General features: G+C 38.3%; 2 protein-coding genes across 3 annotated transcripts; one reads left to right on the top strand and one right to left on the bottom strand.

Moving 5' to 3' along the window:
• The first annotated feature begins 13,652 nt into the window (after positions 1 to 13,652).
• pcgf1 (polycomb group ring finger 1) lies at positions 13,653 to 24,686 on the top strand. 2 transcript variants are annotated; one of them, XM_040010407.1, is made up of 9 exons: positions 13,653 to 13,794; positions 16,163 to 16,268; positions 16,412 to 16,564; positions 16,800 to 16,871; positions 19,730 to 19,832; positions 20,035 to 20,080; positions 22,736 to 22,819; positions 24,141 to 24,221; positions 24,503 to 24,686. In XM_040010407.1, exons 1-9 carry the CDS (start codon positions 13,708 to 13,710, stop codon positions 24,551 to 24,553), a joined length of 783 nt encoding a protein of 260 aa, XP_039866341.1. In that variant the 5' UTR covers positions 13,653 to 13,707; the 3' UTR covers positions 24,554 to 24,686. The 2 variants fall into 2 exon arrangements, with proteins under 2 accessions (XP_039866341.1, XP_039866340.1); XM_040010406.1 differs by having other exon boundaries at positions 13,655 to 13,794; positions 22,733 to 22,819.
• A 4,613-nt stretch (positions 24,687 to 29,299) lies between these two features.
• Positions 29,300 to 32,156, bottom strand: lbx2 (ladybird homeobox 2). The gene is made up of 2 exons (XM_040010473.1): positions 31,238 to 32,156; positions 29,300 to 30,460 (listed from the first exon to the last, which is right to left on the bottom strand). Exons 1-2 carry the CDS (start codon positions 31,560 to 31,562, stop codon positions 29,997 to 29,999), a joined length of 789 nt encoding a protein of 262 aa, XP_039866407.1. The 5' UTR covers positions 31,563 to 32,156; the 3' UTR covers positions 29,300 to 29,996.
• Positions 32,157 to 61,972: the final 29,816 nt, after the last annotated feature.

Below are 61,972 nucleotides of genomic sequence, written 5' to 3'. Positions count from 1 at the left end.
CAAGACAATCTATAATTTTGGTTAAGCAGTTTCAGTTGCCAAAGATATAAAACCAGAGATGAAGCAATGGCTGGGGACCACTCATCTGGAGTGTGCTATTATTACTAATTATTACTTATTATGACTTCTTTGTTTGATGGAAAATTAACTTTTCCACATAGCTGCTTGATTTTGCTAGTGCAAACTAATTTCTGTAGAAAGATCTATATAAAAAAAGAAAAATCTATAGGCAAGGAATGACCCCCACACATGGAAAACAGGAACTCTTGGCCCATATATCCGCTCCAAAGCATTGGATGGCATTCCCAGAGGCTAAGTCATCAGACGATAGGTGTTGCTTTCCCAGATTGCCCTTAGGCCTATGCACAGATTAACTGTAATTCAGACACTGAGATTTTGAATTAGTTTCATAGTGAACCACAGAAAATATAAAAGTCCTTTTCAGCAGGTTAATTTTCATGTTTTGTCAGTTTTTCATGGGAACATAGCACAGATTTAAAGAGATGTTTAAAGGCCTTTAATCCTCAGTGAAAATCAACCGATAAAGCTTAAAATTAGAAAGAAGACATCTTAAGAAGACTTAATCTGAATATTCATGCAGCCACATAGCCAAACATGAAATGACTGCAGCCAATTCATTGCTAAGGACATGTAAGTTTCCACATGTCAATGCTAAGCAAACATGCAAAACCTGCAAGCCGCCAAAACTTTATCCCCGGTAATCTCTGACCCTACATCACAGACCATGAAACAACCAGACAACCCCCAACCCAAAGCCGAGGACAAGCGAGACAGCACACCTTTGACTGCAGAGAGTAAACAGGGGAGAGGGGAAATCTATATTTCACAAAGTGGCCCCGGCACTCAGGGCTTGGCAAAAGTAAACAACAGCACTAGCAGGCCCATAATTGATGACACCGTTCCTTTTAATACAGTAAATAGATGTCAAACAGTGGTGGAACACAGCAACCAGATTACAAAAGATTTGCAACACCCCAGGATTACAGAAGAATGCCTTCCTTTGATCTTGCACCACTTACTCTTTGATTCCCTGTAATTACTCCAAGCAGCCGCTGTCTTTGACATGACCTAAAAAATGATGCATGGCCTTTAACAATTTCTTAATTTTATGAGGTCTGGGCTCTCTGAGGTGGGGGGGTTATACAGATTGGTAACCAGTAACTAGATAGACATTTAACCAAAACATTTTATTTTCCTTGATTTTAAGTTTCTTTATAGAGAGACTGAAACATGTCCATTATTTGAGGGATTGCTATGGATTCCCAAAGGATAGATTCTAATGGTGAAATGTGACTTTTTCTCTATTGCAACTAGTCCCTCAATATCTATCAGATGGATTAACACCAGATTTTGTACAGACATTCATTGCTCTCTGGGGCTCCTTATTTCTAGTAAAGTACCATGATGAGGTTCAACTGATTTGTTAATGGAATTCATACTCGTGCTGGATAAATTGTAATTACTTGGTGATTACCTGACTCTTCACTATGAGATTAAAATTTAAAAATGGCTAAAGCACCTTTTATATATGATCCTTAGGGAAATCTTTTGATACATTTATTCATCTGATTGTTAAGTGTAAAAAAGATCAACACTACAAATATATAAAATGACTGAACTAAACCAGAAATTAAGACAGAACATAAACCAGAAAATGCTGATTTTCTTTCATGTGTATTAAATACAGCGTAGGCTTAAAACTTCTGGAAAAATGCAATAAAATATATCTCAAAGTCATATATACAGTAATTAAATGCTACGGACCAACTGTGACTAAGATTTCTATAAACACGTCAAAATATTATGGCTTTATATTGGAAATGTCCAGTACTTTTTGTTTTAAAATCTGTTGTATGTCCAAAAAAACCCATCTAAGTATGTAGTGGCTGCTCTCTTTTCACTTATGAGTACCTTTGAATGATATCATATACATGTAATGTGTTTTGTAAACACAACACTCATAATCTCATCCTGTATGTGTTAGTGAGAGTGAGCAGTGAGCGTCATTAAGACGGCCCTTGTAGATAGAGTGCTTCCTCCTGCAGCGAGAAGTGGTGGTGGAGCGGGTTGACGATCTCAGAAGTTGCATGCTACGGAAGGAGATGGTAAAGATAGATGAAAGACTGCCTGCATGTATGACTGGAAGAGAAGAAGATTAGACGAGGGTAAAGTCTCCAAAACAGTTCCATTATTGACACAGTAAGTGCAGGCAATAAGGGTCTTCTCTTCTGGGTCCTCATCAAAGTTCTTTACAGGAGGCCAAAAGGGAAATAATGCACCAGAAAGCTTCAACCAAATCACTCTTGGGGATCAAAGGATTGCCATTATCTCACACAAATTCACATGCACGCACACACAAATATTCTCAAAGGCATCTTGGAGCAGAGTAATGCTTTGATGTTCATCTATCTGAATGTTACAAGCTGGTGTTAGAAGACCACCGTGGTTTAGGAAATTTAGGAAATTGAACTACAGTTGGTTGAAAATGATGCTTGCTGAAAATTTGCATAGATGGCACAAGGTAAAGGTAAGACTTACAGATTTCAAAGGCTGCTATTCTTGGTCGTGAAACCAAGAACTTTTTTTGTATTGCCTTTGCATTGTTTCATCATTGTATTAGCACTGCTAAGGTTGTGGGTCTGAAAAGTGAAACCAACACAGTAGTGAGTCAATGTCCATAAGGTCCCATGGTAAAATGTCCAACATTTCAGCATAAATATAAATGCTGTTACAATGATTTTGGGCTAGATAGCTAATTTATTCTCTGATGACAACTGTGTAAATTCATCTATTTAAGTCAGCAGTCCCCAACCCCCAGGCCATGGACTGGTAGCGGTCCGTGAGTCGTTTGGTACCGGGCCACAAGAGTTGAGGCTCAGGTGTGAAATTGATGGTTCTCAGGGTTTTTATCGTTTTTATCGTTAACTCGGTTTCCCTGGGTCTTTTCCCGTGTGTTATGAATAAATCTTCTTTTTTTGGTACCGGTACTGGTTTTGTTTTGTTGTATTTATTCGCGACACCTTAAATGCCTGTCCGTGAAAATATTGTCGGACATAAACCGGTCCGTGGCACAAAAAAGGTAAAAAAAAAAAGGGAATCGCTGATTTAAGTTGTATGACAGCTTAAAGTTGTGCATGATAAAGGTCATGGCCCCTTTGAATGAGTGGAAGATGCTGTTTCATCTTGTTCAAAGTGAAAGACACTCAAAGGAGCTAGCTATCAATTTTTCAGTTTCTCAAACTTTGCTTTGTGTTGACCAAAACTGGTATTCCATGCACAATCTGGTGATCTGGATCACTTAATTACCAAATTTGGAGTCGAAATATTAAAAAGGGAATATAGGCTATCAGTCAACAATGTCAAACAAAAGACTGTCACTTTGAAAGTGCTCTACTCACCCTCCTCTCAAGTCATATTTATTGACAATAATCACAAGTGATATTGTTGTATGAAAATAACTGTACATTTGTGCAAGATAAACACAATCTGTAAAGGTCTGCTTCTGCCACAAAGAATTATGGGATTGTTTCCTTTTATATTGTCATAGGCCCAGAAGATCATATGATAAAGGAAGAAAGACAGGAAGTATTGAAGCAGCTTTTCTCAGCATTTAAAGAACTTGACAAGCTTTTGTCCTTGCTTCCAATTACCATTGCTTGTCTGGGTCATCTTTTTTTATTTAGCACACTTTTTTCATATCAGCCTTTAGTATTTTTTGTGGCCTTTTGTAGTCAGTATAACCTTTTGCAGGATTTTGTTTTATGACCTCGGTGCTCAGCACAGTAGTGTAGTGGTTTGCATTGTCCAAATGCACGCATGTCATGTTAGTTGGTGATTATAAATTGCCCATATGTGTGAATGTGAGTGTGAATGGTTGTCTGTCTCTTTGTGTAGCCCTGCAACAAACTGTTCAGGCTGCAGGGTGTGCCCCCCTCTCACCCTGTGTCACCCCATCAACCCTGTGTCAGATAAGCCATTCTTTATTTTTTATTTTTTTTTAATGGATGGATGAACGTCTGTGCTTGTGTAATTACATGTGCATACTTATTCAAGAAGAGCAAATGATACAAGCAATACTATATGACTGGCAAACATCTAAAACTTAACAAAACAGTAACACCTAAGATATCGCTCTAGTCTGCTGTAGACTGACTCTAAGGGTGGCACTTGGCTAGCCTGCATCCTTCATTGGGATTTAGATGACGCTTCCTTTCTGCAGCGCATGTTATTCCTTTACCCTTATTCTCTTAAATGTCCGTGAAGATAAGATGCCTATGATAAGTAAGCATGTACCTGGACAGAGGAGATACAGTAGAAAACAACAGGAGGAAGTGTGCCTTAGCCATTTGTGGGGCTTAAATTTCAAAAGGAGAACAGAGTGGGCAGAGGAAGCTGGCAATCGTACACGAATGACTCAGCATGCCGTCAAACATTTCCGTAACATCACGTGAGATATAACAATGTTGAGAAGTAGATGGTTGATTGGAATTTATATTTTCACAAAAGCATCTGAAATTTGGTGTTATGCAACATACCCATATCCATAAATAACAAGATTTGCTCCTTGTTATGAGTGTGTGGATTATGAACACAAGTAACAAATCACCTTATCTTAACATGAGTCTTCCTTTGTGTGTGTGTGTGTGTGTGTGTGTGTGTGTGTGTGTGTGGGTATCAGAGAGTGAGAGATAAAGACAGAACAGTATTTTATCCTTTTTACTTTTAAGGAGGTGGAAAGAATTACCCAATCTTAGAATTTGGACCAGACTGGTATCATGTAATAGCATTTAAATAACACATCACGTATTTTCACGTTATCTTAACACTTTCTTTTTGCATGCCATTTCACTCCACAAACTGCCTTCTAACCCTGACCCTAACTGCGGATTTCTATGCTTGACAGTGTGAGTCCTTAGGGTTTCATAGTATTCAATTAAATTCCAGTGACACAGAAAACCTTATCTATTTATGTTTTCAGTGAATTTTACAATATATTTGTAAGATTTTACAAGTAAAAGGGTCATGTGCTCTACCACATGTGGAGAAAAGTCAGACTCATTATATAATCCTAAAATAACTAAGATAAGTGAAAGCCGTGTAACCATGGCTTACTACAGCCTGCGTGAGTATTTGTGTGCTCTTGATGAGCACAGGCCAAAGCACACATGCATAATTCAAAAAGCTGCACACACACACACACACACACACACGAGTAATGAAAATTCGATAGATGACAGACAAAGCTCTATTGTGCCACATTAATAAGATTTAATACGGGACTTTCTTTTCTTCCGACACTGGCAGGATAACTTGTTCTTATTGGCAAACTAATCTTATCTCAGTATCTTCCAATAATGTCATTCATTAGTTTGCCTCTAGCTTATTTATACTGTGGACTACAGTTTTCAAAGCACCATTACACACTTGGTAAAATGTAGAAGCTCTATTTTTTCTCTTCTATCTTATCACAGCAAAGTAACTACAACAGCACAAAAAGAGGAATGATAAAAGCGTTTGTGTGCATGGGCTGTTACAGACATCATCAACAACAGCTGATGTCAAAGAATGTATCTTGAAAGTTTGCAATAATTCCGCAATTACTGGCATGACAGTTAGATATAACACATGCATCCACCAGCTTCTGATAGATAACCATACAGAGATAGAGTAACTTCACTTGGCTCGGGTAAAATCTGCAGGACATTTAAAACAATACGGGATGTGAACATGTTTTGCACTGCTTTGTCACACACCATGAAGATGTGGTGTATTCTCGAAACTTAGCTTGTCAGCACCTCTTAACTCAGTGTATTTTTTTGGTATGTCGTCCTCTCTGCTTACATTCTGAGTTTTGTTTTGTTTTTACTGCCTTTACTCTCTCTACATTTGTTTCTTTACATGTCAGTTAAGTGCTTCTTGTTTACTTTGGATCATTCCAGACTGCTTTTGTCAAATTATTGTTCTTATATCTTCTGTAACACATACACAATATATAAAAAAAATAAAATTCCCCACTCGCCCCTGCGGGCGGTTTATCCTTCAAGCTCGGGTCCTCTACCAGAGGCCTGGGAGCTTGAGGTTCCTGCGCAGTATCTTAGCTGTTCCCAGGACTGCGCTCTTCTGGACAGAGATCGCCGCTGTTGTTCCCGGGATCTGCTGGAGCCACTCACCTAGCTTGGGAGTCACCGCACCTAGTGCTCCGATTACCATGGGGACCACGTCACCTTCACCCTCCACATACTCTCGAGCTCTTCTCTGAGCCCTTGGTATTTCTCGAGCTTCTCGTGTTCCTTCTTCATGATGTTGCTGTCATTCGGAACCGCTACATCGATCACTACGGCCGTCTTCTTCTGTTTGTCTACCACCACTATGTCCGGTTGATTAGCCACCACCATTTTGTCCGTCTGTATCTGGAAGTCCCACAGGATCTTAGCTTGGTCATTCTCCACCACCCTTGGGGGCGTCTCCCATTTTGACCTCGGAACTTCCAGGCCATATTCGGCACAGATGTTCCTGTACACTATGCCGGCCACTTGGTTATGGCGTTCCATGTATGCCCTGCCTGCTAGCATCTTGCACCCTGCTGTTATGTGCTGGATTGTCTCTGGAGCATCTTTACACAGCCTGCACCTGGGGTCTTGCCTGGTGTGATAGACCTCAGCCTCAATGGATCTGTTCCTTGTTCCTGTGCTACCATGATTAGTGCCTCTGTGCTGTCTTTCAGTCCAGCTTTGTCCAGCCACTGGTAGGATTTCCGGATATCAGCCACCTCCTCTATCTGTCGGTGGTACATACCGTGCAGGGGCCTGTCCTTCCATGATATATATATATATATATATATATATATATATATACATATATATATATATATATTAGGGGTGCAACGATACACAAAATTCACGGTTCGGTTCGGTTCGATACTTTGGTGTCACGGTTCGATATTTTTTCGATACAAAAAAAATATGTTCATGCCTTTTTAATTTGTCATTTATTAAAATTATAAATATATATTTTAACTCAAAAGTACAGTTTTTAAATTTAATGTTGCTGAAACAACAAAGTAATAAAAAATAAATTTATCTGATTGAGGAATCACTCATCTTTGGAAAAGAGAGTTTATTACAGAGAAATGGCTCTTTCCAAAATAAAAGCTATACTATACGCTTCTTCTGGGCTATATTCTCAGCAGCATATTAAACATATCAGGTCCCCATAAGGAGAATCATGTGCTAACGGCTGTCTAAATGACTCGGGTAAAGTTTGTAGCATGCGTGCTTGTTGTTTTTGTCTGCTTCCACTTGTCTTTGCACTACGATGATGTCGGAGTAAATGTGCAGTCATATTCGTTGTGTTCCCACTAGTGCTGTCAGCGTTAATCTCGTTGAAATGACGTTAACGCCACAACACGGCAAATCTCCGTTAACGAGCTACCGCGGATCGCCCCGTGCGTGGGGCTGGACGGCCAACACATTAACGAGCTAACTGCGCTAACGCACTAGTTCCCACCAATGTAATTGAGCATTGAGTGGCACATCCGACATACTGTTTTACTTTTGTCCATGACGTGCTTACCTTCAGGGTCATACTTCACATGAAAACCAAAAGAGTTCCAAACGCCAGATCTGAATGAGGGTGGGGGAGGTTCAATTTGCCATGTTGCAAGGAGAGTTTAACTTCTGTGTCGCTAGCTTGCCCTGCGCTCAGTGAATCTGCGTTCGACTACTCCGCCTAGGCTGCACTGTCGAGCGCAGATCCACTGAGCGCTCAACACAGACAGCGTCGACAGAAGGAAAGTTGATCAAATAAATTAAAATTTTGTATTGTTCGATACATATACATACCGAACCGAAAGCACTGTATCGAACGGTTCAATATCGATACGAGTATTGTTGCACCCCTAATATATATATATATATATATATATATATATATATATATATATATATATATATATTATGATGTTTTACATGCTTGGTTAAAGGCCAGTTTCGCTTTTTATCTTAGACAGATCTTAGAGTTAGATAAACTGACTGTAGAGGGAGACAAATATAAATAAAATTTATGAAAAGTATCCACAACTTAGATGAAATCAAATAATTTTACAATCAAATGCACAAACATACTTTAGGCCACAGTGCCTGCTGCACATTTCTGTGACGTCATAACATTTTTTCACACTGAGCCACATTCCTGTGCATGTATTTCTTTTTTCTTTTTTTTCAGTGTTTAAAATGATTCAAATTGTGATATTGCAGGTTTTGTGCCAGGGGGAGGCCTAAGGGCTTGCCCTACATCATTCATTATGCCCTCGCCCATCAAGCAGCACAAGCAGTACTGCTCTGGAGTAATTCCAAAAGGGCTCTCATCATTAGCTTGCCACTTGGTGGCCAATTGCTAGAGCAAAGGAGACAAAAGCTGAAGTCCACCCCTGCATGCTCTGATTGCTCTGAGGGAGAGAGAGGGGGGGGGGGGGGAGACAGAGAGAACGAGGGGTAGAGGAAAGATGGGGGCCTCCTTTTTGGCCTGGTAGAACACAGATTCCTACTGCAGAGTAGTTTTAGCACAGGGTGTCCTGAACAGAGGTAAACAGAATCTCGAGCTTCTCTGTGGGTTTTCATTTGATTTAGATCTCTGTGGTTTAAAGGAGTATCCTCAAGGATGATTGAATTAGGAGGAGTGACAGTTAACATCAGACTCAAGGACAGACAAAGAGGTTTCCTGTTATCTGTCTGATTTATTTAATTGCAAATAATCCTCAAATTCTTCATAATAGCAGCGCCTTTGTATTCTTGGCAGGTGTTTGATCCCTCAGATAAACTAATCATTTCCAACACAAGTGAAGGACTATTGAAATAACTGTCAGATTATGGACACACCATGAAAAAGGGGGATTCATTTTCCATGATTCTGACATGAAGTAATGACATTAAATTAAAGCCTTTGATTTATCTTGATCCTCTTCCTCCTTGTTGGCTTTTTTGCCTCTTCTCTGACTTGCTTTCACTCTTCCGACTAGTAAATTTGGCCATGCTGTGATCTTACTGTGCCTCCAGGCCCTCAGGTTATTTGGATATTGTGTGGAGTCAGAGCTTTGTCAATCAGATAAGCAGTGACCTTGCAGACCTAGCAGATAAGATGTTACATGGCAAGAGGAAATGGCAGCCAGCATGGGACACAAGGCTCGACTATGAATGCTCAGTGAAGCGACACTGATCACAGCTGTTCTGTACAAGAATGAAAATATATTACTTGTGCCTTTTGTAATTTCCAATTTATAGTGACTGATCTGATTTGGACCTTGCTGACAAGTGCTTGTCTTATTATCTGTTGAATAAAATCCCTGCAAGGTATTACAAGTTTGACTAAGAAAACAATGACTGGAAAAGGAAACAGCCTTGTAGAATTTTATATTAAAGGCCAATATTATGGGATTGTGATCATTAGCCATTCAATTTTTTGTACCATCTTTTAAAATACCAAAATTTAAAATGGGTTACATCAAATCTGAGTATTTTTAAACAGCTACAAAAAACACAGTCCCGATAGTCACAATAAATGACTTGCACATAGCCATTTCAACTGCCATGGAGTCACTGAGTTTGTAAGGAATAACACAAACTTGCCACTCATTCCATTGCACTGAGAAATTACAAAAGGATGAATGAGGGGCAGGTCTTTGTCTAGGACCGCAGCTTTGGGTGGTCCACAGGTTGGAAGCCCTCTGGGAGGGATCAGGCAGACCTCCACGTATAATGCCAAGAAGACGACTGTTATTTTTAAAGGGTACACACTAATTTAAAGGCATCTTTGCCACAGCCCAGAGTTCATTTTTGTTTGAAAATTATTTTTTCCACAAAGCTATTACTTTGCTTTTAACCATAAGTAAATAATTGTAAGTGATTTTTGGAAAAATAATCTGGTTTTAGCCAATGTCTGACTAACAAAACCTCAGCTTCATTACATATATAAAAGCATACAATGTCTCTCCACTGTGAAACCCAAGAGAAATACCAAAAATACACCATAACACAATATAATCTATTGATTTAAATAACAAATACATAAGCCACACGATAATCTTTGAAAATGTTTGCTGAGCCTATACTCATTCATTTCAACACTCTGCTTCATATTCACACACATTTAGGTCTGGGAGCTGCCCAGGGCAACCACAGTTCTCTGCTGCTGGGGCACTGAGCTGATGGTTCACTTCTTTTCTCAAGAGACCCTTGATGGATGTTGTTCAGCAAGGGAAGAGAAATACCCATTCAGCCCCCTAACTGTCTAGGAGTTCAAGCACTTCACTCACAAGCTCTCCCAAATAAAAGGGTTACCACTAGAAATATCAGACAAGTAAAGCCAATTACACTCACTTTAGCTGTTGTGTAAGTTCATGGCATAAAGGTTTCCAAACTAATTTCCTCAGTGAGCATTAAGTACAAATTTTTGTCTGCAGTGGTGGTATCAGCCCACCCTCCACGATGCCTGAGTACTGCAGTCAGAGGATTCAGGTTACAAGACCTACCGTGTTCTGCATGTAGCTGTTGATTGTGGTTTAACACATGAGACTGTGGTGTTTTCCCCACACTTCAACTTTTCTCCTGGGACGCCTTAAGGTATTGTACCACCATACCAAACTTTCCCCCATGTCAATCCAAAGGCAGGCTTGAAATGTCCCAACTACTAACTACATACGATACATGGCTGCATAAAAAAACTGCAGTCTTCATGAGTCTGTTATCAAGTACATTCCCGTGTCCAATTAATAAAACACTAGCTCAGAAAACTCAGTAATTTAATGTACTAACTTGACTAAGTTACCAAGGCTGTTTGTGTCAATACTTTATATAGACCAACTCAAGAGTCAGGACCCCCTAAGTCAATTTGCCAGATACAAAGACATCTTTTCAGAAGCTTCAATAACTCTGAATGTATAAATGACATTTACATATGTGATGTTAAATAGACAGAGATCTATTTAATCAGCAGCAAATCAGAAGACCTGAAAGCCTGCAGACAACTAAATCAATTGTGTGACTGCAGCACCCTCTATTGCCAAAAGTGGAGACTAACTTATGAATGAATGCTTCCTAGACTGAGCTCGAAGACTATCCCTGGACAGTCTGTCACAGGGCTAACACAGAAAGACAGACAAACATTCATTCACTGTCATTCACACTTATTGACAATTTAGAATCATCCGTTAACCTAATCCCCACATGTCTTTGGACTGTGGGAAGAAGCCTGAGTACCCTGAGACAACCCATACAGACATACAGGAGAGTACATGCAAACTCCACACAGAAAGGCTTCAGCTAGTTGGTGGATTCAAACCCAGAGGATCTTTTTGCTGTGAGGCAACAGTGCAAAATAAGCTGAGTTGAGGGTAATTACTCCTCCATTTCTATCTTTCTTTAAGTATCCTTACTATCCTTACTTACCCAAGCATATCTAGAACCGCTTTGGTTAACAGCACCTCCCTTTGTAACTGATCTTAGTTGGTGGAAATTTTTAAGCTGTTAATCCACTTTTAATGTTAAAGAATTTAGGATTCTAGTGACAACTGATCAGAATCTCTAAGTAAAAATCTGACTTAGCCATACACACATTTTAAATCACCAGAGAGACTAGTGGCATTTTAAAGACATTTTAAAGGTTTTTGGTGTACTGTGTTTGACCATTAAGTCAAACACAATACATACAGGAGAGTTTTACTTTAACTACTCTTTATATGCTTTATTTGATGCTTGCTTATGGCAGTTTCCCTCAATTAAGGGAGCTCTGTCGAGTTTTGAGCCACTCTGTCTGGGAAGCAAGAGCCTTCAAGCACCTCTACAGTTAGTGGAAAAAGATCCTCGCTACAGGTGGGTTGGACTTAAAATGATCTGTGAGGATTTTAACATGAACGTCCATTTCTGTTATCTCGGTGACAAAGTTTACTAAACATTACACTCCTACTACCATTTGGAGACAGATCCTGGATGTTCTAGACATGTATCGCTTATGTTTAGCTAAAAATGTTACTAGCCTCTTTTTCCCATTACCATGTGTCCATTGCTTGACTATTTCAACTCATTTTAATTAATCATAATTACAACCATTTTCTGTAACCTTTAACTTCATAATAACACAAATACTCACTGGTCACTTCATTAGGTACACAAATCTAATCAGCCAACTGGTTAGATATTTGAATTTCAATGAATTTCAATGCATTTAGAGATGTAGAGATGGTCAAGCTCACCTACATTAGTTCAAACAGAACATAAGAAAGGGGAAGAAAGATTATTTAAATTTGACAGTCTAGTGTGAGTATTTCAGAAGCTGCCAGTCAACTGAGATTTTCTTACACAACCATCTCTAGGGTTTATAGAGAATGGCCAAAAAAAGGAAAAGAAAAAAAGTCTGTAGCCCTGCGACAGACTGGCGACCTGTCCAGGGTGTACCCCGCCTCTCGCCCTATGACAGCTGGGATAGGCTCCAGCGTCCCCCGCAACCCTGAAAAGGATAAGTGGAAGCGAATGGATGGATGGTCTAAAAAAGAGAAAATATCCAATGAGTGGGAATTCTCTGGGTGAAAATGTCAGAGGCCAAAGGAGAATGGGCAGAATGCTGAGTTGATGGGAAGGAAACAGTGACTCAAATAACCGTTTGCTACAACAAAGGTATGTATCTCTGAATGCACAGCACATCAAAACTTAAAGCAGTTAGGCTACAGCAGCAGAACACCACACCAGGTGTCACCCCTGTTAGCTAAGAACAGGAAACTGAGGCTACAATATGCATGGACTCACCAAAACTGGACAACAGAATAATGGAATGGAATAATGTTGCCTGGCCTGATGAGGTGAATTGAACTCAACTGAGAAATTAAGTCTCAATTGAGATGGTAGAGTCAGAATTTGGCATAAACAACATGAAAGCATTGATCTGCCATTGTATCAATGGTTCAGGCTGGTAGTAGTGGTGTAATGCTGTGAGGGATATTTTCTAGGCAAACCTTAACCTCCTTAATACCAATTAAACACAATATAAATGTCCCAGCCTTCCTGAATACTGTTGCTGTAACTGTACCCATATGGACTCCACTATTACTAAATCTTAATCCAAAAGCACTAATAAAATTAGGTGGAATGGGAGAGTAACACTAAGAATGTGCAGCTCACAAATCTGCGGCAACTCTCAGATGTTATTATGTCAGTATGTACAACAGTCTCTAAGATCTCTAATCTCTGTTTCCAGTATCATATCGACTCTGACAAAAAGAGTTAAGGCCGTTCCGAAGGTTAAAGGGAGTCCAATTTGGTACTAAAAAGTGTACTTAATAAAGTTGCCAGTGAGCGTACACGTCTTTCTGACAGTTTAGCTAACAGATGACTAGTTTACTTTAAGCCACGTATTTCACCATTTTATTATCTATTTAGTATTATCTTTAGTTTTTAAGCCTTTTCCCACACTCTCACGCCCTTATTTAAATAATATTTTTTTCATAACAATTGTGGGTTTTTTATGTTTCCATTGGGGAAAAAATCGGCGTTTGCTCCCACTCGTTCTTTAAGTCATTATTCTTTTATTGTCCTTATTTAAAATTCGTTTTTCTCCTATTCCATTTCGCAGCTCCCCGCCTCAACTTAACACCACCACAGCCACTTCCGGTTTACCCGGAACTTAGCATAAGTCCCAAAGATGGCGGAGCAAGGTCCGATGGCCATAGCGATGCGGCTACGAAATCAGCTACAGTCCGTTTACAAACTGGACCCACTGCGAAACGAGGTGAGTATTGGTGTTACTTGAGCTCGTCCTCACAGAGGGGGGAAGGTACCGAGCGTCGAAGTGTAGCAGGGGGGACTTAATCCCACGTATTAGCGGCAGATCGTTGTCGCCTCCGCGGCGCTGATGGAGAGAGAGGAGAGCGATGCTGCTGAAGCGCTGCGAGGAGAGACGTGCTTGAGCATGCGTAGAGGGCATGAGTGCGATCGTGTTGTTTTGTAGAGCGGCGTGCTGAAACCTTGTCAACTAACTGTTATTTTGCTTTTTCCAGAGCACACATTTAGCACTTATTCTCAGTTCAAGTTGTTTTTTTTTTTTTTTTTTTACATTTAATTCAAGCCTTGTGTGAGTGAAGTGGGGCGGTAACGATCGTTGCACTCCGTGGGTTCTTTCTCGTTGTGTAATGAAGTAACGGCTCTCTTGTTTCGAACTGGCGTTGGTTTGTGGTTGATTTGATCGCACGCAGTTGTTAGTAAGAGAACGCTTCGTTGCTTTTACTCGATTTTCAATGTTTCATCGCGATGCTGCCCGTAGTTTCCACCAAATCTGTGCAAAAACGTGACAAACGTCATTCCACTTTTCTATCAAAATGTCCCCCTTTGTTTCAGTTTAACCCATGTTTTGTATCAATATTCACCGGCGCCACTAGTAGGAAAACTTTCTTTTGTTTTTGTTCGGTTCGTGGGTCTTTCCCACAGAGGGCAAAGGTCAGGGTCAGCTTAGCGCAGCACCTCTCTGAGCTGGACAAACCCGTTTTCATGTTTGACTACTTGAGCAAAACACAGACACTTGTCTACAGGGATGAGTTATAAAAAAGTTCTTGTTAAATTCAGCTTTAAACTCCGAGTTTTCATACATTTAAAAAAAAAAAAGGCACCCACTAAAGAGCCTTTTCCATTCCAAAGAAAATCTTCAGTACTGCACCTTTCTAAGTTTTTTAAATATTAAATTTACTGAAACTTTAAAAAAATGTCTGCTAAAAATATAGCAAAACCCACAAAAACTGTATGTAGATCAACTGGGCTTAAGTGCAGAATCACCATTCAAAGGCCCATTGTGCGCATGGATATAAAAACAGTACAAGTCTGAATGCTCGACCTCTGCAGTGACCGCATACTATGACTCCACAGGAATTGTGCTGTAGGGGACATTTTAATTTGGTCTCTGTTGTTCCTTTAGAAAGAGGGGAATACACTGCACTACAAAGTTGCCCTTAATAGTCTGTTACCTTTATCTTGTGAAAATCCCAGCTCATTCAGATTTTTAAGTAAGCTTTCTAGTTTGATAGTGCCTTCATCCATCCATCATCCATAGCTCTTGTTATTTAAATGCAGAGTTTCTTTTTATGGCCTTTTGCTTGCTTTTGCCAGCAGTCCTTCTCTCATCTCATCAAGGCTTATAAGCTGTTCCCTATTTTTCCATGTTCTTAGTTTAAATCCAGAGGCAATCATAATTTTGATTTTTGTACATGTAGTGCCTAAACTATGAAACAGCCTTCATCAGACCAACAACTCAAATGAATCAGTGGTTTATTTGTTTTGTTAAACACTGACCATGTGCCCTTTGACTTTGGCTATATTTCACAGCAGTGTTTTCACTGGAATTATACCCTTACTGTTTTGTAAGTATAATTCTACTACGGGTATCACAATAACCATTACATTCAAAGAAATTAGACATCAATGTTGTGACATAAATGCATAAAAGCAGTGTTTTTGTAAGAATCTTTACAGTTTTATGTACTTTTATTTTGACTTTAAATATTTCCCATAAATGACACAATTCATACATACATAATAAGCAAAGATTTGTACTTTGTGACATAGGGCCTTTTCCTACTGGACCACATCCAGCCTAAACCATTGATACAAGGCAGGATGGATCCATGCTTTTGTGTTAGTTACACAACGTCCAGTTTTATATCCTGCTCTTAGCTGAAAATAGTGGCACCAGTGTGGCCATCTGTTGGTGTAGCCCATCTGCTTCAAGGTTTGACATGTTCAGAGATGCTCTTCTGCATACCTTGGTTTCATGAGTGATTCGTTGTCAAAGCAGTCTGAGGCATTTTCTCTTTTTCGGAACATTGTCTATAAACCCTAGAGATGTTTGTGTGTGAAAATCCCAATAGAGTAGCAAAATACTCAGTCCAGTCTTTTTGGCACCAAGAACCATGCCATATTGAAAATCACTTTAAGTCATTTTCCCCCTCCATTCTGATACTGGGGTTTAAATTTAGCAGGCTCTGTTGACCATGTCTGCATGCCTAAATTTCGTGTTGCTGCCATATGACCTGCTAGATATTTGTGTAAACAAGCAGTTCCACCTAACAAAGTAGCCAGCTTGTCAAAACACTTTCTTTTTGTCTCCACAGGAGGAAGTGAAGTTGAAGATCAAGGACCTGAACGAACACATTGTCTGCTACCTTTGTGCAGGCTACTTCATAGATGCCACAACAATAACAGAGTGTTTACACACCTGTGAGTGTTAACAGAGCCAAATGATCATTTATTCTAATATCATTTGCTGCCAACAGCCTTAATGCCGTTTCACAGGCACTATTAAACTGTCTGTTATCAGCATAATGTGAAGCAAATATCTCTGTTTCTTTTTTCCTCTACAGTCTGTAAAAGTTGTATCGTAAAGTATTTGCAAACAAGCAAATATTGTCCAATGTGCAACATCAAAATTCATGAAACACAGCCGTTACTCAACCTCAAATTGGATCGAGTGATGCAAGACATTGTCTACAAACTGGTGCCTGGATTACAAGAAAGTATGTAAACAAAACTGCTCTCTACTATTTGTTAGTTATAGTTGGAGTCGGTTAGTTTTGCAAGGCACGTGTGCTTGTTTTGCACCTGCCAAGCAAGTGAATGCTGGAGTAATAACCAAATGAAAGCATCCTTTAACAGAATGAAGTTTTTAACAGATGTAGGCTGTTCTTATGAGTTGCTGCCTTTCACATTTGAATGATTTTCTTAGTAAAATCCTTCGTTGTGTTTGCTTAGGTGAAGACAAAAGAATAAAGGAATTTTATCAGTCACGTGGATTAGAGAGAGTCATTCAGCCTGCTGGAGATGGTAAGTCTTCATTTTATTCTTGCATCTGTCTGCATTATACAAAAAGACACTATCTGGAATCCAGTGCATTAATTGGTTGAATGCAAATCATGCCATATTGACCAAGCTGTTATCAAATAATGCAGTGGTTTTGAATTAGTTAACGAGTGACTATTAGACTGATGTTTATCTTAATAACACAAATCTTACTTTTTGGCTGATGTACTGGACAGATTTATGCCACACTGGCCACAGCTGCAAATTCTTTTTCAAGGTTATCATCAAATTTCAAGCAGTTATGCTTTTTTGCAAGTCCTGAGCACCATAGTCAGTTAGTGACAGAGGTGGTGATTGTCTGCCCTGAGTCAAACTGCACACAGCAAAAAGACTAGTGTTAAATGAACTCCCACAGAGTCATTTTCAACACTTTTTCAGGGTTTATATAGCTCCACACTCTTTAGAGTTAAATCAACATTTTTGAAATAGTTAAAATATTTAACACTGTGCCAGAGTTCATGTTTTAACTCTCAAAACAGAGTTAAAGTAACACTTTAGAGACTGAATAAGTGACTCTGCTGAGATACAGTTTTTAACCTTCTGGTTAGTGTTGGCTTCACTCCCTATAGTGTCAGGCTTTCTACACTGGAAAGTGTTAAAATTAAATTCTGAGAAAGAATTATATTGCACACAATAAATTTTCCCAAAAAGGACATTTATTTTGTCATCTAAAAATTGTTAAGAGGGTACAATGTAGACTGTCTAATCTGAAACATTGTGTGACCTTTGCATATCAAAAGGTTTATAAAACTTTAGATCTGACATTTTCACTATGCATCTCTCCTCAGTATGTACAACTCTGAATGCATATAGATGGTTATCAAAACACTCTGTAAACAACTTGTTTCCCATAAAAAGATGACATCTCAACCAAAAGTAAATCACTTGTTTGGCAAAAGACAGGCAGGTCTTCTTCCACTGCACTGGAAATAACAAGTCCAGCTTTACATGGTCTTGGGACAAATTAAACACAAAATGTGCTTTGAAAAGTTCATCAAATGCTCCGAGTGAGTGGCTGCCTGGCATGGAATGAGATGCTTATCCATTGTGATGTAGAAGGTGTCAGTCTTGCTCGTCTGATGCCTGACAGCGAGGGGGTATAGTTGACAACCCTGTTGATTGCAGAGATGCTCTTCCAGACTGCAGCATGACTGGGGTTGACATTAAGGAAACTGAAAATTATTCACAGAAATGACGTCCAAATACAGAAATAAATAAATAAATGTAGAAGAGATTGCTCAAAGACATATTATTGAAATTTCATGATATAATTACCTTATGAAAGACTACAAGTCTCTGACTTGCATCACTTGTGCTGATTTTTGGACCTTTGTCCTCCTGGTGGTGGTGGAAGGAGATGTAACAACAACAACAGCGATGACATTTCTTGTTCAAAGGCTGAAGATGAAAAGACACAAAATTAATACAATTTCATCAAATGTACTGATCTGTTTTACAATGAAAACAGGGAAAGTTAAAGTTGAAAGTTGTAAAAAGTAGATCAATTTTTAGAGATACACAAGAAATTTTAAAGTTTTTTAAATTTAGTCAGTTAGTATGCATTTATTTGGCACAACTATAAAGAACACAACATACACTGAATACATACCCATGACTATCAATCATGTGAGCCACAAGTATGTTAACCATTTGTCATCTTGTGGCATCCTTCATGGTGTTTGTGGCTTGGTATTCCTGTATTTACTTCGTCACCACCAAACTTGCTTCCTAAGACAGTTTCAATTAACTATTAAAAATGAAAAAAACAAACAAAAAGAGAAAAATGAACATTGAGGAAAAACCTGGCAATAAGGAATCTTTCTAGGAACTTGAGAGGAAAAAACAAAGCACAAGTGTCAAGCTTTGTAGCAACCTGTTTAGCAGATACTGCAGCAGTATTGTTAATTCAGCATCTCTTGCATGGGACCTCATCTACGATTATAGTTGAGGCACGTGAGCTGAAGCTTGAGTTGGAGTCAGGCAACTCAGAAGCAGAAGACAGGTCAGGAAACACTAAAGAAAAGGAAAATGTCAAATAATTTGTTCAATTGAATATAAAGTGCTTGATTATACTTTTTAGTGTATCTCACCATGATTGATGAATACTGTTAACAGCACGTTGCCTTTATTTTTTTTGCAGTTCTTTTGATGTCAAACTGCATGTCAAATTCCACAAAACATCGAACAATAGAGGGGCATTAATGCCAGCCTGAACAGTTTACTCTGGTTTTTTTCATCACTAACAGCTTGAATGTGATCTGTAACATTGATAGATAGTTAGAGGCTGTTAACAGTTTGCATTAACTCTTTATTGCCAGCGCCAATCGCTAGCATATTTTCTTTGTTTAAATCTTTTAAATGCACAAAATACATTTTATAGCACCAGTTTCTAACTATCTTTGTAAGTTTGACTTAATTCTACTTACCCTGTAGAACTGCATGCAGGTGCAAAATCAGTACTGTTCTTCCACGAGGCTCCAACTGATGAAGAAAAATGTCCGCACTGGGGGTGTCTGGGAGGGCTGGACTTAACTTGAGTTCAAAATGAACTCTATACAGAGTTAAAGCTATTAAGTTAACTGATGACAGAGTTAACATTTTTAACCAACCTCTGTGCAGAGTTTCAGAATTTGGAATTTTCTCTTTTAAGAGTTAAATCAACAATGATTGAATACATTTTGTCAAATAACTCCAACATTGAGTACAATTTAAGTCAGAAAGTGTTTAAATCACACTTTGAGGCTTAAAATCAACTCTGAGACATTTACTGCAGCACATTTCAACACTCCAATTTTTGCTGTGATTGTCTTTTTTCTGTCTAGATGGTGTACCAGATGCTACAGTACCTTACACAAGCTTTGACCACTCAAAAGCTCACTTCTACAGATACGACGAGCAGGTTTCACTGTGTTTAGAAAGGTTAAGGTAGGCTGTACTTTTGCCTGTAATGGATTATCTTAAAGTGATCTGTGTGTACTTTTATAAAATATTTATTTGAGATAAGGCTGATAGAATGTAAATATGAAGGTGATTATATTAGTCTGCATGTTGTAAGCTATGAGGTTCAAGATAAACCTGTTTTAACAAAGCATGCATGTTTCAAAGCTCTTTATTTCTTGTGTTTCAGTTCATCACTAGCTGAAAAAAAAGATAAAACAAAGCTTACTCTTCAGGTAAGTCACTAATAAGCCCTGATAGAGTACCATAAGCGTACATCAGCAAGTCTTTTTACTTTGTGAGATTGTTAAGTGTTTATTATTGCTTTTAAAGTGGCCTCTTTCAAACATGTCTCCGGGGCACATTTTTTTGAAGCTTTTACAAGTTATTTCCACACTTAACTGTACAGCAAATACATGGCACAGTGACAAGTGCGGACATAGAAGGTCTGGTTTGTCTGGCTGCTGATGAAACATCACACTCACAGAGAGACAGGGATAAGTGGGAGAAATACACCAGTGAGGCATATAATCATTCTTTATTTCCCAACCAAACTGCTTCTTTCTCAATAAGTGGATTTTCGTAGTATCTTTGGCCCACGTATTGAAAGCGGAGGCTTAAGCTGTTGGGTAATGTTAGCAGTGGTTAGTGTTGAGGTCCTTATGTCAAACAAGCTGTGTTAACTCAAACATCACAAAGAAGTGTATCATTAAATAGTTGGAACTAATACATTGTTTTAAATTGCTTTGGGAACCAGATCTATTAATGTATACTTGTCAAGTTTTCGCTCTCTAAGTGCACAACCACTTACCCGTCGTTATGTCATCTATTCTTTGGGCCAAACCGTTTGGATTCATGGAAAATGAAGGCTGCTACTAGAATGGCTTCAATGGATCTTTGCTCTATATATATTTCGGACAGTGTTTCTCAAGCCTGGAATGCTCAACTTTACAAGCAAAAAACTATTATTTTATGCAGTAAATTGAAACCCACACTTACAGAAATGGTGAAATGTTCTTATTTCGTTTCAGGGGATTTCCTTTTGCTGGAAAGCCAAAACTTGTACTCAGCGTACTGTATATAGACAGGTCCATATATATTTGGACAGACAGTTTTTTTTTTTTCTACTTTTGCTTCTGTACATTACAACAACGAATTTTAAATATATACATATATATTTAAATTTATACATACATAATTGTTATGTTTGTTGTTGTTTTTGGTTGTGTACAGTGTCCTTGAGTGTTTTGAAAGGCACTTTATTAAATAAAACGTATTATTATTATTATACATATATAAATACAGAATATATAAATAAGCAATGAAATATACTCATTAACGAAATGTAGCAGCCAAATGTCTATTGCACAGTATTTCGACAATATGAAACATGGAAAAAAGAAAAATATATTGGTGGAAATGTTGCCTACTAAACATTTCCATATTTTGGTTTAATGGGTTAATTTTGATTGACAAATTTATGGAAGGACAGATAAGTAAAAAGTCAAATGGAACTTGTCCAGTTCAGGTTGGGTATAAGGATTATTAGGGGGTCCATTTAATCCAAACATGCTGTACATCATCGGTCCCCAACATTTTTTGTGCCATGGATCGGTTTATGTCACGGGCCGGCCTTTCAGGTGTCGCAGATAAATATAACAAAATAAAACCAGTACTGGTACAAAAAAAACATTTATTCATAACACACAGGAAAAGACCCGGGTAAACCGAGTTAACGATAAAAAAATGATGACAAAAACCGATAAAACCCCCGAAACCCATAAATTTCACAGCCAAGCCTCAACTCTCGTGGCCCCGGGGTTGTGGACCGCTGCTGTAAATCATCAAAAGTGCAATGACTTGTTTCTCCAGCAGAGGGCACCATTGTTTCACAGACGTTCATGTGATACCAAAGCCATGCCCATTTCCTAAACTCTTCCACTTAAGAGGAATTTGATTGGGAGAGTTAATTTTGATTTTGCATGGGTTCAATTTCATAATAAGGCAGATTTGGGCTTTGTTGTTTAGGTGTTTCATCTCAACTTTTAGTATTTAAAAAATTAGTGACTATATTCAGTTGTACTTCACCCTGACCACTTTCTCACTACTCTGCATGTGCAGTCGTAGTCTGCGTTGTTTGTTTTAATGAGACGTGAAATAATTAAAGCAAATTTCTGAGTTCTACAAAAAGAACAGTAAAACTCACCCTGCTTTCGTGGGGATAAGTAAGTTTAGCACCGTGGCTTAAGAGTGTCGAATAAGTCAGTCGGGACTGGAAAATGTCGAGCAGGAAGCAGAATTTTTCTTCACTGTAAATCTAATTGTAACACGAATATGCCACACCCTGGTGTTTCACTCCCATCTAATTTATCTTCGTTTATATTTCCTTAATACTTTAAATGTGCTTTTGTAACAAAACACGGTTAGAGTGGGTGAGACTGTACAAATGTTGATATTATAAACATTTTATTATTTTAAGGACAAAATTTAAGACCACTGTTAAGACAGAGGCGTGCTTTTCTAGCTTTACAGACAAATCTATAAATACTTTTTATAACTATTGGTATAAAACTTTGACTCAACCCTGCAACAGTTCCTCCATCAATACAAAGTGTGAGTGTTAAAGTCCAGAAGTTTAACTGAGCCCAGTTTATCAGTTTTACAGTTTTTTTTTTTTAAGAAAAAGGTATAAATTTGACATATTTACCTTCAGAATAAACAAGAACAGTCCCTGAACATCTCCCCTGGGGTTATAGGAGGCTATGCAGTAAAATAAATGTGCAGCTGGCCATCATTTATTTGAATTATTTTCAGTTTGAACATGTTAATGGCTCATTATATTGCTTGTCTGAAGTTTTACAGTGCACTGTTTGACTTTATCTCTGCAGCAGAAGTTTGTTCGCTGTTCTGTTCGAGCAGAAGTGAGGCACCTACGGAAAGTGCTTTGTCATCGATTAAACGTAGAAAAACACCAGGTAAGTCAGCCATACTCTTTTATCTCATCAAACTGTAACATTACAATATTATTTCCCAGCGTTTTTGTTCTTTCCTGATATAAAAAGTTATTTGTTTTAATTACTGTGTAAAATAATTGATCTCTCTAACCAACCCCACTCTTGATCCCTCATGCTTTTTTTTTTACAGGGTCAACTTATCCTGGCCCTTAATTACAATTAATTTTTAATCCTTATTAGACATGTTTGTCGATTTCAGACCAAAAAATTCAGTGAATTTCTCTAATAATAGCTAGAATTTCACCCCAGGACTACATACCTTAAAGGGCTTTTTTCCTGTTTGCATTTGCGCTACTAATAATTAACGACATACCACATGTTTCAGTTTAAATGTGTTAAACTGTGTCACATCTTTGTAAACCCAACAGACACAATAAAGGTGCATCCTTGTTTAAGAAGTAAAGAACTTACTGTTTACCTTTATTTGTGTCAAACTGGTTAAGTCAGACTTAATTTAATTTCCATTAAGATCATTTTATCTTTACATTATAAATCACCACTCCACCTATTAGTGTTTCTGCTCGTCCTTACTTGAATGTTTTGTTTGTGGGTGTCATTGTGGCGCATTCATGACATAACCCATTTCTGTGTTTATCTTTGTCTGTTCTTTCTTGCCCATTTTGTTTTCTTGTGTTTCACTGAGATAGGTTTTAGATTCTCAGACAGAAAAAAAAAGAGGGCTGTATTATATGCAGTAATAATAACATTAATATAGTGTTTTACTGTTAGGACCTTAGCTGACTTGCTCTGTCAGTTCCAGCTCTCAGGCTGTATTTTCCTCATTTGTGCTGCAGAAGGATCAAAATAGATTTGTATTCTTTCCATCACGTATAGACTTAATAAAGCCTGGACACACTTTGCACTACTAAAGGCATTTGCCAATGCTGGATTTGTGTGTGCACTTTGTCAGTCATAGTGCCTCTTCAGCTTGAAAGTGCTTTTTCTGTGAAACGAATCATATTAAACCAATATATCAACTATAGGCAATTTACAGGAAGCAGGCTATTGTGCAGCAACATTATTGTATTATTATAGTATCAACATTATTAATTGAATTTAATGTCAAACAAATGTGCTATTTTGTTTTTGGGTTGTTTTTGTTTTCATTAAGGTCTCTCAGGGGACAAATTCCATTTTAAAAATTCAGAATAAAGTAGTTTAGTCCATGACAGTAGCAGTGTCATTAACACAAAGCTGCCCAATCATGTTTTCAGTGAAGAAAGAAGTAATAGAAGTCTATATCAAGTTTTTCTTCACATCTGTTTGTATGGCCTCCCTACAGGTCCAGATGCTGTTCAATAACGAGTTTCTGCCAGATCACATGACCATGAAGCGGTTATGGCTCTCACACTGGTTTGGCAAGGTACGGTGCACCCACTGTCAGCTAGCACAGATAAATGCCACACATTTCTTTACACCTGAACAATTCCTTTGTACTAGAATTCAGTTGGTAAATAAGGAGAAAATCTTAAGATGTATAATAAAAAATTCCAGTCATAGCTTGAAAAATAACTGTTAAAACAATCTGTTTCAATTGAATAAAACACAGTCTGGAAGTAGTGGGATAGGTTTTGCGTTATCTGTGCAAGATGTGTATGGTTATGTATATCTCACTTTAAATACTGCAATATCTTTTCCCTTTAGGCCCAGCCATTAGTTCTTCACTACACCATCAAGGACAAAAGAACCAGATAGGACTTGTTTTTCAGTTGGACAAAAGCTGTACATATTTTGTACAATACATATTCTATTTTAATAGTGTTTGTGTACATATACTTATTTTCCTTGTTTTGTATTTTTGAAAATAAAATTTTAAATGGAAAAATGAGCTTGTGTTAATGACTGGGTAGATGTTTCCATCAGCATAAGGCCTGCATACGCAAAAGGTTCTCGGTGTCTAATTCATTATTTATTGTACACATCACCTGACAGGCTGAATGGAGGGTTGTGGACAGAATACAAAGAGATTGGTGCTCATTGCAGTTTTATTTAATATCTTGATAAAAGCTGCAATAAGTTATTCAGTACGTGTGAGTTATGATCCAGTTGGCAATGAAGAAAATCCACTCAGCAGTGGATTTTCTTTTCCCTGCGTACAAATCCATAATCATTAGTGAGGTTACGGCTGCAGTTGTGAAACCATATTATTTATGGGGGGTTGGGTTTTTTTGGAGGGGGAGGGTTGTGTGCCTTATTATTAAAACTTGTCAACAAATAGCTTAACTGCAGCCATGTGTTGCCACTGTGAGTGCAGTGTTTCGTTTAATTTCAAAATTGAACACAAATTATTTTCCTACGTTTACATTAAAAATATATCATCATTACTTGTTTTGCCATGAAGTTATTGGATGTTTTTCATGATTTTTTTTTTTTTTTTTAGTTTAAGTTTTAAACTTTAAATGACTACTAGCAAAATAAATGATGTGTAGAAGATATAAAGAGCAAATGTGAAAGACAAAATCAGATTCCTTAGCTTTTTCCCCACTTTCATGATTAAAGTAAAATCTGTTTTGGCTGCAGATACAGCCCCGAATACGTCTGCCATGCTTTACACATCTGGACTATTTCCCCATCTTCCATGAGAAAACTGTTCATGCTTCTGCAGGTAGTTTATCTCTGAAATAAAACATCTTCTAAGTTTGTTTGCAGAGCGCAGCACATTTCGCACTGGTTTTTGCATTTTCAGTTTTTCTGGGGCCTCTCACAGAAAAGTTGGGTGTATGATTGTTTCAAAGATCGTGTTTTTAATAGTCGCCCATGCCCCACAGCAGTGGTTTTTTTGTCGAGTCAGAAACCTGTGACTCCTAATATTAGGAAGTGTGAATATGCGTCTCCTATCTCAGCCATGTAGCTGCTTCTGTGTTGACACAGACCACTTGGTTTCCTCTCTCACAGGCCTGCTCAGGCTAGATTTACAGCCATGCCATGTCTTTTCCATTTTTATAATTGACCTTACTGTAATCTGAGCGATATTCAGCGCCTTGGAAACAACTACTATCCCTCCCCTGCATGGTAGTTCTCTGTAAACATGTCAGTGTGTAGATTACTCAGGATTATCCCTACATGCACATTTAAGCTCACTGCTTATGCAACTGTTTGTGTGTGTGTGTGTGTGTGTGTGTGTGTTTTCCAGTCATCCACATGAATTGTTTGCTTTTATTTACGATGCAGGTCAGGAAAATTACGAAGTAATTCAGTAATATAAAAAGTCTGAACCTTAAAGTGTTTGTCCTCAAAGTCACTTAGTTACAACTTTTTGTTGTTGTTGTTTTTTCTTAGCAGTTAAACATTTCAACTCATAAGTTAGGATTCCTGCAATATACAGATTTTTAAAAATCATGAAATTTGTGGCGACGCATCCTGAGATTATATGGTCTCAAACAATCCCTGAAACCAGCAAAAGCTTTCATTAGGTCCTGCATACCTGATAAATGCCCCTAGCACCATGCTCCCACACTCTGTTACAAATCTGTGGTTCACATCCCAAACTGGAGATAAGTGCTTTAGAAAGCTCCCCCGTTTCAATCGAACTGCTGTTTTCAGAGTCACTGCAGCGCTTCTTATGGTGACCTTCATATTGTTCAGTGAGTCCAGTGAATTTTCTCTTCGGAATAACAGAATGTAAAACCACCTCCTTCCCCCCCCCCCCCTTCTTTCTATAACACATGGATATTTTTCCACGTGGCTTTTGGGGAAAACTGAGGGAGTTTTATCTTTGCACTGAGTTTTATCTCTGTCACATTCTGTGGCTGTTTTGCCCTTCTTGCAAAGCGAATCCTCCCAGATGGGCACTAGATGGCACACTTGGTGCTTTTCAGTCATCGGACTAGCTTTGATGTGTGTGATCTTGTCCTGAGTGAAAGCAAAGTCTCTGATAACCTGACATGATCTGATAATACATACAAGCCTTCTGTCTCTACTCTTTCTAAGTACGCTGTGGTGTTGCTGCCAAACCATTTAAGCAACAGTTTGCTGGGCTGCTCGATGGGGTTTCTTAAAGATCTTGTTTGGACATTTATATTAAGAAAAAAAATAACAGTAAATGTTTAACAGTTGTGTAATATTGCATAGATAACATCTAGGATATTTTTGTTCTGTGCTAGATGTGGACAGACATCAGTGTTCACGTGTCTTAAAGGGCAAAGGTTAGAAATAATTTTAGAGTTCATATTGAAGAAATCCTCGTCTTCATCAAGGGGAGAACAATTTTCCAAGTGTGGAGGTCAGTAAGCTGTAGTAAGGCAGCTGTTGAGTAAAGAATCACTGGAATTTCTCATGGTGGAGCTTGAGGGGAAAAAAGTATTTTCCATGTTTTTTACATTAAGCTTGATAACATCTAAACGTTACTATAAAAAAAAAAAAAATCCCCCCCTCCCCAACAAACACACACACACGTGATTTTCCACCCTTGAGGATGTCTCTTCAGGGTACTCTTATGTTGCAAACAAAACGATAATCTTCTAAAGCTGTGACCTTCACGCCAAAATTCATGTTTCCAGTTCTCTGTTGGAGCTTTTAACCACATTACAGGTTGTCTCTGGGTTTTTTTGGTCCTCTTTATACTAAATTATAAATGTGCATCTAAACGTGACCCAGTGACTTTGAAAGCCAAGTGCCTGCTGTCTCTTGATGCACAGGACCATCTGTGTTTTAAAGTCATTTTGAAGAAAAGAGTCAAATAGATGGTGCACGTTATCATACAAAGAAAAACAGCTATTCATACAGCAATTCAATTAAACATGTTAATTATTATTTCTAAACCAAGTTTTAATTAATGAAATTGATACTTTGTAACAAAAAAAATAAAGGATTGTAGAGATTTATCTGATTAATAATTAAAGCGGTTGTTATAAGCTCAGTAAAAATCACAATGAATTGAAGTTTTCAAAAATGGGTGTTATTTATAAAGAGAATGTTGTAGCTTTATCAGGAGGTTAATCCTATTGGGAGCTTTATCCATTTTACACTGACTTTTATTTAAGGCTCCATCCCCTGCGTTGTTCCTGCTGCCAGTCCAGAGTGTCTTTATAATAAAAGGCCTACTTGACTTTTCAACCTCCACGATTCCAGCCGATTACTTCTATTGTGTTTGCCAGTCTGCTGTGTTTATCTGCCCGCCCAAAAGAAGAGAAGAAAAAACTCGGTCCTAACAAGCCCTTTAGTTTTCCCTCAGTTTCACCTTTTTTTGATTGAAGTGAGTTTTTCTAATAACGGACAATTAAAAATAAAAGACAATTGTCTCAAATAAGAAAACATTTTTCAGTCTGTTCTTCTTAGCAATAAAATAAATAAATAAATAAACGATGTGATACCTTTTAAGTTTATTTTGTAAAATGTTTTATTCTTTCAAATTTAATTTGAAATGTTGGTAAATTCATTTTTATTTTCCTTATTTCATGTTCGACAAACTGAATGCGAATTATCCGATTTTTTTCTTCTGAAATATTAAGAGCATTTTAAATTTAATTTCGGTTAAAAATCATACATTTGAATACGCTTATCTGATTAGGTTTCTAAATTGAAAAAAAAAATAACTCGAAAATATTTTAAAGGGAAGCGCGGAAAAGCGATTTTAAAAATCCTGCAGGACGGTTTTTATGTTGAACATAAGCTTAAGGAAAACTCAGTTTAAGATAAATTACGTTCTGTCATTATATAAACTACAACAGCAGCCACATCCCCTCCCTCACTAACGCACATTCACCAAACTTTTGGTGTGGCTACAAAACTGTTGCAAATGGTCGGCTGGCAGCAGCAGCAGCACGTCGCATTTCCACTGCCTCCCATTGAGGTTTATTCATTAGGATCCTCACACTAACCCATTTGCCATTCATTGGTGCCTTCTTCTCCTTTTTTCCAAACAAACCCGAGTCAAGAGTGGCAGATGCGTGCCATTATTGCCCACGGCTCGGTGGAAGCTGTTTTATGCAAGGCAAAGGCGGGTTAACCTAATCAATCATGTCCACTAGTTGTGTTAAAGACGATTCATAGAAGGAGGAAGAAAACATATGGCGCAGGGGTGGAGGCAAGCTTTTCTTAACACCGCAGCCAGACCGGGACCTTCTTGCGACAAGATGTATTCAAAGCCGGTGGAGAGAATGGGAATAAAGGCGGTGGACGGCTGCTAATTGAAGTCATGGCACTTCAGGCTTGAAAGCAGAGGTCAATTATTCAGAAAGTCCCGTTTTTACTAAGCGAAGCAAATTTTAGGGTGAATGTTTTATGTGTCTTCTTAAACTCTCAAAGCAAATCCAGAGGTCGTTTGAATTCTATTTAGTGCGTCTTTATGATAGAAGATTTCTTTATAGAAAACAGGGATTATGGCCCATTTTCCTCCCTCTAAAATGTAAAATCAAACCCCGTTTATTTCAGTTAACTCTCTGGTTTATTTTTTAAATTTGGGCTCATGTGCACAATCACACATCCAACAGCGCCGAAAGCTTCTTGAAATACCATATAACCTTTATTTACATAGATGCTGATTAAATAGAATGTTACAATAAAATTATCGCATAGGATGTTTGATCTATATACAGAATTCAGAGCGTGTAAAAGTTTGCAGTCGATAGCGATGGACGCCTTCTTTGCGCTGCGAATAGGCCTCCAAGCTTGCAGACACACCTTTCTCTCAGGACAAAAAAATAAGTCTATTCTTAAGGTAGGATGAACCTACAAGTTGGGGTTTATTTGCTTAAAAAATCATAGGGGGTGTGATTTAAATATTTGTCACGTCCGATTAATTTGATTAAAAAAGGCGAATAAATGGCAAAAATAATTGCACAACTTTTCCACCCCCTTGAATCACTAAATAATAAAATGTATACTTAAATGTTTAGTCTATACAATTATCAGTCTTCCTGTACCATAACAATTTGGTCTGTCTGAAAGAATAGCAGGGATTCCTCAGATTTCTTTGTGGTGAACCTTAAATGACAGACCCGGAAGGCTTTACAAGTTCCAATAATAAATTAACATGAAGACGAAAAGAAAAATGGGGGAGGAAAAACTTTCCCGAAATGTTTATATATGTGTGTATTCTCCTCTTGTCTATCATCCGTGCAAAAGTTTGGCAAGAAAAATGTCCCCTTTTGATATTTTGTTGTTGTTGCTGCTTATGAATCACAGACCCCCCTGACTGTCAATCGTCCACCTCGATTTCCTCGTCATCCTCCGAGAATTCATCCGTGGTTTGGTCTCTTGACGAGGAGGGGGACTGTGGGAAGGCCCGTTGTCCTTGAGAAGTCGGGGAGCAACTGGGCGATCTGGCCCCGGGGCCCCCACTCTGGGGGTCCTCAATGTTGTCCATGGTGACAAGCTTCTGCAGGGTCTGTGGGGTGATTTTCTTGAGCGACTCGACATCTGCTTTCATCTCCTCCAGATCCCTCTTGAGTTTAGCTCTGCGATTCTGAAACCAGGTGATGACCTGCGCGTTGGAGAGTCCCAACTGCTGCGCGATTTGGTCACGGTCGGCCGGAGAAAGGTACTTCTGGTACAAAAACCTCTTCTCCAATTCGTAAATCTGGTGGTTCGTGAAGGCTGTCCGCGACTTTCTCCTCTTCTTAGACGTCTGCCTCTGTCCAAAAGCATTTACATGCTCACGACCTTGGATGAGTGGGAGAAGAAAAACAAGAAGGATGAAATAGCCGCAAGAGTCACTTACCCTCAAACTCCAACAGCAACAGAGGGCAGTGCAGAACAGGCCTGACCATGCTCTGCGGGCTTGCTTTTGACATTTTCCTTGTATCAAACTATTTATCACACTTAATTTCTAATGACGACATTTAAATTTTACCCTGCAGAGTCAAGGTAACCACTGATGCGATCATTTTGGAGTGGTTTAAATACTGTGTAAATAAAAAAGAAGTAAATTTGCACTGGAAATTAACCTTTCAATTCCCACCATATCATTAGCCAAGCAAAAAATAAGGGAGTTGACTAAGAATGGCTATGCTTACATATTTCTACTGCAGGCCTACATCAGGAATCAGGATGTAAAATAGCGTCAGTTGTAAAAAGAAAAAAAAAATCTGTTTATTTAATCCAACGCAGCGCTGCATGCAGCAGGCCATAGTGGCTATTTGATGTTTTGACAACAGACACGAGCATATTCAAAAGATTACCCACTTACATCAGTTTATGTATGATATGCACGCATATTTGCATGCCTAAATGTTCCGTGTCCTCTTCCTTATCTTGAATTCTACACGCATTCCCATACAGCTGTCCTAGCATGTCTGTATTAAAAAGTCAAAACAAACCCAGCTAGCAGTGACCTTACTTCTGAATCCCGCATTTACTGTACTTGTTCCCCTTAAAAACTAGTTTGAATGCTTATCCTGCCTTCCCGAAAATTCAAAATTGGGTCAAGAAAGTTTTTACCTTCCGCTGCCTGGATAACGCTGACTTCCAGACCCTTAAACGTTTTGCTGGCCAGCTCCTCCAGCGCGCACAGCGGCGAGGACGGAGTGGTGATCCCGTTCCTCGCTGAGTTGGAGCCCGTCACTTTCTCAAGCACTCTGGGCGGACAAATACTTGCGACCGACTTCTTCACGGAGGGTTTGTTAAGGATATCCTCAATACTGAAAGGCGTTAACGGTTTGTTGGAGTTGGCCGGCGGCGGCAGCTGGTCCAAGGGAGCCCGCCTCCTCTCCTCGCCGCCGGACTGCAACACAGAACCTGCTTTCATGTCTTTACTGGAGGTCATCGCAGTCCCGAAGAAGTGCTGCTTTCAGGAAAGTTGATTATTTCATTCAAATGGCAGATTTAAGCGTCCACAAGTTTAACTCTGGTGCTCTCGTAGACCTCCACAATATTTTGAAACGAATGCTGCAACTTAGCTCGTGTAAGAGCCTTCCTCCAAAATAACCATGCTTCGGGCGTAGTTGTAAAGGCAGCCGGACTATATTCCCTTCAGAGTCCCAGTTCCTCTGCCAAGTTCCATGTAGATCTTTTGGAAGTAACCGGCTGGAGGGGGTGAAACCCTGCAAGGCAAGAAAGCTTTCACAGGCAGAGAGAAAAAGAAAGCGACTGCTAACGAGTTATTGTTGATTGGGCGAAGTTCAATTAGAGAAACACTACACTACTTGCTGACCCGCTGCTGCGTCTTAAAGGGCCGGACCATAATAACTAATTGGACGTGGGGAATAGGAGGAGTCTGTTGCTGCCGAGGAGAAAGATGCCCTGAAATGTTTATGCATCTGTTTCCCTCTGCTGGAGTATTCTCCTAAAAAAGGGAGAGTTAATAGCCATTAGAATAGAGCCACCAGCATTTCTGCATTATTGAAAAGTCTGGAGGAAGAAAGAACCAGCAACAATCTCTTGCCGTCATGTGAATTTAGTCGTTCTGTCACTTTTGTGCGTAATTACGCATATAACGTTTTGCGTAATGTGTTATACAGACGCCTTGTTGGACTGAAATTTGAGTTAAAAATAGACACAATGAGCACATTGAGGGACTCGGTTATGGGATATATTAAAATGCAACAGAACCACGATAGAATATTTTTTGGATTTTTATTTTATTCATTATTTTTAACGACAGGAAATAAGGAATCTGAGAGTAAATATTGTCATTATATTTTAAAAATAAATTTAAAAATAGTAATGTGCTGAAGTCTCTGTGGAAAACACGTCTGCTACAAAATCTTTTCATTTTGTGGACAGATTCGAGGATGAAAGAATAGAGAAAGTCAGCTTCATTTCTGGACTCAGTTGTTTATTCGGTTTTGTCGATTAAGTTCTTTTGTTTCTCTTTGGTAATGCCACACGTGCTCCGGTATTTCCCTGCAGGTAAAACCCCGAGTTCCAGTGTAATTTAATGCTGTACCGTGAAACAAGCGAATAATAAAGGTGACGCCGTGCTGTGGCTCAGAGTCTGAGGACGGAGAATGTGAATTTCACTGAAGGAGGCTTAGGATGTAAAGAGAGAAAAGAGAGAGAAAGGAGGACGCGTGGGACGCGTGGGACGCATGGGAGAGCAGCAGGTACGTCTGATCAGAGGGACACACCTTGTTTTATTTAAGGTTCGGTGGTCTTTGTCACGATTTGGATGATATATTCGTTTAGATGAATTACATGAGACTTGTCGGCTGAATTAAATTAGCATTTTTCAGATATTAAGATACAGAATTGTGTATCTTACATTAAAACTATACCACCTTGAATCAAGCGCAACTTTAATGGGCATTTCTTTATGCAAAACGCAACAAACGCTTCTCATGATAAATAAACAATGCAGACCATATTTTAGCAGTTGTATTAGAATTCGAGTACCACCTGCTGAAAGCGGCCGGGGGCTGAATATTACAAACGCTGGAGAAACATTTTTACAATACAGTCATATTTTTTGTGACCCCACTGGGTAAAACCTGCCGCCCAGGAAGCCACTGCGGAGAATCTTGTGCCAACAGGAGCATATGGTGACATTGGTTTAGGGACAGAGCTATAAAACAGCAGGAAATTCTATTATCTGCCTTGGAGGTCCACCCTTTGTGACTGCTTTGAATACATATTTCTCCATAACGAGCAGGAGTTGGTGGGGATAAATTCAGTTAGGGAATTTGGACAGAAATGTGCACGGTTTTGGAGAAAGTGCTGGTACCTGAAAATATATTAATATCACAAAGAAGGCGATTTAACCTGACACTTCAGACTTGAATTCAAAATTAGGTTGAAATTTAAGGAAGTTAGAAGCTAATCTTGTTTTATTTTGCTGTGCAAAAAAGAAAAAGAAAAAAGGTTTGATTTTATAGACATGGGCGAGTACTTTTAAATATATGTTTTGTCTTAGCAAAACTCTCTTTACATTTTTAATATTCAAAATCATTTAAAAACATCTGGGCATTGTATCATATTTATTAGTCATATCATCTATCAAACATAGTTATAAAAGGGGCAAAAAAATCCTCTACTTGAGGTGTAGTTATATGCTCTTCACATAGATGGACCTCCTCTGAGCTCCGCTCAGATCCGGACTTCTGTACATGATTAACCTTAAATTGGGTTTAAGCCTAAATAACCCTGAGACCTTTCTACTATTGGTTCAGTTGGCTTTCAGTTCTCAAGTGAAGTTGGTCCGAAACATATTCCCCTCCTCTGGCTTAATTTAAACGTTAATTAGAAGCAGAACAGCTGACACCATCAATCATCAGCTCTTGAGGGATTTAATTGGATGATTCGCTTCGATTTTTGCCTCCTAGGTTATCGCTCTCCAAAATATTGCGCGTTAAATGCTTTAAAAAAATCATTTAAGAAGCTTCTTTTTGTGAGGAGCTGTTTATTGAATGGTAGTACTGCATCACATTTGGGTTTTTTTTTTCTTATCTTTAGGAATCACAGATCTACTATCAGAAGGGCCAAGCGTGTTTGTGTCACCCATTAACTCGATAAATTCAAAGCAGTGTGAGAACTCCCTCCCGGTAAAGGCCAACCTTTCTGTCATTAATCACCAAATTAATTCACTGCGGTCCAGGGCGAATATCAGGGGATGCAATTCAGGCTCCACTGGAGACTCAAAGAAGGCGATGACAAATGCAACAACTGCAAAAAATAATAGCGACAATGTAATTTGTTACAGTGCTGTAACGCGTTACCGACAGTCTTTTCTCCCCTTGCAAGAGGCCGTGCATCTTCACCGCTGCAACTCAGGTGTTTCACAAAAGGAATAAAAAAAAGGCTCGAATCAAAGGATAAATATGAATGCACTTCTTTCGATTTCGACAACGCTGTTAATTATGGAGTAAAGCACATTTTGCTCATTCCAGAATTAAATAATAAACATTTACAGGAAAAACTAATTTTGAAGTTGAAGTAGATATTCACGTTTAACATGCACAGGTTCCATAGACACGTTTGTTTCTTTATTGCATTCTAATTAAAATATTTTTAAAATAAAAAATTATTATCGTTAAGTTAATTTTGTTAACTATCAAACTAATAATTTGAAAACGATTTATGCCCACCCCACTAATCCACAGAAATGTTATAAAATATCTTTTTATTGTTGATAAAAATAACAACTTAGTTTAATGTCACTATAAACACTATAAACACAGAACCAAACAGACACGTTAAACCCATTCTGATGTTTTCAAGGTCACTGTCGATAACTGAGGTAAATCTGTCCCTTGAAGAAATTAAAATAGTAATAATTTCTATTTGCAAAGGCCGTGGAGGCTTTAATGTTGTCGTAAAGAGGCAGCTCTTACAGCGCAGCATGTCGTCCTGTATTAGGAAACAAAACAGCTGTAAACGCCTCTCAGTATAACATGATACAGGAGAAGGCTGCTCGGGGCGCTGTGGGTGTGTTTGTTTCCATTCTTAACTGGACTGTTTCCACTGTAAAACACACTGTGCGGCTGACTGAAAAGCCTGATGAAGGCACGTGTTGATGAGGCTCCACGTTACGTCGGTGTGATACCAAATTAAGTGGATCATGTGTGGCACCTTTTATAGATTCAGTTTTCTGCCACCCACAGCCATACTAATAGCTTCTGGTCAGAAAGGAAAATATCTTCGTTGGCTGTTTTAAACGATGCGTGGGCAGAATGCAAAATAATAAAAACACCAATGCAGATGGATAATAATGAATTATTATTCGGAGACCATAAATTTGACCATAAAGGGTTAGAATTTATTTTTTATTTTTTTTAATTATTAGTTTTTACTTATTTTTATTTGCGTAGTGGCGATGGTGTCGTGCACCTGCCCCGCTCTCGCCCAAAACATCAAGTATCAGGCCGACTCGTGGGTGACGGTGTTGTTATGGTGTCAGTGCAGGAGTGTCTTCTTTCTAAGCTGTCCTTGAACGCACCGTTACGGTCTGACAACTCAATCGGCAGCGGAGACGCACAGGTGTTCACCTTCACAGCAGCTTCACTCTGTTTGGAAGCGACGCGTCCTTTTGCGCTGTGACGTTGTCAGTTCTCATTGGTCAGCAGTCTCAATCCAACACAATACATTAAAGCTTTTATCCTAAGGGTTGTGTCTTAATATATTATTTTGAAAGCTGTTGGTTGTATTTCTGAAGAGAGACATTGGAACAATAACTGGTAACAGAGCAGTTTTGACTCTTATGATTAGAATCAGTCTGCAGGTAACAGTTTGTACACAATGAAGCACCCACTGCTGGCAGATTTTAGATCATTGTATTGGTTTCATGACTTCTTTGCTAGCTTTAAACATTTTCAACAGTAATTTTTCTTCAAACTTTTTGATATTATTGCCTTAAACTTCTCCTACTTGTGCCACCTGGCAAAGATGATGAAAATAATTACTGTTTTCATCATCATTTATTCAATTTCTTTTTTTTCATGATTTGCTTTTGAAATGTCACAAACATAATTTAATATTAATATTTAATATTATTATAATTCCCCAAAACAAAAACAAAATTCTTGCTTTGACCAGAACTTAGTACCTATATATCCAAGTAAAAAATGTTTGCCCCTTTTTCTTCAAAAGTAGTTGAAGTATGCAATAAATGCGATGAATTATAGTGGGAACAACTTCTGAATTGTCAGGTGGCCCAGACATCAAGCTAAGGTAGAATAAAATTAGAACATCCTTTTAAATTAAACATAATAAATTCCAGTAATCTCTAACTGGTAACATTAATGGGTAATAACTGAGTCACAGACAGCGTGAACAAGATACTGCTGTTATTGCAATGATTGATGAAGAAATCACAGTCCTCACACCATGAACATAAAATACCTGCTTCCATCATAGATGGATTAAGTGATTGAAGTGAGTTTCTGCTGAGCATGTTGTGTTGATCTACCATCAACAAGTCACCTCCTGTGACTGTTATGCATTATATGGTAGCAGCACTGACATTCCCTGCAGAGCTGCTGAGATTTTCAAATAAACATAAGCATTTCCAAGCTCTCCAACACATTTAAACACAAAGCTACTTCATGGCCTGAGCCCGCCGCCCCCCTCTCCGCCCCCAACTCTCTCATGGGAGTTGACTGTGGTCGTCCTAGTTGCCCTCTAATGGCCCACTGGGGCCCGTTTAAGATCATAAAGAAGGATGACAAGAAGGTTCAGGCAGGATTACAGCATTACAGGTGAATGTTTGTCCTGTTTGACTAGCTTCATTACTGTGTAATTAGCCTGCTGACTGGAAGTACAGAGCACGCAATCTGATATGAAACATGAGATTTACATTGTTGATGTTTTGATATGTCGCCCACGGATGAGCACTTAGAACTGCCAGTGATACAAACTATATTACTATTATTATTATAATTATGATTATTGCAATTTTAATAGTGTCAAATGTGGGTTTACATTTATATATGAAAGCTGCTTATTCTCATTAATTGTTCATGTTTATTGCAGAATTTTTAAATCACACTTATACAAATATACAAATATTACTTTTACAGTTTTGTTCAGGAAATCTTGCATTTAAGCATATTATAACCAGCAATCTATTTTTAATGTAATCTGAAAATGTTTTCCAGGAAATTATCAGATAAAAGTTACTGGATATGTTGTAGAGTAATTCAGTATTTTGTCAACACACATACAGACACTCACATAGTTCATGTGGCCAGATCTATTTATAGACGGTGATGGGATTCTGCCACTCAGTTGCTCTGTGATCAGGAGCGACCACAGCATGAACGCTAAACAAGCCAAGAGGATAGCAGAGTTAAGACCTTCATAACCTTTGGTATACAGGACAGTTTAAACTGCAGCTTGGCAGCATGCAAAAAAAGGGTAAATCACATACGTTCTTAACAAAATCAGCTCAGAATTGCATCAGTCATTGAACTTGCTGTCATTAAAACCTCTTCATGTTTGCTATAAATTTTCCTCATGATGATTTATGACCTCCTGAAAAGTAAGGTAGCTCTCTCCTGGGAAGCTGGGTAAGATGACTCTAATTTGACAATTGCTTCATTGCAACCTACAACATTTTATTTGAGAGTAACAGTGTAATATTCTTTGTTTATTTTAAATTATGCATACATTTTGCAAAAGTAAGACTAACAGCATCTTTCAGTTAATGTGAGAATTTAAAATAATTTTTTTTAATTTTTTTAAATTTGTTTTCAAAATTAAGAGTAGCTCATTAAAACAAGATTAAAACACACACAAACAGAAAAGAACTGTGAATCCAGAACTGCCAGAATTCCAGTATTGATTACTGACAAAGTGCTATCTGACCCTGATTTAAAACCAATAACACATAAACTCTTGTACTTTCCATGCCATTGCAGAATACACAGAGTAACAGTGCAGGCTACAAAAAAATAAGTGAACTCTTAAATGCTGTAACTTTAGCAGTAACAACCTACATAAGGCATTTCCTGTAGCTGTTCAAAATACTTTCCTAACACCGAGGGAACATTGCAGGATCATTTGTTCAGCAGACATTTTTCAGTATTATCAATATTTGTGGGATGTCTTGATTAAACAGCCCTCTTGAGGTCATCCCGCAGCATCGGGCTAAGGTCAGGACTGACTGGGACATTTCTAAAGCACGTTTTTGTGTGTGTGTTTTCAGCAACTCTGTTCTTGATTTACTTGGTTATTCTCATGATGCATCAGCCAGCCAGGGCTGCCATGATGTTTTTAATTCATCGTTCACTGCCGCAAAGTGTCAAGACCTCAATGTATCAGAGCAAGTGCTCACATTTATTATGCTTCACAGCTGAAATGTGACTTTGGGATAGGTGTGCAGTGTTTTTTTATTTATTTATTTTTATTTTCCTGCAAACATAATGTCATGTATTTTTACATACTTTCTCTCTCGCTGTCTGTGTTTGTGTGTTTGAACAGGTTTCTTTCCAATACCACCATTTTTATTCAGGGTTTTCCTTAGTGGACATACAATATGGATAGTTTAATAAATTGCAGAGCTATCTGTAGATGTTTTCTTGTTACACTTTGGGGTTTTTTAAACCCTATTTAGAATTGTGTTTGGTATATTCTTTGAAGATTGGCCTCTCTTAGGGAGAGTAGCAATCTCGAATTTCACAAATTTCTAGACAATGTGTCCTTTTGTGGTTAGCACATCGAGATCTTCAGAAGTGCATCTGTAGTCTTTTCCAGATTTCTGCATGTCTACAATGCCTCTATAAAGGTTGTGTGAATGTTGTTTTGATCAAAGCATTCTGAATTTTATTTATGTAATGCCAAATCACAACAACAGTCACCTCAAGGCACTTTACACTGTAAGGTAATTTCCCTAAAACAATACAGTGAAAACCCAACTATCAAAGAGACCCTTTGAGCAAGCACTTGGTGACAGTGCAAGGAACAACTCCACTTTAGCAGGAAAAAACCTCCAGCAGAACGAGGCTGAGGGAGAAGCAGAAATGTGCCGCAATTGGTTGGAGGTCACGACATGGCATGGGTCACATTATCCATGCTGTCTTCAGAAGAGCAGACTTTTTATGTCTTTGTATGGATGGGCAGTATACAATCCACACTTCTAATCTCATCTTCTTAATTGGACATAGTTTCAGAAGAGTGTTGTTTTTTTTTAGAATAAAACTGTATGTATGCTGTTAATTAATTCAGAATGTCGTTGTCTATAATTGTCACTCAGATGAAGGTCAGACCACATTTCCAAGGTAATCAAAGCAGAAATCCAAGTATTGTCCTAAGCCTCTTCCTGTAACTGACATTCAGTAGCAACAAGAATAACAGACATGCATACATGTTCATGTTTTTCTCAGTATTTTGTATCTGTAGGTTTTGTAATTACCTGTTCAATTACAGAAGTGAAATATGGCACTGACATTTCATTTGCATCTGCACAGGCCACAAAACAAAATGTGTGTTTTAGCATAATGACACTCATTATTAGTCCATTAGTTCCATCGTTTTAGCTGTTAAATGGACCAAGAAAATGGTTTGTTTTTCTGTAGCTCATGAACACGACTGACAGTTAAGCAATGAACAAGCAACAAATGATCATACAGTGTGTGCCTGTGTTTTTTTTTCCTTTCCTTTTTCCTTTTTTTTTTGGTCTTGAACTTTTGTATTCCATTATGAAAGAAAAAAACCCAAAACAAAACATGGCATCCAGGACTCTGAAGGCCTATCTTCTCATGTCACTGTACATATCTTGGCAAATGAAGACAAATACTTGTGTGAGTACACCAAGTTCCAGGGGAACCTTCGGCAAATTAATCACTTGCAATTCTATCCATGTCCACTTGGGCGCCTGGCGGGTCCCTGATGCAGCGCCCAGTCTGTAATGAGGGGCACATCGTCCAGTGCTCTTTACAAGCCAGAGTTGCTCCTCAAAACAAGAAAACAATAAATGAATAAGTGACGCCACCTCTCTGGAGGGGCGTCATTTTCTCAAGATGGCGTGGCGCCTCGACCTCCAAGATCACCCCTTTACCCCACCACAAGTCTTCCTCTCCCTCCTCACATGAGGATTTCATTAAGTGGTGAGCTACACCAACCCCCCCCCCCCCCCCCAATACACTTCACTCCATCACCACTGCCACCCCTTCTCCCCCTCCTTTGCTCTCTCCAGCGCCACTTTGCTCCCAAACCAAATGAGGAAATAGCTCGTCTGGTCGCTGACAGACCTCGAGTTTGGCCGTAAAGATAAATGACCCAAAGTATTAAAGTTTAACACGTTGACAAAACCCACCTGATCTGTGGGATTAATGCAACAAAAAATCCAACTGCGGAAAAAAGAGGAGGGGATGGAAGGGGCTGGGAGGGGTGACGAGGACTCACAAGAGAGTAATAGCTGGGCACTGGGAAGGTCAAACAATATTTAGGATAAGTACATATCCAGTGCCGAGAGGGAAACTTTGTAGAGACATGCGCTGTGTCTCAAGTTTCTGTGCATTAGGTTTTGGGAAGTAAAGTAAAAAATGTGCACATCGGGTACAACGTGCACATTTAAGACTTATGATACTTAATTGGATTGCATGAAAAACACAGTGAGTGCTTTCACTTAAAACCACATTAATAATCTGACGCCAGACTGTTGTATCTGAACCTAAAAAAAATGCAGGGGTTAGAAGAAAGTTGAATATGCTTGCTGAAAAAAAAGTTATCAGTCAGAACTCTGATCTGATATTCTATAAGTATTATTTTTACATTTGTTTTCACATATTTCAATGTTGAAGGTCTTTTCTTGAACATACCTGCAAAAACAAAAACGTGTTTTTCTGGATCATCCTGTGTCATGTCAAATACTGTACATGTGAGTAGTTGTTACTTCCATTGATTTTCTACTTTAATGAGAATAAACACTTTGAATGTGAAATGGATCCAAAGATAGTAAATATACTGGTGGCAAAAAACACTGGATAAAGGGAGCTATAATCCAAAACCATCAATCAGTATTGGCCTACAAAACCACAGTATCTGGGATTTACCAGTGATTCTTGAAGTCACTGTTGTATCAGTTTACAGATGAAGGCTTTCAAACTTCCAGAGTACCCGATTGTCCAGCTATCTATCTATCTATCTATCTATCTATCTATCTATCTATCTATCTATCTATCTATCTATCTATCTATCTATCTATCTATCTATACATATATATATATATATATATATATGTATATATATATATGTATAATCTAATTTGGCTTCTAATCAGAATGTGAGATCATTTCCAGTGTATGTATGAATGCGGTCCCAGCCACATCATCAATCGTCTCATTAGACTGAGTTTGTGCTATCCTATGTTTAAAATTAAGGTTAAAGGTTAAACAGCTTATTTACACATACAGTATCAATATTCAGATGTCAGGGATATGATGGGAAGTGTTCAGAAATTAAACATTTCTGGTATTAAAATAGTGTTGGTGGGCATTCTCAAATAAAATACAGGTGGAGTGTATTTGAAGTAAATTAAATTAGTCTCTACATCAAATTATATTCGTATCTACATCAAAAACACCCCTCATTGCATGAATAAGGCAAAGTCCAGTACTTTTTCCTCACTGGTTTTCTTTTGCACACTTTGTTGTACTATGTACTTGAATAAAGCTTTGGCATGTTGTGTTGTCATTGATGGTCTGAGAAAAATATATAAATATATAAATGTAGAACAAAAAGTCAGTGCAACCTTTGTTTGCTGATTCACTTCTTATATCATACAGTTCCCTACTTGTAAAATCATATCCTATACAATATGATGCATTTGAAGTGCAGTTGCAGTGATTTAAAAAGCACACAAAACCAGGTTGTCATTCATTTTCTGATCTCAGATGAGACTTACACGAGAAGGCAACATGTGTAAAGGATGTTCTTTTTTCTTACATTTCATGTTTGCTTTACCTACCTGGAGAACCACGGGGATTAAGATACTGCCAAAGGGTAATCTGACTGCCAGAAACTTTAGTCCTTTAATAGAAGAATGTATAGCCTCAATTCCTGTGATTAAGACCTAATGTGAAATATGAATTGTCTTGATGCAAAAACTACCTCTCACACAGCAAGATAAAACAAACTCTGAGAATTATTAGCAAGCACATTGTTGTCTGGCTTAATTGTGATGCGCTTCATAGAATCATGAATGTGTCCAGATAAGTGAATTATAAGCTATTAAAATGTACTGAGGAGCACCACTGAAACATGCCTGGATGTTTCCAGCCAGCTGTTAAATCATTATTATTGCTTCCTATTTTTCATAGAAGATTTAAATTGAAGCTGCTTCTCTTGGAAGACATTCCTTTTATTCCCCGAGATATTTAAATCATGATAATGTATAAGAAGTTGAAAAGCAAACCCAACGACTAAGTGATAAAACCTGTCTTTAGTTAGAGCTATGCTGACATCAGCCACTCTGGGGAAAGCCTCAGCTCTACAGCTCACTGGAGCTCCTGTACTGATAATGACTAATTACTAAGGTTAATGGAAAAATGCAGCACAGTAACAAAAGTAAAAAAATAAGTAAAAAAAAACAAATTTAAAAAACTGTTGGATATTATAATGATTTGAGAGAAAAGTTGATCCCTTTTAGATCTTTTTATGAATATTAAACAAAAATAAGCTTCACAACAAATCATACATAAGCAGAGTTTATCTCTTTATAAGCTTATTGGTGTGGTTCTCCACAACGGTCCCAGATTCTCATGTGGCCACTTGGGAAAATTAATTGTCCATTGCTGTTGAAGTCTAAAAACACAGATTTTAAACACTTTAGTGCTTTTCCATAATCTTTGTTTCATAGAACTCTTTGGCTTAGGTTATTCCTGAAGCTGAGGTATTGTAATGGACAGGAAAACAGGAAAAATAGCAATAGGAAAAAAAAATGTTGGGAAGGATAAATATTAAGGGAGTGAAAACTCTAAGCGAGGTCTTGGCCCAATCTGTGCCCATAATTTACTCTGTTAGAGATGTTCATAAATATTAAGAAAAGGGCTCACAGTCACTTGCAAACTATGAGAAACTAATACATGGAAAGGAAAAAGAACTGTCTCGCATCTGTGCTCCAGTTCTCTTTTCAAAAGCACAACCAAGAGGGGTTTAACTCTGAAAAGCTAAACCATTGTCTGGTATATTTTAGGCAATGAGCGTGTGGACCACAATCTCACGCCCAACATGAACAGCTGAAGTGAAAGTTTAGTTTGACTTTTAAATAACAATTTACAATATAAAACAATACATTTTCACATAGAGTTTCAGGCTTGAAGTCTTAAGTGTTTTCAGCATGACCTTCAGCCAAAAGTTCACTCACCTCCTCATTCCCCCAATACTGTCTGTCTGAACAAATACAAATTGTAGGTAGACAGAAATGCATGCATTCACCCTCCCACTCACACCCACTCATTTCCTCTATGATTTTATTTCCTGCAGTAGAGCCATTTTAATAAATTTCTCTGCTTTATTTTATGTCTGTTATTAAAGTCTTACCACATTTTCCATGTTGTCACTGTCGTCACCTTGAGTCTTATGCCTGGCTACAGGATAACTGATTCCATTAGCTTTGTGGTTGTTGCAGGCTCTTTTTGACTCACTACGTAAAACGATTTGGTTTAACAATGGCTAACACTGAGCAGTGCTGATTTTCTAACACTGGAATATTTCTAACATTTTGAGTTATTTTCCAGTGTTAGAAAATCAGCACTGCTCAGTGTTAGCCATTGTTAATCTTCAAAACTGACTAGGTTACTTTTAAACATATAACACTGTCAAAAGTGTTAATTTAACACTCAACAGTGTTGTATTTAACACTCAGAGGTGTGGACCCATATAGACACTCTCCAGTGTTAATTTAACACTGGAGATTTTGCTGTGTGTGATGGGATTTGGCTTCTAAACTTTTGTTTGACCTGTGATTTATGGCCGGTGTGCTCTGCCTTAGAATGTCTCACCTCTAAGAGATGTTTATAAGCCACATGTGGGCTGCGTATTACCGATAACATTTTGCCTCTTAAATGCAGTATGTGCTATATCACAATACAAATTGCAATCGTGATGAAGTCATCAAACCTTACTTCAGTTTTAGTATTTTAAACAGTAGTTTAGGCAGTATTTTTCTGTTCAAATTTGCAAATGTAAAATACTGCCTGTAAACATTTACTTATATAAAATTCATAAATCAGTTTTCTACATGTTATAGAGTCAAGGCAAATATATTTAAGAGATGGAAATATGTATCCTCAAATTTCGTTTTGCAAATGATGCTTTTAAATACATGTGATTGGATCTCTGTGTTTAAGTGAGATATTTCATTGCTCATTTTCAACCTCCAAAAAAGGCTTATCTTGTAATTTCCTTGGGTGTATTTAGACCTGCACTTACAGGCTGCACATTTATGACTAGTTCGCCTTAAAAATGTTAGTGTCAATCATGAATAGGACCTTAGAAAGGTTTGTAGACCCCCAAATTTTAATCTGCATTTTCCATATAATCTCCTTGCCTTGAAAAATAAAAGGAAAGAACAACGACAAAAAAACCACCAAAACACTTTAACACATCAGTCAACTTGGTGTCCCATTTTTGCTTCCAGAGAATCGACAGTCTGTGTGCAGCAGCCATGACACACCCCTCAGTGACCACATCCGCCATAAGCAGCCAGAAATGAAGCGATATGGAGATTATCGGGACAAAAAGCCTCCCAGCTTGTCATGGGATGCAGAGCGTATTGTACATCCACATGTATTGAACACAAACCTGTCACCGTCTGTGACAGCCCCATTCATCACACACAAAGCCAATCCTGTCAGCAGCACAATGCCTGCTATCTGTCCCTCCTCCCTTCTAAGTGACAGCATTGAAATGAACATTAGGACACCCGGGTATATATTGAAATGATTTGTTTTCCCACCTCCCACTGAAGCCAATTTCCAGAGGCTAATAAACCTGGGAATTATTTTAGCTCAGAGAAAGCATTTTTCTTTTTTCCTCTCTGAAACATTATGAGATCCATGGGTGGCTGTCAGCGAAGATGAACAGTCTGTTATCTTAAATTTGCCCAATAGTTAGTATTTCTAGCATATTGAGCAGGCAAGGACTTAAACTAAATGTTATCTGAGTTACTGTAAAAGCTAATAGGCAGATTCAAAGAAAGGGGTTACTACTCACATGAACCCAAAGCAAAAGGCAATAAGAAATACTGAAGAACAATTATACTTTTGTGAGAATATATTTGGCTCCTCAAAGATGATTTCACATGTAAATAATATATATATTATACATTTAATGGAAAAAAGCAGCACTGGCTGGCTGGATAACAAAATAGGTTGATACTATTTATCTTTCCCCCTTTTTTATATATAATACGAATATCTTCAGCGAGTCAAACTCACTCTGGGAAACAAAAGGAGACTTTTTTCTTATACAGTGTAACACTGAAAAGTCTTACAGTAATTCCTGCTGCTCAAGCTACAAATGAGCCTCAGCTCAAATGCTGTAGTCTGTTTTTGCAGAGAAAATAGTTGGGCATTTTTTTTTTATGATCACTGGCACAGTTTTACCAACCAAGAGCAAGTATCACGTACATAAAAGTTCAGCAGCATTAACTATAAAATCCAAAGCTGTTGTTTAAGCAGCCAGACAAAACTTATGAGTGAGGTGTTTTCAACTGTTATACATCTGAAATTAAAGATCGTTTCAACAGATTCAAACACTCAAATCACATACCTACATGTGGCTAGTGGTTATTCTTATCACATTTCAAGCTTCAGTGTGTAAGTTAGTGCTTCAGAATACTAAACTTGCAACAGAGGAAGAATATAAAAGTGCACAAAAGTATACATTAGGATGGAAGAGTGGGAGGCAGTGGCATAAATTACGGTGCTTTCACCCTAGTACATGTGTTCAGGTACTTAAAGACTATTAATTTTGCTATTTTGAATGAATGTTTGGTTAGGTTAAGCCATCAAAACTCCTTTTTTAAAGAAGATCTAGAAGCCCCTCTTCCAGAGACGATACAAACATTTCAGATGCTGCAAAGGATTCACTTGCAGGACTATGATGATTAAGTGACACTAAAGGGGTACCTGCTCTAGTAAAATGTGACACCGTGTGGTTATGATCAAGTATCCACAAAGTTTTTTTCTATCCACCAAGATGAATTCTGTCCTGCTCTAAGAAATCTTGGTTGAGCTGAAACTCCCATCTCCAGTCTGTGCAGGAGCAACGCAATCAATCTATAGTAAGTCTTTGAAATTTAACACGAGCTCGTCTGTGTGCCTGTGCCGATACGCGAGCTGTTTTCTCGTGTGTAGGGCTCATATAGGTTTGTGTGTCTCCTGAGTCAGCAGAGTTTCCGTAATTACCCATGATCCAAAGGCAGAGGGGTTTTGCTGTCCTGACAGAAGAAGCATCATTTCCCGAGTGTTCCCATAGACTGCAGACTGCAATAACACCACTCAACAGCCCTATCAAGATGATCCACATCACATTTTCACACAATTGTGCACCTAACCTATTTATGCTGTAAACAACAGCAGAAAGCTAATAAAACAACTCATTGCTGTGTGTGGATGTAATCTAATGAAGCGGCTTCTTAAATAATCTCTCTTGTACTGTACGCAATATTGGGTAAAGAAACATTGGTCCCAATATATCTGTGATGAACATAATGAGACTTTTCAATAACAAATTCATAAAGAATGTATGAATTCAGGCAGAACTTGGGCCATTGCAGTCGACACGGCCTGCCAGAGTGTTCAGTTCACTTTGTGTCACTGTCCTCTGAAGCTGAAATTGTCCAGAATTTCTTAACACCAGCCTTATCGATGGTGACTCCCAAACCTCATCAGATCGACTGATTTGACATCTTACTGACATTTGAACATCAGCCATTATTTGTCTTGAAGCTGTCACACCCACTGGGAACTGACAGATACTGAAGGCATCTTTGCTGAGTGGCATTTCATGGGATAATGTCTGACCATAGATTGTTATTGCTTATATTCTGGTATGTGTAGATATCAAAATAACCTTGTTTTCATCTATTTCTTATATGGTTTAGGTTTTGAACTGCTTACAAAAGCTCATCAGATTTTGGTCATATACTGGGGACACTTACTCTTGAGTAAAATAAAAGTACAGACAATATGGCATTAGTTTTTGCGCAACCTATACTACAGTAGAGGTATGGACTGCTCTGTTTTATTCTCATCTGAGCTCAACCACAATATCATTAATTTCAAAGGTTTACAGCCAGTATTTCATTAAGAAAGTGAATAAAACCATAAGTTAGAAAATATTTTAGGAAATTGGAAGAATATGGAAGTTGAAAATGAGCAAGAAGCTTATTATTTCTGGTTTTTACATTTTTTTAAAATGAATTTCTGAGTAATTGCTAGTTATAATTGGCAGCAGGATGAAAGCAGGCTGACTGTTTTTTTTTTTTATCACTATTTTATCCATATCCTGACAGTGGTTGGAGATGTTTGAAACAATCGCTTCAAACTCAACAAGATTTCACGTTCATCACCAGAGTAGTGATATATTGCACATCATTTGTTACTTTTCTTTTATTAATGAAAAGTATGAAAAGTAATTTGTTACGCTAATCATTACATTACTTTCTTGTTACTCCGTAGAAAGGCCAGAAATGCATGTGTCATAATTACCGGGTGACAATATACACACATTAACAGAAATCTCTTTCCTAATGAGGACAAACATGCAAGCCAACAACACAAAGCGAAGATAAAAAACAGCCCAAAGTGACTTCAAAGTGACTCCCACAATGATCTCTGGCTGCTGGGTTGGAATTAGGGGTGGGTTTTGATTATCGATTTATCGATTAAAATCGATTCCGGCTTGGATAACGTGATATCGATTCATTAAAATCCTGAATCGATTTTTTAATATAAATTTATTTTGCCCAAAATGCCAGAATCTCAGGTTAAACCTCACAAAATTTCAACAACCACCAAACAGCTAAAACATTAAATGAGAGCAGCTCACTGACTCTGATGTTTCGGCGGGTGCGTGCTTTGTGTTTACGCCCTTTTTGCGCTCGATTTTGAAGCTGTAGGTTTGTTTTATCACTCTCCAAACAATATTGACTGAACCAGCAGCAAAAGAAGATCCAAACTAGGCTTCACATAAACATTGTCATGATTCATGAATTCCCTCTTACTTTTGCTGTTTTGCTTCCACCACGATAAAATCACACTTCATGCACAGCTCTCTCTCTCGCTCTCTGTCTCTCAGTATACTTCAAGAACAGTTTCCCGTCTAAAAATCTGTTTTCTTCACTATTCGCTTGCGCACAAGTTTACCCTTGTTTACAGCGCTGTCGGGCGCTGTTTCTTTCCTTTTACTTACTTCCGAAAAGAAAGCCTAATTTCTGCTGTTTGATACTGAACAAATTTAAACTTTTTAAAATTATGCAAAATTGCAAAACGCCTAACTGTGTCTCTAATAAAACCTCTGTAACTTTGCTCTGGTTACTTCAGTAGCATCAGGTAATGTTCATATGCCGATGCTTACACCTTTGATAAAGTCTCGCAAGTGTCAGCTTTCTTTTTATAGATATAAAATTATGGAAATGTACTGATGCATGATCTGAATTATAATATTTCTGACTGTCTGAGGCAAAATTCACTGGATTCAATTCGAATTCGAATCGAATCGAATCGTGGATCGAATCGATTCGGGACCTTGTGAATCGGAATCGATTCTAGAAATCAGTGATGATACCCAGCCCTAGTTGGAATCAGCATGCACTTGACTTTAACGCCATTCTGGACTCTTGGCTAGCTGTACGTTAGCATGCTATCAGTCTAGATGCCTGCAAAGAGCTGAAATTGTGTTAGCAGTATGAAGCAGTTGTTTCTGTCCCGGGGAAGTTTGCAGTTTGCCATTGTGTTCTTGTCCTTTTGAGCAATAAAAATAAATGTCATGTCTATATCTAAGCTGTAGACCGATCCACCGTTTGCCTCCTCCTGAACACGAACTGAAATTTACTGGTTGTAGCGCAAGTGTGCAAGAAAAAAAGGATGTTTTTTCATATTTTTTTCTTTCTATTCACCTGGCATGCAGATAGCTGAAGTGCCACTGTAAACCAGGTAATAACACAATTGTAACTGTAACATAAATACTGAATGTAGTACAATATTTTCTTATGTTACTGAAAAATGTAACGTTATTACAGTAACTAGGGTCTGACTATATAAAATTAAGGTATATGAAAATGACCAACTCCATAGGGCCTCATGTTTGACAAGTGTATTAGCTATCAAATGAGTTTTTACTATGAGTGTTTTCTTTTCATACCCACCTCATGCTCCACATGTGCATCAATTATATACAGTATATGTTTTAACAACCTTTTCTAAGAGAACAAAATAATTTCTGATATCTATTAATATTGCACAGACCTCAGACTGACTTTCAGTATGCTCACTTTCTGCTTTATCTCCAAACTAAGTGATTTGCATAATTTAATTTTGCTTAGCTCCTGTCTTGCTTTCCATCTGTCTCGTGACCTGACTGCTCAAACAGTAAGTCATCATGTTCACAGATCTTAATACCATGATAAGAAATAGTTTTGATAGGTGATTAAAATGTTGGCTGAAACTATAAAAGCTGTAAAAAAAAGAAGTTGTTTCTAAAAAACCTGAATAATTATGGCTGTGTATTATCAAATGTCATATTGTCAGTTATTGCTGATCTACATGTGTAATATCCATACTGTATTTCTTCCAATGTGTCCATTATACTATAACAATGTGCTTAAAATAGTACAACTTCACACAGGATGGCTGAGGTTGGTCAGTGTTTGGAGACACCAGGTGGCCTGCGCAATCATTTTGCGATCAAACATGATGAACCAGGTATTTCATAGTTTGGGTATGGAAATTCCAGGAGTAAAGGAAAAAAACAAATTGTTGTGATAACACACTAAATGAGTGAAATGAACCTTTCCTTGTACTATGTCTTGTAATATTTCATTCCATGATATTTCCATGAGGCTTATTTTCTCTAGATCACCTTTATCTGTTGTTCACGACTAAAAGGTAAAAGTTTAATGTTGTCCACCTGGGCTCACCTGGTTGGTGTGCTTGATAGAGAAAAAAGAAAAAGTAGCTACTCCTTATAGTTTATTGCATGCTGAACACAGACATCCATATTGGAGTAAGCTTATTTGGAAGTCAGTTACTTTTCCCTGGTGAATACACCCTCTGCCCTTCCCCCTTGTGCTTTTATTTTTAATTAACCTCTCAAAGATACTCTGTTGTTGCTTCCTGTGTCTGTGCCAGAGAGGTTAATGATTTCACCAGTCCAGGGAGACGCTGCAGAGGACAGATCAATGCACCTCAATTCCCTGCGCCTCGTGTTCAGTCTCACTTGCCGGACCACAGTGAAAAGGAGCAGGGGCCGATACTGATTGTGTAGCAGCGGACACCTTTCCTCTGACACGTTTGAGGCACTCTGCATGCCAACAAATAGGAAAGCACACAAACATGTCCGTGAGTAAATCAAGACACGCACACACAAAAACAGACATTTAAAATGCATTAAATACCTGCAGAGGCACAGAGAAACACACATTCTGCATCTGTATATAAGCAACAAAATGCAATGGCTTACAAGCAAAACATATAATCTTATTTTTAATCAAAAAAAGAAAAGCAGACAAATTAACATAACACTTCCCCGCAAGCAAATGATTACCTAATGATAATGCTAAAGGTAAATAACATATGTTGACAAGCATAAAGATGTAGTAAACTTATCAAATAAAATATTAATATTTATTGCAAAATACATCAAAATAAGAGTACAAAACACTGTGACTGTAGCTCATATGTGCTATGTATGTGAGAGATGCGATGCAGAGACAATGTTAGCAATAGCTGTTTGGAACGAGCTCTCTATCATAAGGCACAATGACTCACGTTATTACAGCAAACTAACAGAAATGATAACCAGCTAAGAGAACGTCAGGAGCACTTTTGAGTTTTAAATATGCACCACTTTAAATTCTTTGTTATCCTTTAATGTAGAGAAAACAGAAAACACGCTCTAATTAATTGTGAATCTGTCAATACTGAGTTGAAAAGCGCGACGTTGTGTTTACTCATTTACAGATTCAGTGAAGGAACATTGACTTTGTGTCAACATAGATGTTTATTTTTAAATGATATTGATCCAGAGGTAATAATGTCCACCTCTGGGAAACAAGCCATTAAAAAGTCACATTGATGAGGAGTTGTGCTGCTTTTTCTGTACAGACACACACACACACACACACACACACACACACACACACACACACACACACACACACACACACACACACACACACACATACATATATATATATAAATAAAACACTTCTAGCAGGATGTCTAGATGTCTTCATGTCCAATCCATATCCACCAATAAATGTTTGATTTTCTATTTTTGGATTTTTACTTTTTGTGGGGTATATATGTTCATATAGATAAACAATTTCAGTCTCCTTTTGGGCACAAATAACAGAGCAGTGTGTAAGATAGAGCCATTAAAGCACCAGAGCTAACTTGGCATGCTGACAGGAGGACGGGGGCTCCCCGTTGTGTTCATCTCAGCACGTCTCTGTGAGTATCTATGAAACACTTACTCTTCGACTCACAGTAACCCCTTCCATCTCCCTCCTTCCTTCCTTTCCCTTGATATGTAACAGAACTCAGAGGGAAGATGGAGTACTCGTACCTAATCAGAGCCGGACCGTTCCCCCCGTGGCGTCTCTATCACACTAGAGAGAAAGACCGTTACCACCGACCTCTGCTTGTGAACGTTTTTGAAACATCAAAACTGACTGTAGAGAGCCGCAGCATTAAAAACAGCACATTCACAATACAGTAGGTATGCGACATCTTGGCCCGATCTCTGAACTGACCCCATGCTGTGCTTTGTTCACATTTGGATGTCTCTATCTCTGGAAAATTCACCCCTTTTCCACCTCAGCCGCCTATCACCGCTCCCCTGCCTCCAACTAGTACGGAGCTGGCAGCCAGGATGCATCAATCACCGCACGCCAGGGGGATGACATCATTGTGAATTGGCAAGGCTATCTAAGCAGGGACAGGGAGTTTTTTGGAGAGTTAACAGAGATAAATAGAACTCCTTTGGTTCCATCCTTTCCTGTAAGAAGATGATATTTTTCAGGGTTTGAGGATGAGGAGCCCAAATCAGATCCTCAACGTCTGGCTTAGTTGTTGCCCTATCTTCCCCATATTTGGCGTGCTATCATTTGCTATCATTAATGGTAAATCTGAAATTTCACTTGTCCCACAGCTTATGATTGTGCCATGAGTCTCTATGAAGTTAATGCAAATGTGACTGATTTCTGGTGATTTTCTGGTGAAGCGACTATTAATCAAAGAGCAAGTGTACGTATGAAAGCAAACAAAATATTCTCAGCTGTTTAGGTAAATAGGAAATCATCTTACCATGTACATACAAACCACACCAGCTGTGATGCATCGCCCTGAAAGTGCACCTGCACTAACTGTCACTTCTGTCAACATTAAAATGAATTCCAGACGTATAAGATGTTTTTAGAGAAATAATAAAATGCAATGTGTTAAATTATTAAAGTAATTTTTATAGTTATATTACCTATTACATTTTTAACAGTGCAACCTAGAGTAATCTTTGACATTTCAGCCAACCCAACTCACATTATGGACATTATTTAACATGTCTTTATTTTGCTAGCAGTCTACAATAGCATGCAGAAGAACTCATTAAAATGTAGTTAATCAGACGTAATAATATAGCTCACCTCTTTTCCTGAGTTCTCTGAGCATGACTGACACAGGAGAAACTGATACAGGAGAGAAAATCTGGTTTTGCTTTCAGCCCTCATCTCTCTGCTGGGCCGCGAGAGCCAATAAATCCCATATTCAGAGCTATTAGATTGACAGAGCTGAGCACCGTTTGATGTTCAAATGTCTTAGAATGGCCTCCGCACATTCCAGGGGCTAAATGCAGCTTGGTTGTCATCAGTACGCTTACATTTGGACATTGTGGCATGCATGTCAATTATCCATGCCTTATCCATGACAATTATATGTCCAAGATAATGCTTATCGTTTCACCTTTTCACCTGTGCTAAGACACTGCAAGGCTTTACTATAAACATGGTGAAGATACCACACAGGATACCTCACTCTTGCACTTAGTCACACCACTTGTTGGAATGGCATTTATGAGATAATACTTTAAGAAAAACAGAACCGTGCTTCCTCATGTTACAATGAAAAAAAAAGCAAACTGAAGTTCAACAAATCTTGAGACACTGTTGAATGAAAGAACAACAATGCATTTTGGCAGAAAGGCTCTTTAATAAAAAGATTTATTTAAAACGTAGTGAAGTCTCCTTACGTCAAGACAAATAATCAAGGAAAGACAAATCCTTGTGCGATAACCTAAAAGGGCAGCATCAGGTTAAATTAAATGGAGACAGCCAGAATGAATCTTTAGTCACCTAACTATAATTCATGCTCAGTATGTTTAAAAAATTCTGGGCTGGTAAAAAAGAGATAAAAGTCAACATGTCCTCAGAAGCGGGAAGTTCAACTTCTCTTCCAAGCTCGACAGCGCTCGGAACAATAAATTACCCTCTCAAGTACACCGCTGAGGTTTTAAGCGCATGGATGAGGCCAAGGGAAAAGGGAAAATTGCATGACCCAATGACCTACAAACTCTTAACCCCTGGCCTGAGTCCTGGACTCCTCCCCGTGAGTGCTCAAAAAAAGCCCGAGTCAAACATTACGTTTGGACTTTGCCTCTGTGACCCTTACACGTGTTGTCACTCCAGGTGCTTGCTGTTACCCTTCATTTCAATACACCTAAGGGAGTGAGGGAAGGACAGTGGGGGAGAGATGAGAGCTACTGAGGATGGATAGTCTTGTTGATTAAAATTAAACACACCCCCTAGGAATTTTTTTGCTGATTCTCATTATTTCTTCTTCTTTCTTTTTTTTACCCCATTCCTCCAATCCTTCCTGTATATGCTGACGAAGGGAGAGGTGGTGAACAAGTGAGAGACATGTTGACAAGAGGGTGCTAAGTGGATTTGAGTTATGGGCAGTTGGGCGATGTGTTTGTTTAACCATCTGGTAGCAACTCCCTCTCTTTTGTGATGGAGTGCCTGAGGAAGGAAAGAGTCCAGTCCTAATATGGGTGCATACATAAGGCATACAGTGTTGATTTGACAAGGTCAAGCTAAAGGAGAATAGCTTACCTGAGAGATCCATCGTACTTGAGATTAGCTCATCCTAAGTACAACATTTGGGCAATTGTTCACTGGAAATCACATCCAGCTGTTACATTGTTGCTCATTGTGTTGTGATAATGAAGCTGATATTGTTTCATCTTATCAGTCTGTGAAATATTATCTTGAAGACAACTAGCAAAGCAGGACCCACCACAAAACTACCAGTGACTAATTTTTGCAAGTGTGTATTTTAAATCAACATAAAGACAGAGTTTGAGTTTTAAGTATTGTGTACTCCTGCAACGGTGTAATAATGATTACTAAGTACAGGTTAACAGTTACCTCAAATGTTATTCATCATTCAGTATACTCCAAAACAGAACTGTTCTGTATTAGAATCCAATATATTTTGTTTACAGTGTGTGATTTTAGATTAATGGATACATCATATAAAGGGGAAAAGTAAATAAAGTGCATATGTCAATACAATGAGATGATAGCTCCTCAAGAAAGACATCAGTGCAAGAGACAACCTTTAATATGGTCATGTTTTAAGAACAGACTCAGACTAGCACAGTAATGCACACATACACCCAATAGGAAGCTTTTGTCTCTTCTCTTGTCTCTTTACACTGCGTGATGAGTGAGTTGTGTCTTTTGCACACGCTAACTAGAGTACTTTTCTGAAGACACTTGAGCCTAAAGGTTCCACTCAAGAGAGCATTGCCTGGTCATCTCTTTAAAAAATGTCAAACAATTTAGTAATAAAGGCTGGTAACACGAACTGGAGATACAAATTGACTTTCTGCGTCTGAAAAATTGCACAAGTGCAGAAATGCACTGATTCTTTCTAATAGCCAGCAGTTAGAGACTCCTGTGGTTTAAAAAAAAATCAGGTTGCGTGGAAGTCTGTGGAAAAAGTGGCCCTCCTTTTCCTTTCCTTTGAGCAACATGGGGTTTATTTTGTAAATTATGGTCCCCATTAGTCAAAAAGGAGGATAAAGCAGGGTATTCTATACTGTATACTTTACAAGTATATATGCAGTGAGCATGTAAAGTCCCTTGGTTTCTGATTCACATTGTTACCTTGCTCATCACCTCTGGTTGCAAACTATGAGGATGGCAAAAATACTCAGCTCATGACTTCATAATATCACTTAACTGTCATGGTGGTCAGAGCAGAAAAATGTTCATCAAACTCATATATCATTTTGTTATTGTTTTTTATTCTAATAAACAATTTAATCTACAAAATTAATTTTAGTTGACTCTAAACGCTTTTCTAGATATCCAGGAATCACTGAGTCAAGCAACTGCCAACATCACATCAACAAAAATTCAACTGGCTGCACCAAAGCTACGTCCACACTAATGCTTTTTCATTTGAAAACGCATCATTTTCTCTCCGTTTTGGCCTCCCGTCCACACTGAGACGGCGTTTTTGCGCTCTGGAAAATGCATACATTTGAAAACGGTGCTTTCGCGTCGCAGTGTGGACAGCAAAAATGCAGACTTTCTAAAACCATGATGCATGTTAGTCATATGATGCAGTCATGTGACCAATTAAACTAAGATAGCGTGGGGCATTATACAGCAGTTATTTTAATTGTTTGTTTTGACATCCCTATTAAAGATTAATATCAGTCTGTACATGCTCCAGATAGCTTTTCTTCAAATTCTTTAACTCTTACTCGCTTTTGCAACTTTGTACTTTTGTGTTACTCGCAGCAACAACTCCACCTCATTGTTAGTCCATTTAAAAAACTCGGCGCCTTTCCTCAACATTTTGCCTCAACGTTTTAAAGAGCCGCAAAGTAAAAAAGTTGCAGACAGAAATGAGGCAGGTCGAATCCTCTTGGGTTTCACGCATGTGCAGCACTGGAACGTAAGCGTTTTCGGCCGTTTCAATTCTGTGAAAACGACTGAAAACGATAGTGTGGAGGCGGAGCGTTTTCAGACGAAAACACCGTTTTCAAATCTATCCGGGCTAGTGTGGACGTAGCCCAAAATGGTCAGGCGTCTTGAGATCAAAGGTAACAATTTAGTCTAGTGTTCAGAATAGAAATCATTAAAAAATTTCAACTGTCAAAGGATATATAAGGTATGTGTTCAGCTAAAATTTATGCTGAATTACGATACTCATTTGCAGGAAAATATTGAGCCATTTTTGTCTCCTCCAGCTGACAAACAATTTCACATAGCTCCTTCCTTTACTAACAGCTTAAGGAGTTATTGTTTATAACAGCGGTCTCCAACCTTTTTTGCCCCACGGACCGGTTTATGCCCGACAATATTTTCACGGACTGGCCTTTAAGTTGTCGCGGATAAATGCAACAAAATAAATCTAGTACCGGTACCGAAAAAAAGAAGATTTATTCATAACACACGTGAAAAGACCCAGGAAAACCGAGTTAACATTAAAAACGATAACAAAATAATGCAGAAAACCGATAAAAACCCCGAAAACCATACATTTCACACCTGAGCCTCAACTCTCGCGGCCCGGTACCAAACGACTCACGGACCGGTACTGGTCCAAGGCCCGGGGTTTGGGGACCGCTGGTTTATAACACTGAACAACACTTTAGGGGAAATTCAGATTACATTAAAGCTCCCGTTTTAATTACAGTTTCGTATTAAGCAGTTATCATAAATGTTAACCTGTCCTCCACACACATTAGCAATAGCCATTTAGCTATTAGCAGTTAAAATAGCTTGTTTCACAATTTTAGGTAGCTGCTGAGGTTGACACTCAAAAAAATAAGGGAGCTGCCTTTTTTCTAGAATAGAGCCACAGCCCCTTAGATTATGTATGCATGACATTTCCAGCGAAAGCACCAGATCCTAGGTTTCTTCTTATTGAGTCCATTGCACTTATGGACTGCATGCATTTGTAACTCTCTTTTTGTAGTGGCCATTGTTCATCTTCAGCAATTACAGTTGAGGTGGAGGTAACCAAATTAGGCACCACTTACTGAAGCGGTGACATGGAGCTCTGAGGTAATTACTCTGCCTTTTAATAACGCGCCCAGGAAACTCGCTTTTCTAATCTCAGCATCTTGAATTATTAAGCAGCTAGTTTCCCCCTTGTTGTTGCTACTTTCTCTCATGAGCAGACTGTCCAGTGCTACTAGACAGGCACAAGGAGTTCTGTAAAACATTTCACACATAAATGCTGACAAAAATAACATGAATATTTAAAAAAAAAGTAACTTTAAAATGAGCACAGATTGAACTATTACTAAACCTGCTTCCACCACTTTCGAAGACTGAGCAGTTAAATTTGATTTTATATCCAACTGACCCATTTTTCATTTATTTATTGAGCTATTATTATGCTTTCTGTTAGAAACACATTTGTATAGGGTCACAAATTAGTGTTCTAATTGCTATTAAGAATCACATTTTACAAAAAAAGTGCATGCCCATGCTAAAGTATTGTTTGGCCTCGGTCGTGCTCTTGACAAACTGATGTACTTAGTATTAAAAATGTTCTAAAATGTCACAATGTAAAAATGCTAACATATTCTAAAATTGGATCATTTTGTCCACTTCTAGTTGCTTGGTATGCACAATTAAACTAGGTTTTGTGGATATAAATGTGGTTTTATTGTTGTGAAATTAAAATGATTTGACTCTTTCATAAGTTTTGTAAGTGCATTAAGGCTACAACCACATAATTTTAGCCTGTTAGCCGGTTGCCAAGGAATGTGATGGCACTATAATGTCTTGTGCATAATTCAACTTTTGTGGATATAAATGAGATGCTATTGTTGTGAAACAGAAATGATAAGATGCTTTTATTAGGTGTTGCAACAAGTCATTTTAGCCTGTTGCTAGGTGGTTGCTAGAAAACATGATGACATCATAATATCCAGTATAGATAAAAGCCTTCAGGGGCCTCAAATGTACCAGTCTGCCAAGCTTTGTTGCGTAGCTCCTGATGGTCTAGGAGGAATTTTTGGAAAGAAACAAACACAAGGATTTTGTGTATTACCATAAGAGAAATAAATAAATATGTATATCTTCACAGTTTGATGAATATGTTTGAGCTGATCATAACGGCAGTATAATGTAGAAATATGTACAATAATATGGCGTATTTTCAGGCAGCTGCAGAAGTGTTCCTGCAAAAATGAGCCTGCAAAAGTGTTGAAAGGCAAATTTATTATGCATTTTTTTATTAGCTAGATGGTAATAGCTAGCTGGATGGTTTTAGCTACTGGAAGCAGCTAGATGGTCTTTTGGTGGAAGCAATCAAAGCAGTAAAATTACAGGTAACATACATTTTACTCAATTCATCTATGATCTTTAAAGATAAGCTTGCAAGCCAACCAAAGTTTACCTTTAGACTTTAGCTTTTTAGTCAACATACTGTAGAATACAGGGAAAAATTGCTTTTTTATACAATTTATGAACAAAATATATTATCCTAACCAACACCAGCTATGTGCTGCATAATATGAGCATCAATTAGAAGTTAAGAAATTAACTTATATGGTATGTTCAGATGGTTTTGTTAGCATGTTTTTCTATTAAACCTGCTCTGCAGTGATGTCAAAGTCCGGCAGTGTGGACTCAAGAAAACCACCGCCGGTTTAAAGTTTGCTATTTTGTTCCAAAAGGAAAACAGCCCAGTGGGCAAGACCTTTTTCTCCTCTTTTCACTTTCCACTAACACTAGTGACACAAAAGCTAATAAAAACTGTATCATGTCTACAGAGAGAGCAGCGGCAAGTTAGTTAGTGTTGGCAATCACAAAGCATCGACCCTCTGCAAAGTCCAAGAGTTTGGATCGATGAAAGTCATTCTCTAACGGGGAAAGCTGGAAGTTTAAAATCCTGATTTCTGCTTTAGCACCTCATTCTGTTTTTCACCTCCTCCATCTTTGAGAAATGTCAAGAGAACAATAACTGTATAAAAGGTCAGCGGCGTACTAACAGACCCTTCCAAGCTTTCATTACATTTGCTGTTGGCTATAGCAGAGGCGCTTGGGCAACAGTGCTGACATTTGGTTTGTTTTTACACCATGTTGAGTCTCACACAGTTGTAGCTCCTAATAATGTCAGAGGGAAAGATCTTGGGGCAGCTTGGTTGTGTTTACGGCTACTGTGCAGGGATAGAAATAGCATTATAATTCATATCGCGAGGCTCACATTGACAACACAATCAATATTCAAGGGATTGCTTTTAAAGTCAGAGGAAATACCTTTTCTAGATTACATTTTTGCCTTTCTTTCTCTTGCATGAAGATTGCTGCATGATTATTAAAATACATGTTTTATCTGGAAGACTGAGCTGTAAAGGATCACTATATATTTCAACATTCCAGTTTTTTGGTGGTCTTCTTTTCTTTGTGTTGGTCTACTGGTGAAAAGTTGGTACTGTTCAACCTTTATTTTGCAATTACTGTGATAAAAGTGATATATAATGATTTGTGGTAGCCAACTTCTGAAGCAGGAAACATATTCAAAAATCAGATGCATACCTACGCATGAAGATATCCATGTGGTGAACAGAAAATAGGGGGCCTTCTGTAATTTATCACCTACTGTGACCATATGAAGACATCAAACCCTAGTGAGGCCGAAACCATCACAAAAGGGTCAGCGGCTAGGTGAAGCTCAAAAAGAAAGAAAGACGAGATGAGATTATCTCCATGTCCATCCATCTCTGTTTGAGATTGTCACACTCCATAAATTAAGCTCAAGTTATGTTTTCATACTCGGTCCTTCCAGTCACCCGCTGTTTGCCTTTCGTCTCTTTCCACATTACCCACAATGCCAAAAGAAGAAAACAGGCACAAATATTTCTTCCCTTGAACACGTAATTCAGCTCTGAGATGATCTTTGCGCCTCAGCTGATCAAGTGACTGCGTCAAATCACAGCACAAGTTAATAAAGTTTAGGCTGCTGCGTGTAAATTGTCAATTTGCCTTGGCTGGGTGCTCAGAGGTTATGGGGGAAAAAAAACACAGGCGGGTGACTTAGTTGACACTCCTTTCAGGTCAGAGGTTAATGAATGATTATTTCTCTTTCCCAGCAGGCGTTACCCACTCTCCTGTGGCCAGGAGGGTGAAAGGAACTCAATTTAGGCAAGGTAAATCTTGGGAGGGAGATAATGTGCTGTGATTTAATCAGGACTGAACTAATTGCTGTAGACAAGGAAAACATAACCAAGAGGAATTGGTTTATTGATCCCTGTTTAAAAAAGAAAGAAAAATCACTGACCCGCAGAGGATTCAGTGGGTGCTGATCCATTTAAGGGCTTTAATGGCCAGTGATTACAGACCATTATCAGTGAAAGTCAAACCTTTGTAACTGTAAATAATTGACAAGATGGACTGACAAAATGCTTCATTAACAGGACTGAAGGTAACTGTTCAGAACGGGGATGTTTTTGAAAAATAAAAAGCTTTTTAATATTTTATTTTTCCTTTTACCCCACTCATGTAACAGCTTTGAAACACATTATTGTGTGAAACTGTCCGTGTGTTTGACCTGAGCTCAAATCACTCCTCACAACTCCTGACCCAGAACCCTGCTCACGGAAAACTGCCGAAGCAAAATGAGAGGAGAGACAGAGTTCAAGATAGATTTGATTTCACTTCTGGGCCAGGTGTGGACTTTGTACTTGCCACGAACCATACCAGCGCTCTAACCTTCACATCTAGTGCTCTATTATTTATACCCACCTCTAGAGGCTGCATGAAAGTATAACTGCTAATGCCTAAATCAGAAATCGAAGAGATCTCCAGCTCTTTCTCCACATCTGCTGTCTAAATGTCAAAACTATCAGTGCTTATCAGTGTTGGTATAACATTAGAGGTACTGCAGGGTGTGGAACAATTTTTTGACCCTTTTTCTAGAAAATTAATGAGATAGTACAAAACAAATCACAGTTACAAATACAGGATGCATTTTGAAATCCCGTTATTTGCATTCCAACATTTCCAAAACTTGTTTCTTAATTTCTTCACAGCCCAAGATGCACAAGTTAACTAAGTCTGTGGGACAGTGCTTCAAAAAAATAGCCGGATGCTGTGTAGGCGATTGTGTCACCGCCAAAATGAGAGCAGCTTTGATGAACTGACAGCAGAACATGAACCTCTGATTTTCAATGAAATGCGGTAACAAAATTCATAAACTTTTTGTTAACACCCCTCTTATCCTTTAACATTTTTTTAGTGCTCACTCAGTAATTTTTTTTTAATGGAAGTGCACTGGAGCTTACTCTGTGCCACCAGGCTTACCACTGGTAAGCCTGTTTATTAATGTGAACCTGCTGTTTCACCAGATGGTTTGTATCTGTTTTATCTGGTTATGTGTCATTTAGTAGTGTGAAGAGTGGTTCCAGAAGCATCAAGCCCAGGCAGAGTCCCAAGTAAATGGTTACAACATTCAGATAAGCTATCCCAAACTTCAATGTTTGTTATAAATATGACTTTGGACCAGATTCAGTTGGAATGATTTTTTTTTTTTACATATTTAGCTGTAA

This window comes from Simochromis diagramma, unplaced genomic scaffold (genome assembly GCF_900408965.1).
Source record: "Simochromis diagramma unplaced genomic scaffold, fSimDia1.1 OVJJ01000585.1, whole genome shotgun sequence".
Lineage (NCBI taxonomy): Eukaryota > Metazoa > Chordata > Actinopteri > Cichliformes > Cichlidae > Simochromis > Simochromis diagramma.
This window is presented reverse-complemented; position numbering and strand designations above follow the sequence as displayed.

Bases quoted from the DNA above. Each gene is read 5' to 3' on its own strand.
- pcgf1 (XM_040010406.1), top strand. From the start codon at position 13,708: ATGGCGGAGCAAGGTCCGATGGCCATAGCGATGCGGCTACGAAATCAG. The intron at 16,269-16,411 runs GTGAGTGTTAAC...TTTCCTCTACAG, and splicing joins AACAGAGTGTTTACACACCT to TCTGTAAAAGTTGTATCGTA. The intron at 22,820-24,140 runs GTAAGTCAGCCA...GCCTCCCTACAG, and splicing joins TAAACGTAGAAAAACACCAG to GTCCAGATGCTGTTCAATAA.
- lbx2 (XM_040010473.1), bottom strand. From the start codon at position 31,562: ATGACCTCCAGTAAAGACATGAAAGCAGGTTCTGTGTTGCAGTCCGGC. The intron at 30,461-31,237 runs GTAAAAACTTTC...CACTCATCCAAG, and splicing joins CGTTATCCAGGCAGCGGAAG to GTCGTGAGCATGTAAATGCT.